We start from the raw sequence: 71,454 nt of genomic DNA, 5'->3' as shown, positions 1-71,454 counted from the left end.
CTGTCTCCCCAACGCTCCCCACCAAGACTGAGCCCAGGCTGCCCAGAGGGGTACCCTGCCTATCAACCCACCCTCTGCTGGTTTCCTTCCCATCCCTGTCTCACTTCTTCACTCCCCTACTGGTAATTCTTGGGATCATCTCCAAAGTATCGGCATTCCAAATCCTTGTGACAGTGTCTGCTCTGGGGGGATCCAACCTAATGGACTCCTCTTATTTTCTAATGATATCATTGTATTTACTTTTTAGATAAGTTAACCTCCTACTGCTTCCCAACTTCGTTATGTCATGGCACAAAGATAAAATTCTAATATTTGCAGAACACATGGGGGTAAATCTGAGGGGAGGCCTATGAGGAGCTTGGTGAAAAAAATTTCCTTATTTTTTCTTTATAATTATATATAATAATATAAATAAAAAACAAAGTGTTGGGGAAAATAACGTTGATTTTGGCTACATATCCAAGTAAAATATTTTTAGATTTTTTTGATGAGGAAATTGAGCATATTTCTGTAAATATAACCTTTATGACATTAAGGTTTCGTGATAAAATAGCTATACAATTTCTGACTAAGTTTTTTTTTTTTTAAATTAGAGACAGGGTCTCACTGTGTTACCCAGGCTGGTCTCAAACTCTTGGCCTCAAGCAGTCCTCCAGCCTCGGCCTCCCAAAGTGCTGGAATTACAGGTGTGAACCACCACACACAGCTTCTGATTATGTTTTTGTTTTGTTTTGTTTTGTTTTTTTTGAGATGGAGTCTCACTCTGTCATCCAGGCTGGAGTGCAGTGGCACGATCTTGGCTCACTGCAACCTCCACCTCCCTGGTTCAAGCAATTCTCCTGCCTCAGCCTCCCCAGTAGCTGGGATTACAGGCATGTGCCACCATGCCCGGCTAATTTTTGTATTTTTAGTAGAGACAGGGTTTTGCCATGTTGGCAAGGCTGGTATCGAACTCCTGACCTCAGGTGGCCCACCCGCCTCTACCTCCCAAAGTGTTGGGATTATAGACGTGAGCCACCTCGTAGGCCTGATTATGATTTTTTAATGATAATCTTTTCAAATTCTTGGTAATCATACCTGTAATTGGGACACCAGTTGAGCAGTTCTGTTCTATACATTACAGTGTAAACATGATGAGGTATCCATAAACTACACCCTGTAAATTCACTTTAAAATCTTCCAACTATAATTTACCCTCTATTATTTTCAACTCCTGCTTTTAGGACTGGTTAACTTCTCCCACTATGTGCTGATTTCTTGAATCGAATTAACTCTTAACTCTTTCAAGGATCTAATTTTTAAGAGTTTAGGAGATGATTACTGTAATCCCAAGCACTGACATTCATATCATTGGTGGTTTGTGTGAAAATTTTATTTCAATTCAGCAATGCTGATCGGTGTAAATCACAGATCTTACAGTGGTCTATCCTGAAATTTCTTATAAACATTAAGAAGAAAGGCACAGGAATGCCTTCTAACTTACTTAACCTGCCTTGCCTTCCACCACCTCTTTAGTCCCAGCCTTGTACCAGCAATATGGAACTTCCTACCCTTTCCCCCATCCCAATACATCAGTATATTGAGTTCCTTGATGTTCGTGCTATTCTTTCTGGAATGTTATTCTTTCTTTTCTCCCTAATTCACTCTTTTCCCCTCCAATCCAATCACACTGCAACTAGAGAAAATATTTCACATGCCTGTAATCCCAGAATTTTAGGAGGCCGAGGCAGGAAGACTGTTTGAGACCAGAAGTTTGAGACCAGGCTGAGCAACAAAGTGAGACCCTGTCTCTATAAAAAATAAATAACTTAGCCGGGCACGGTGGTATGTGCCCGTGATCCCAGCTACTTGAGAGACTGAGGAAAGAGGACTGCTTGAGCCCAGAAGTCCAAGGTTGCAGTAAACCATGATTATGCCACTGCACTCCAGTCCTCCAGCCCAGGTAACAGAGCGATACCCTGTCTCTAAAAAAAATAATAATAAAGAAAAGAAAAGGGAAAAAAATTCAAAAGACAAACAAACCTGATCATGTCACTCCCCTGCTTAAATCCTTTACCAATGCTCATCAAATTAAGAATAAACTCCCTTGTTTGGTCAGTTTTACAGAAGTTCTTGTCCATCTCTCTAATCTCATCTACCACTCTCTCCTTGCCTATTTGCCCAAACACAGGGCCTTTCCTTCCATTTCTTGAACCCATTCAGTCAAGAGTCCTGGGTTGAAACTTAGAAAACTTCTCTGGCTACTTTAAAGACTGATGGGGCTGCCTTCTGCACCATCTCCAAACCATAAGAACCTTACGGTATCCGGGCCCTCAATCTCACAATCACAGACAGGCAATAGTAGTTCCCAGAATAGGAGGGCCTAGGCTCTTGGCACTGTCAGACCAGCTCCTCTTACTAGTCAAGTGGGAGAGACATGGCTATAGGAGCCCACACGGATACCCACATTCCACAGTCTCAGGGTCTTGGCCTCCAGTCAGATGAAACCAAAGCAACTCTAGCTCTCCATTGGCTGGTGCATTCATTCATTCATTCAACTCTGAGCAACTTCTACATGTCAGGAATCACTCTAGGAGCTGGGGCTACCACAGTGAACAAAACAAAGTTCCTGCATTCGCCGGGCGTGGTGGCCCATGCCTGTAATCCCCGCACTTTGGGAGGCTGAGGCGAGTGGATCACCTGAGGTCAGAAGTTCAAGACCAGCCTGGTCAACATGGTGAAACCCCATCTCTACTAAATATACAAAAATTAGCCGGGCATGGTGGCGGGTGCCTGTAATCCCAGCTACTCAGGAGGCTGAGGCAGGAGAATCGCTTGAATTTGGGAGGCAGAGGTTGCGGTGAGTCAAAATCACGCCATTGTACTCCAGCCTGGGCAACAAGAGTGAAACTTCATTCCAAAAAAAAAAAAAGTTCCTGCTTTCAAGGATCTTACAGTCTAAATGGGTGAGGCAGACCATAAGAAAAGAAAGATACAGGTCATGTGAGGATAAATGCTATAAAGAAAAAACAAGTGGGATATAGAAAGTGGTGAGGATGGCCGGGCGCGGTGACTAACACCTGTAATCCCAGCATGTTGGGAGGCCAAGGCAGGTGGATTGCCTGAGCTCAGGAGTTTGAGAGCAGCCTGGCCAACATAGTGAAACCCCGTCTTTACTAAAAAGTACAAAAATTAACAGAGCGTGGTGGTGCACGCCTGTAATCCCAGTTACTTGGGAAGCTGAGGCATGAAAATTGCTTGAACCTGAGAGGCAGAGATTGTAGTGTGCTGAGATCGTGCCACTGCACTACAGCCTGGGTGACAGAGTGAGACTCCATCTCAAAAAAAAGAAAAAAAAAAGTGGTGAGGATGTATTGGTAGTGTGGGAGGCCTCTCTTGAGCACAGACCGGAAAGAAGAAGAAAGTCATGTGGATATCTGGGTGAAATGAGAAACCATTAAAGGATTTTAATCAGTAAAGCGCTTTTTTTTTTTTTTTTTGAGATGGAGTCTCCCTCTGTCGCCCAGGCTAGAGTGCAGTGGCACGATCTCGGCTCACTGCAACCTCCACCTCCCAGGTTCAAGCAATTCTCCTGCCTCAGCCTCCCGAGTAGCTGGGATTACAGGCGCCCGCCACCACGCCCGGCTAATTTTTTATTTTTAGTAGAGACGAGGTTTCACCATCTTGGCCAGGCTGGTCTCGAACTCCTGACCTTGTGATCCACCCGCCTCGGCCTCCCAAAGTGCTGGGATTACAGGCGTGAGCCACCGCGCCCGCCCGAAGCGCCATATTTTTAAAAAGGTTACTCTAATTATTTTATGGCACCAGAATCTTAAAGAGAGGGAATGATTTCCAATTCTGCCTTTCTTTAAATGTATCCATTCATCAAACACTTAGAGTGCCTTCTCTGTGTCACGCAGTGGGGTCCATGTTGAGTCAACAAGCCAGACACAGCTCTTCCCCTTAAGGAGCTTTCAGTCTACTGAGGACAGCGGCAGCACACTCTCACCTTTCACAGCCTCAGTGCTGAGCCGTTCCACTCTCCTGAACCTGCAGTCTCCTTACTGCCAGTCTTTCCAATATTGCATTGCTGCTCTTTCTCCCACTTGTCTTTCTTACTGCACTTCAGACTGGACGTCCAGTGGCATTTTCCTGAGCATGGTTTGGTTCCTCTTGACAACAAATTTGAATGTCTACACATTTACACCATTCAGACAACCCCAAGACACTCCTACTTTGTCATTCTTTTCACAAGCAAAGCTCCAGCTCTCTATGTGAAAATAATACAATTTCAACAACTGTCTTCACCATACGTTTAACCACAGTAAAACTTCTGCTTTCATAGAATAATATTGCTCCTAAATTATGAGGCCTATAACAAAAATTTTAACCACCCTCCAAAGGGCTTTGATTCACAAGAGACTTTACTTTTCACCTGTGTGACTTCTTGGATATTTTAGAGAGAAGAGGATATAGCATACATGATTAAAGAAAAAAAAAGAACACAAAATTTTTTAGAAAATGTATACTTAGCCTTTCTCTCTGTGGTAGCCAATTACTTTAGTAGACCTAATTGATTCTCACCTTTCAGAATTCCTAAACTTGCATAGTCCCCTTCCACATTGACTGGACTTGGCTGAGTGACTGGCTTTTACCAATGGGACATTAACAAGTACAATGCAAGCAGAGCCTTAATAACTGCTTACACATTGTGGCCTATCCTCTTGGGGTGCTCCTGTTCAAAGGATCCAGCTGCCATGCTATAAGAAGCCCAACTTAGCCACATGAAGGAGAGGTCCCAGCGGAGCTCCCAGCCAGTAACAGCCAGTATATGAGTGACCCAACTTGGAAGTGGGTCCTCCAGCCCTAGGGAAGCCACCCTAGCAGTTGCTACACAGAACAGAGATGCACTATCCCTGCTAAGCCCTGCCCCAACTGCGGAATTCTGAGCAAATAAATGATTGCTACTTTAAGTCACCAATTTTGAGGGCAGCTTGCTAAACAGCATTAGGTAACCAGAACACTCGCTTTTAAAAAAAAGGGTGGGGGCACTATTCCTACCATGTTCTGGAAGTCATAAGATTGTCTGAAATCTGGGTCAAGGCTCAACTTCCTAATAGAAGAGTTGCCTTATATACTTGTGTAAATGTTAATGTCTGTGCCCCACTCATCCGTAAGCTCCATGAGAAAAGGGATTGTGTCTGTCACAGTCAACATTGTTTTACTGACCTAGAAAAGACCCTGACATATAGTAGGTACTCAATCACTATTTTAGTAAATCAATGTAATGTTGATTTACTAGCTCTACTATTTCTTCTGTTTGAATAGGATAATGTCTATGACCATTATTATTAGCAAACATTTACATAATGTTTATTTACATGTAGATACTCTTCTGCACACCTTGTACATGTTAACTCATTTACTCTTCACAATAACTCTATGGGCTAGATACTATTATCATCCACTTTTACAGACAAGGAAATTGAGGCACAGAAAAAATAAGTAACTTGTTTGTGGCGGGGCCAGGATTCAGTTTCCAGAATTTGTATTGTTAGCCACTACAATGCCTTTCCCAGTTTCCTGTCCTAGATCTGACAGTGCCATTGCTGTTGAAAAAAGAAAAAGGTAAAGTTACACAGCAGAAGATGAACAGTTATCTTCATCACAACTTCTTCACGATGAAGACAACATCATGACTAGGCAGGTAGGAAGCTGCTCATGGAGGGCCAGGCATGGTGGCTCATGCCTGTAATCGCAGCGCTTTGGGAGGCCAAGGTGGGCAGATCACGAGGTCAGGAGATCGAGACCATCCTGGCTAACACGGTGAAACCCCGTCTCTACTAAAAATACAAAAAAATTAGCCAGGCGTGGTGGCAGGTACCTGTAGTCACAGCTACTCGGGAGGCTGAGACAGAATGGCGTGAACCCGGGAGGCGGAGCTTGCAGTGAGCCGAGATTGTGCCACTGCACTCCAGCCTGGGTGACAGTGCGAGACTCCGTCTAAAAAAAAAAAAAAAAAAAGACCAAGCTCCTGCTCTAAAATGGCTTTTCAATGTCAGTGATAACAGGGAGATGAAAGTCAGAAATGACAGGTGGGGGCAACCACCAGGAAGAAAGACTTTTACATCAGGCCTCACCCCTAGGGCTCTAACTCTGGCAGCTAAAAATAACTGAACTCCAACCTATGCACTCAACCCAACTCCAATATCCCAACAGGAGTGTAAAGAGCCCCTAGTCAGTAGCTGCTAATTCAGTGCAGAGTCCTTTTTAATGCTGATACCACTGTGGCTTGTGTCTAGGTCTTCCCAATGCTCAGCACAGAAACTGATGGCAAAGGCCTACTCTGGCACCATTACCAGCCCTGCCTCTGCTCTGAGGGACAACCTGGATGTAGGAGTCTAAGCCAATAGCACTCATAAGGTTACCTGAGGACTGACCTCTCAGCGTGGTAAGTACAGGACTTTCTTGATGAACCACCACTACCACCACCAGCAAGTGTGTATGAACAAACACCCCTGGCCTCACTCCCATATTTGGAGAAGATGTGGGAAATTTAACACAAAAATATCTAAAGGGCAGTTTATTAGAAATCATGGTAGGTGGTAGAAAATGGCAGTTTAACCCAACAGTAGAATAAATATTCCATAGCTGTACCACTTAACAGCTTAACAAAAGGATGCATAGCTGGGGAGCAGGACATCCTTAAAAAAAGGATGCATAGCTGGGGAGCAGGACATCAGGTCTTGGTAATCAGGGGAGCCGCCCTAAAGGGGGCCCTTAAACTGGGTCTTGTCCATTAGACATTCACTCAACAAACACTTCTTGACACTTGCTATATGCCAATTACTAAACTAGGTGCTGGAGATAAAACATTGCTAAGCCATGATCACCAAGACAGTCCTCCAACCTAGAAGCATTGCTGTAGCTCAGCAAATTGCCCTTTGTTGTGCTGCCATCAGAGGCATCCCTCTGCACTGGTCACCCGGTCAGGGATACTGTCAAGGACACTGCTCCTCACATAACACAATGTGCTCTTTATAAGCATCCCTGGGAGACATTCCAATCTGATCTCCATTCTAGGAATAGTTTTACTTCTCCAGAGTACTGGATTGATGTTTTATCTTCAGATACCATGAATTGTGAGACCAATGAGGCTGTCAGTTTAGAGACAAATTCATGGCCCAGCTGTAGCAAATGTGAAGGTCATTCTTGTATGCATTTTAGCTTTCTCTCTGGTTCCATTTTGTTACTACCGTGTTTTTATTTTTTTCATTCTCCACACTTTTAAGGTATGGCATCTTAGGGTATATTGTCTCTGTTTGTTTGTTGTATCCTTGGAAGTGGCTGTGAACCCTTCTGGAAGAAAGCATTGCCTTCAATGTTTATAATACATTATACACATCTGCATAAATGCTATGATGGAGGTGTGTACACTGGGTGATGTGGGAACACAAGTAATAGCGCCTCATAAATTATCAAAGGCATTAGAGAAGATCTTGCATAAGGTTCATTGCTTGAGTTGTATTTTCTTTTCTTTTCTTTTTTTGAGACGGAGCCTCACTCTATTGCCCAGGCTGGAGTGCAATGGCACGCTCTCAGCTCACTGAACCTCCACCTCCCGGGTTCAAGTGATTCTCCTGCCTCAGCCTCCCGAGTAGCTGGCATTACAGCCACACACCATCATGCCCCGCTAATTTTTGTATTTTTAGTAGAGACAGGGTTTCACTATGTTGGCCAGGCTGGCCTTGAACTCCTGACCTCGTGATCTGCCTGCCTCAGCCTCCCAAAGTGCTGGGATTACAGGTGTGAGCCACCACGCCCGGCCTGTATTTTCTTTTGTTCTGTGTTTTGTCGAGAATGTCACAATACACCCATCTTAAAACAAGGTTGCTGCCACATGCATGCAAGAAAACTTTTCTTTAATCTTACAGAGTAGATCTTGGTGTCATATCATGGGCTTATAGGACACACTGAAATTGTTTATAACTAATCAAAGCTATTTCCATGAGAGTTTCCTTTCATCAATTTTTTTCTGACAACAAGATTATGGGGCAAAGCAATTCATATCCGCATCTGAATTTTTGTGCAGGGAAGGAAATTCAGATGAAATATCAAACTTAAGTTAGAATACATCTGACAACAAGGTGAGGTGAAGAATTAAAATAATTATCTAGAAGATGTATACACACAAAATGTTATCAACTGAATTTTTTTAAATAAACGATGCCAAATGGGATCTAGGAGTTTGTATTATCTAGACCAAGAGTCTGAGATTTTGAAGGGCTATTAAAAGTCATTTTGTTCAGTCTCATATCTGTGCAGCAGTATTCTTCCCAAACTCTTTCCACTTTTCAGGTATATTCCCAACCTTGGAGTTTCCCGTGATGGTGTGATTGCCTGTGTGAGAACAGGGTGAGAGAAAGTATTGTTTGTGACACAACATCTGAAGTGTGCTGAACCAGCAGATAATCTCTCAATGCACTCAATTTTAGCTTTTTTTCTTAAGCGTTTTAGCCATGTAAAAATTCATTTCAACAAACAGCACACAGAAGATCTCAAGAAATAGGCTAGGATCTCATAAATGAAGCAATCCAGTTTACAAAAAAGACAGCAATAAACATGTTTACTGCACATCCTTTCACTCTTCGGTAGTATAAAACATTACAACCATCTTCCTTTAGGTTTAAAAAAATAAAGGAAAGAAAAAGTAAACTGAATGTACCCCATGACTTCTTTCGGCTCCCTACCAGGCCTGGAGCTTTAAAGACAACACTATTTTGTCTCTGTATTGAGGAAAATTGTGGACTTTTAACTTAGAGTGACTAAATAGAATGCATTACACTCCCCCCCTCATTTTTTTAGAATTAAAAAAAGCATAAGAACAAAACTATCTGAAAAGTACTCACTGCTAAGAGGAAAGTCTACTCTGAGCTCAGCAATTAGTCACTCTGATGTTAGAGGAAGGCAGCCCAGGCAGGCAGAAAAATCACTGGACTGTGTAGTGCTGGGCTGGACGTTCTAAGAGGCCAGGAACCATCTCCGCTTTTTCACAACTATACGCCCAGTACCTGGCACAAATTCTGGCAAAATGCATATTCATTCATAATTTACTGAGTACCAACTCTGTACCAGGCAGTGTTCTAGATGCTTGGGATATACTATAAAACAAAACAGACAAAAATCTTTGCCTAAAAATAAAACCGTTCCTCTATTCGTAATACTTTGAACCAAATGTCGGGGGTGGAGGGGCCTCAAACCAAACAATTCTCTAATTCTCTGCAGACACCAACTGGGTATCCTACAATTTAATTCAATGTGGACACTAATTATCCAACATTATTGCACATCCCACAGGTTAAGGGCTCAGTCTCACAATACTACCTCCAACTTAAGATACCAATAGCAAGTCCAGGGTCTCCTGTACTTCTGATAGACTGGCTATGAATCGGGGTGTCTTCATCTATTTGAGCTGTTATAACATGCCATTAACTGGGTAGCTTACAAACACCAGAAACTTATTTCTCATTTGTGTAAGCTGGAAAGTCCAGGATCAAGGCACCAGCTGAATGGGTGTCTGGTGAGGGCCTGTTTCCTGGTTTGTAGACAGAGCTGTGTCCTCACATGACAGAAGGGACTCACAAGCTCTCCTGGGTTTCTTTTGTAAGGGCACTAATCCCATGATGTAGTCACTTCCCAAAGGCCCCATCTCTGAATACCATCAACTTCGGGATTTCCAATTTATGAATTCTGATAGGACACAAACATTCAGACCACAGCACAGAGGTTCTCACAACCGCCTCCTTAGAGTCAATAATTTGCTAGAACAGCTCACAGAACTTAGAAATAATTTTTACATTTCTCAGTTTGGGGAAGGGATAGGGACCTTCAAGGCCCTCTCCAGGAGCTCAATCCTTCCAACACCAACCTGCAAGCTCTCCAAACCCCTTTGGTTAGGGTTTCTTTATTGAGGCTTCATTATGTAAGCATGATTGATTAGGCCATTGCCCACTGGTAATATCCAGCCGCTTTCTCCTCCCTGGAGGTCATGGTGTGAAGCTGAAAGTTCCAACCCTCTAATCACTTGCTTAGTACCCCTAGCAACCAGCGCCACCCCCCCCCCACACCCCTCCCATTCTTTCTCGGGCTCTCCAAAAGTCACTTCATTAATATAATCTCAGATGTGATTGAAAGGAGCTTGTTATGAATAACAAGATACCACTTTCACTCTTATCACTTAGGAAATTTCAACGGTTTTAGGACCTCTGGCCAGGAATCAGAAATGAAAACCAAAATTTTATTTTTTATTTAATTTTTTTTTTTTTTTTTTTTGAGACGAAGTCTCGCTCTGTCACCCAGGCTAGAGCGCAGTGGCACGATCTCAGCTCACTGCAACTTCTGCCTGCTGGGTTCAAGTGATTCTCCTGCCTCAGTCTAGAGTAGCTGGGACTACAGGCACATGCCACTACGCCTTGGATAATTTTTGTATTTTTAATAGAGATGAGGTTTCACCATCTCTACTACGATGGAAGGCCGAGGCGGGTGGATCACCTGAGGTCAGGAGTTCGAGACCAGCCTGGCCAACATGGTGAAACCCCGTCTCTACTAAAAATACAAAAATTAGCCAGACGTGGTGGCAAGTACCTGTAATCCCAGCTACTTGGGAGGCTGAGGCAAGAGAATCACTTGAACCCAGGAGGCGGAGGTTGCAGTGAGCCGAGATTGTGCCATTGCACTCCAGCCTGGGGAACAAGAGCAAGACTTCGTCTCAAAAAAAAAAAAAAAGACTGTACTTCCCCAGGGGCTGTGGCTCATGCCGGTAATCCCAGCACTTTGGCAGGCCGTGGCGGGTGGATCACGAGGTCAGGAGTTCAAGACCAGCCTGGCCAACATAGTGAAACCCTGTCTCTACTAAAAATACAAAAAATTAGCCAGGTGTGGTGGCAGGCACCTGTAATCCCAGCTACTGGGGAGGCTGAGGCAAGAGAATTGCTGGAACCTGGGAGGCGGAGGTTGCAGTGACCCAAGATCACGCCATTGCGCTCCAGCCCAGGCAACAGTGCGGGACTCCGTCTCAAAAAGAAAGATATGTACTCCTCAAAACTGTCAAGGTCCTTAAAAATAAGTAAAGTCTGAGAAACTGCCACAGTCAAGATGAGACTAAAGAGACATGACAACTCAAAGTAATGTGGTGTCCTGGGTGGGATCCTGGAACAGAAAAGGAAAAAATTAAGGAAACCCAAATAAAGAACGAACTTTAGTTAATAATAATGTATCAACGTTGATTCATTGGTTGTGGGAACTGTACCATTTTAATGTAAATTTTAACAACAGGTAAGACTGAGTGCAGAATAATGGGAACTCTACTATCCTGACAACTTTTCCGCAAATCTAAAACTATTCTTAAATAAAAAGTTCAGTTTAAAAAATGAGGGGTGGCGAGTGGGGATAGGAATGAAGGAGAGAGTTCATAAAAAGACTGAAATTGTACATAGTCAGAAGAGAAGAACCACAACAAATTGGTGCTACTCAAAAACTACATAAATAAATAAATAAAAATCTGGCTCCAGTTAATTAAAAACTAAATATTCCAAGAAATTTATATTAATTTATACAAACATAAAACATAGCATTTGTTAGGATTTACTTTCCACTTTGTGCCAATAAAAATTTTTTTCTTTTTAATAGTAGCTCAGTTTTATTTTCTGTGGTAACAAACATTTAAGAACCAGAGAAAACAAGGGGCCCCTGAGCACACAAAGGCAGTACAGGCCGACCATGAGGCCCTCCCAGGAAAGTAGCAACTGTGGGAATTCCCTGCCCTAGGGAGGATGGATGCACTGCCTAGGAGGAGACGCAAGGTTAGACCTCGCCACATTTTCCCAGGCCAGGTTTAGCGGGAAACTGGGGGCCCAAAGTGCTGCAGGGTCCGCACCACCAGAGAAAGATGGTCGAGAAAGTTGATAACGGAAATTCGGAGCAGGCGACAGTCTTCAGCTTTCCAGCGGACGGCCAGGATCCTGCCGCTCACTGTGAGATCCTTCCCAACCACCCTTTGGTGAGGCTCGGCATCTGGAGCCAGGGACCCATGGGCAATTTCTGCCTCTAAGGGGGTCGGGAAAGGCACGCTGAGGGTGAATATGTGCGGCCGCATTCCTGGCCCCCTGGCCACAGACGCCGCGTCTCTGCCAGGACCTGACGCGTGCGGTAGGGGAGCTCTGCTGGCCGGAGCTGCCGGGGTGTCCGCGCCCCCGGGGCAGCTGTGATCACCCTGGCCATCCCCGCAGTTGGCGCCTCCGCCTGCGTCTGCATCCACGTCCCGCATGACCGCCGCGGCTCTGACTCCTTTTCTTTTTAAACTAAAGGAAAAAAGTATAGCTGTAGTTGTACTCATTCAAACCTGGACTCACCTTTTCCTTCACCCAATTTTGCTCCTACCCTGGCTGCTTCCTCCTCTTCCTCCTTCTGGGCTCCCTATCCCAGGAAGGGCATCTCCAACCACCCTGTTGCTCGAGCCAGAAAGCTGGAAGTCATTCCTCCTCCCCACCTCTGCATCAAGTCACCATGACTCTACCTGAAGACTTTACGTTTTTATATTTGTATTTATTTTTCTCCCTCTCCATTTCTTCTATTTAGGCCTCATCATTTCTGATCTGATCGCTCACCATAAAAACCTGCTAAGAATCCAACCTTCACATTAGCACCCAAGTGATTATGGTGAAATTTAAACGTAATCAAATCAGCTCCAAAACAAGGATTACTGTGAGGATTACAATATGGCAACATTTATAGAGCGTTTAGCGCAGTGCCTGGCAAGTCCTCACAAAAGAAAGAACAGATAAGGAAAGAGAAAGAAACAAAAAGTCAGCTGTCACAGGTTGTATCACCCCATCCCTAAAATCCTCCAGCGTCTCTCAAGCGCCTTCAAAATAAAATTCAAACTTTTTAGCATAATGCCCAAGCCCTTATTACCTGGCTCCTGCCAGGCCTCCAGCCATCTCCAGCTACCTCTATGAACACTTACGGCCATGTGGTTATCGAGTTATTGGCCAGGCATGGGGGCTCACGCCTGTAATCCCAGCACTTTGGGAGGCCGAGGTGGGCGGATCACCTGAGGTTGGGAGTTCAAGACCAGCCTGGCCAACATGGAGAAGCCCTGTCTCTACTAAAAAATACAAAATTAGCCAGGCGTGGTGGAGCACGCCTGTAATCCCAGCTACTCGGGAAGCTGAGGCAGGAGAATCGCTTGAACCCGGGAGGCAGAGGCTGCAGTGAGCCGAGATGGCTCCATTGCACCCAGCCTGGGCAAAGAGAAACTCTGTCTCAAAAAAAAAAGAAAGTATGAAATATCCCACTGAAATAAATGCCTAGTTACACATTTAAGAAGAAATGATGAAGACCTAGTTTAAAAAATGAAGAAAATAAATATACAGTTATATGTTCATGAGTAGGAAGATTCAACATTTTAAACATGTTAATTCTCTCCAAACTGATATATAAAATCACTGTAATCACAATAAAACTCACAATGGGATTTGGGGGGAATCTGCCAGAAATATTCCTAAGTTCCTCTGGAAGAATAAACATACTCAAAAAATGCAAGGAATATTCTAAAAAGCAAGAACAATGAAGGGAAGTAGTACCATGTATTTCAGTGGAAATTTAGTATACATCAAAAGTGGTGGCCAGGTGTGGTGGCTCACGCCTATAATACCAGCACTTTGGGAGGCCAAGGCAGGAGAACTGCTTGAGCCCAGGAGTTCAAGAACAGCCTGGGCAACATAGGAAGACGCTATCTCTACACATACAAAAAAAAGGCTGTGGGGTGGATTTCACATTAGTCAGGAAAAATAAGATTAGTGTTAGACAAACTAGCTTGCCATTTGGAGAAAAATAAAGATCAGTTACTTACAAATAATCCTCAGTCCTTACACCAAAATAACTTTTAGATGGAATAAAAAATTTAAGTTTAAAATGGAACAATGATTCCAGATGCAGTGGCAGGTGTCTGTAGTGCCAAGCACTGAAGAGGCTGAGGCAGGAGAATCACTTGAGCCTAGGAGTTCGAGGCCAGCCTGGGCAACACATCAAAGCTGTTAATTAAAAAAAGAAAAGAAAAAAAAGGGAAACAATGAAAGTATTAGACGTAACCTGTAAACCTGGGACAACAGATTTATATTTATAATGCTGGACTGATGAAGGGGAAGCTGGAGAGAAGAAAAAGGCCAAAAAGGAAGAGTCACAATTTATCTACATAAAAATCTTTATATGGCCCAAAAATATACATATAGATACTAAGTAAAAAGCTAACAATATACTAAAGAAAAAAATTGTAACACATGACAGACTAATACCTATCCCTAAAAGGGCTATTATTAAAATAGTGGAATTACACCACAGAAAAATGGTAAAATAATACGAACAGCTGACAGGAGAGTCAGTAAACATTTAAAACATGGTTAAACTTACTAACAAAGAAACTCGAAACAATAAGATATCACTTTTTATCTCCAAGCTTAGCAAAGATTTAACAACAAAAGGACCTCATGTTGGCAAGGCCCACTCACACACTGCTGGAAGCAGTTACAAACCAGTATGGAAACTTATTTATTACAATTTTAAATCTACATTAATGTTGACTCAGCAATTTCAATTCTAGCTGTCCATCCAACAGAAATACTTGCATGAGTACTCAAAGCCGTATTTGCTCATTTCTCTGCAGCAGTTTGTAAAACACTGGAAATTGCTGAAATGTTCATCAGTAGGGGAATAAATTATGGTGCATGCATACTGTGCCATTAAAGATAACAAGGCAGATTAGTATTTATCCTGACATAGTAAGATGACAAAGTGAAAAGGGCAAGCTATAAACAGCTTGCATAATGATCCCATTTCTATACAAACGAAGACCACATACAAAGTTATTGCTAGTTTTTTTATTTTACTTTACGTAAGAATGCTTCTTAAAAGTGTTAACTTTTTTGTTAGTTTCGTTTTTAGACAGGGTATTGCTCTGTCGCCCAGGCTGAGGTTCACTGGTGCAATCACCACTCACTGCAGCCTTGACCTCCCAGGTCCATCCTCCTGCCTCAGCCTCCCAAGTAGCTGGGAGTACAGGCCCACACCACCATACTAACTCTAATTTTTGTAGAAACGAGGTCTTATTATGTTGCTCAGGCTGGTCTCAAACTCCGGGACTCAAGGGATCCGCCTGCCTTGGCCTCCCAAAGTGCTGGGATTACAGGCTTGAGCCACCATGCACCACCTACTCTTCCTTTATTAGCATTTAACACTCAACTGTTTATGTTTCTGGTTCCCTACCTTGTGAGCTCCTTGAAGGCAGGGACCACGACTTATGTGATTTTTTTTTTTTCTGAGACTCGACAGAGTCTTGCTCTGTCAACCAGGCTGGAGTATAGCGGCACCATCTCTGCTCAGTGCAACCTCCGCCTCCCAGGTTCAAGCGATTCTCCTGCCACAGCCTCCCGAGAAGGTGGGACTACAGGCACGTGCCACCATACCTGGCTAATTGTTTCTATTTTTAGTAGAGAGGGGTTTCACCAAGTTGGCCAGGCTGGTCTAGAACTCCGGATCTCAGGTGATCCGCCCACCTTGGCCTTCCAAAGTGCTGGGATCACAGGCGTGAGGCACGGCGCCCGGCCTGACTTACATGATTTTTGTATTACAAAGCCCTAGTACACTGCCTGGTAATATTAGACGTTTACTAACGGTTTAAACAAAAAACTTTATACCAGAGGTGATACTTGAGAAGGCAACACCTACGATTGAAAAAAATCAGGTGTCTGTCAGCCAATGCAAAAGCACACGAAGGTGAAAAGGTGTATATGGGAAACTGCAGATAGTTCTGTGACTGGAATGCACAGTTAAAATTAATGAAAGAGAAAAGGCTGAAGAGGCAGCATGAGGATGCTTCCAAGGATAAGTTTAGAATTCTTAGCGTAGCATATATACCAACAGACAAAGGCATGCCCTAAATAGCTTTGAAGCCTCACCTCCGGCTATTCTAGCTCCCTTAGCTATGGCTATGGCTATATCCAATTAGTTGCAATTTCCTAAAAACATCATATTCTTCCACACCTTACTATAGCCTTCCCCTGTGCTTTGTCCATTGCTCTCCTCCCGTTTTCAAAACTCAGCTCAATTGCCACTTTCCCAAGGAAACTCTCTCTGAACTATCAGGTTAATACAGGAGGCTCTCCCCTACTGACTTCTACCTCATGGTTTCCCTGGCAGTCTGTTGACTTGTTGGGCTTCTCACTAAAGTCTAACTGGGGCTTTTCAACTCTGCATCTCCAGTTTTGTTTTTGTTTTAAATCGAGACGGGGTTTCACCATGTTGCTTGGGCTGGTATCAAACTTCTGAGCTCACGCAATCAGCCCACGCTGGCGTCCCAAAGTGCTGGGATTACACACGTGAGCCACCAAGCGTGGCAAACTCCATCTTTCTTGGTGCTAGATACTGACATACCTGCTGTGTCCCTGGATAAAGAAGCGGACCCCAACTCCCATTAAGTCCCCGTGGTACCATTTTCAAGTCCGAGGTCTCACGTTGCAGATTGTACATCCAGGTTCCCTGACCCGTAGGATTTAAAAGTTAGGTCAAATAATTAAACCAATTGTTTTAGTTAGACACTCTTGCTGCTACTCTGTAGCCAAACTGGGTGAAAACCTGACCAGAGGAGTCCACGGCCCTCTGTGAATCAAAGACGGTCCAAACGTTTCACTGCTTAGCTCACTCCCAGACACACTGCGCTCAATCTGCAGGAATCAGCGAGGTCCAGGGCAAAAAACATGTGTCTAGGGGCCTAGACTTGCACAAAGAGCCCTAACAACTTCACAATTTGATTAATTATGCCGCCTTGGACCACGCGTGAAAAACAGCAAGACCCAAGGCCTATGCTATTGGTCTGGGGACTAGACCCACCTGGCTCAAGCATTTTTTGCTCACCGCGTTCCCAGAAAGAGAAAGAGGCACCCGTAGGAGGGTGGGAGGGGGGGCAAGGCTGTTCCAAGAGCTTTCCCGTTCACACACAGCTCCCGCTGGGTCACTGTACCCGAGTCCTTCCCGCCCTCGCGGGCCAAGGCGGCCACCCCACAGGTTTGGGAACCCTAGGACTTGCACTGCTCCTGGGCCATGCCCCACCAGCCGGAGACTTCCGCACTCTCAGGCTCGCTAAGTGGAGAAAAGGGCTCCAGAAGATTCCACGAGCGCCGGGAAGCCGCGCTAGCACCAACCCCCACAAGGCCTTTCGGCGCAGCTCCTCCCGACCCGTGCGCCCCCGCGCCGTTGCCCAGGTAACGGCGGGGAGGTGGCAGCGGCCGAGAAGGGCGGGACTTCCGGCGGGTGACGCGCCCGGGTTCGGCTACAAAAGACGACGGCTGCGGCGCGCCGGGCGGAACTTTCCAGAACGCTCGGTGAGAAGCGGAGGAGCGGTAACTACCCGGGGTGCGCACAGCTCCGCGCTCCTTCCCGCTCCCTCACACACCGGCCTCAGCCCGCACCGGTGAGTTTGAGCCCTCACGCTTCCCCTAGTACCCTGGCTGGCGCCGTTGGCGCCGGGAAACCGTTGGAGCCGCGGTCGGGAGGCAGTTGGCCGCGTGGGTAGGACCGCTGTCAGTTCTTGGGCCCACGATTTCCCTTTTGGAGGGCTGGTGTGGTGCCGAGGCAACCCATCCCCGGCACGCACAGTGAATGGGCCCGAGACCTTTCCTAGACCTCCCTCCCTCCCCAGCCTGGGATCTCCAAGGAGCTACTGTCTTCGGCTGCCCCTCTGTGCGCGCCCCCGCGGCCACCCTCCCCGTCCGTGCTCGCTCGGGGGGGCGGGGGGGGGTGTTGGCGACCCTGCGCACGCGCACAGGGAGGCAGGGGCGAGGGGCTGCTGGGGGAGCCGGGCGGAGACTGCGGCTTTTGCTTTCGCTTTCCCTGTTTCCCCTCCCTTTGTTTGTTGAGGGCTGGGCTTTCCCCACCGCCACTTGAGTCCAGGGTGGGAGGGAGAAAGGAAGGAAATCGGTCAGCGCCAAGTGCAAGGGGAAACCTGGCAGGTAAGCTCTGCCAGCCTGAGGGGCGAGAGGGATTCGGCTGGAGAAGCTGTAAGCCGTGGGCGGTGGAGGGCTTGCTGTGTGGAGCCAGTAACCTGTTCTATAAACCACTCCCCCCCACCACTGTGTGCCCAGATGTCTTTTTCTGGAGAGTATATGGAGTTTATCAGATTTGGAAAAGACAGTGATAGTGTAATGACCGATGGACTGAACATATCAGTGCTTCTTTTGGTTACAACTGTCACCGCCTCTAGGGCAAACGGGAAGAATCCAGATAATAGTTGTGTTATATTAGTATGGAAGCTTTGGTGTGGGAAAATGGGAACCAGCTGCTAGAAGGCGGCTCTCGAATTATTTCCCGATAATGATTATTAGTTTGTTTTGTCTGTTGGAGTTTATAGCTGAATTATCGCAGGAATTGTTACCTTTTTGGTGAAATTTAGGGAAGGTGGTGTTCTTATCGGATTTTGCAGAGAGATTGCTTGGCCTTAGCTCTCTTTTTTATTAATTAAAAACTACCAGTTGAAAGCCGGTTAAAGTTGCATTTTCTTATTTCAGGCAGTAGAAGATGGTGAAAGAAACAACTTACTACGATGTTTTGGGGGTCAAACCCAATGCTACTCAGGAAGAATTGAAAAAGGCTTATAGGAAACTGGCCTTGAAGTACCATCCTGATAAGAATCCAAATGAAGGAGAGAAGGTGAGTAGTATCTATTCTAAAACATATCTGAATAGTTTTTTGCCAGACGTATAGTATTTCTATTATGGCCTGAAATCGAGTATCTAATATAGTAACTATGATCACTTCTCGGTCTTTTTAGCTAAGATCAAGTGTAATGTAGCTAGGTAACACTTGTTTTTTTAAAAAATGAAATTCACTCCTCTTTTCTCAAACAGTTTAAACAGATTTCTCAAGCTTACGAAGTTCTCTCTGATGCAAAGAAAAGGGAATTATATGACAAAGGAGGAGAACAGGCAATTAAAGAGGGTGGAGCAGGTGGCGGTTTTGGCTCCCCCATGGACATCTTTGATATGTTTTTTGGAGGAGGAGGAAGGATGCAGAGAGAAAGGAGAGGTAAGAAGAATCTAGTCTTTGTGCAGCTAACTAAAGTTAGCTGTTGGTCAGAGCAGATCTTTGAGAAGTCACCCATTTTAAATGCTTGTTTACATGTTGGTATAATGTTGCAAACTGACCACAAACTGCCTCTGATTTATGGTGTCGTGTTTTTTTGTTGTGTTTTTTTTTTTTTTTCTTGAGACGGAGTTTCCCTTTTACCGCCCAGCCTGGAGAGCCACGGCGTGGTCTCAGCTCACAGCAACCTCCACCTCCCGGGTTCAAGCGATTCTCCTGCCTCAGCCTCCCAAGTAGCTGGGATTACAGCCATGCGCCACCAAACCCGGCTAATTTTGTATTTTTAGTAGAGATGGGGTTTCATCATGTTGGTCACGCTGGTCTTGAACTGCAAACCTCAGGTGATCCACCTGCCTTGGCCTCCCAGAGTGCTGGGATTACAGGTGTGAGCCACCATGCCCGGCCAGTGGTGTCGTTTTTTTAAAATGAGATTTAAGGGACCTAAAAAATAGCCAACAGAGTGGTAGCAAATGACTGCTTCCAAAAATCTTAGATATTATCAAACAAATTATGAGAACAGGCTGCGTGCTGTGGCTCATACGTGTAATCCCAGCACTTTGGGAGGCCGAGGTGGGTGGATCACCTGAGGTCAGGGTTCGAGACCAGCCTGGCCAAGATGGTGAAACCCCATCTCTATAAAAATACAGAATTAGCTGGGCGTGGTGGTGGGCGTCTGCAATCCCAGCTCCTCTGGAGGCTGAGGCAGCAGAATCGCTTGAACCCTGGAGGCGGAGGTTGCAGTGAACAGAGGTCACGCCACTGCACTCCAGCCTGGGCAACAAGAGTGAATCTCTGTCACAAAAAAACAAAAATCCAAAAATTAGCCAAGCATGGTGGTGCGTGCCTGTAATCCCAGTTACTCGGGAGGGCTGAAACAGGAGAGTCGCTTGAACCCAGGAGGTGGAGGTTGCAGTGAGCTGAGATCGCCCAATTACACTACACTCCAGCCTGGGCAACACAGCGAGACTCTGTCTCCAAAAAAAAAAAAAAATAGGACAAAGTATATAGCAATATAATTTTCCAAGCCCTTTTTACAGATCTTATTTGGTGTTCCCTGACTCCCCAAAGGAATTTGATGGTAGGTACAGTGGCCTTTTTCAAATGGGAGTAAGTTAAAGTTCAGAAACCTAAAACTTCTTCAAGCTCATATAGCAAGGCAACAGAGCCAGGGCTGAAAACTGGTTTGTTGCCTGCCACCTATCTAATCTTGTTTCAGCTTTATTGTGTCAAAATTATGTATCTAATGTATCAGGAAAGTGGCCTATGGGCTCTAGAAATACTGCTCATAGGAGTAAAATGTTCAAGAGAAATCAGTCTCACTTTATTCCCAGTATATTGTATGCAAATAAGGGCTGATGAGCAGAACCAGTTTTAGAATGAATGGCCAAGCCATTAAGTTTCACTTTGAGCTTCTTAAGGTTCAGAAAGATTTGGGAAATTGTTTATTCAGTTTTTCTTTAAAGATCTTCAAGGAAAGGATTATGTTTTTATTAAGATACTTAAATTCCTTAAAAAGAAAGTCCACAATCCAAATGACTTGCTTAGTTAATCGTTAGAATTTGTCCACAAAAAAGTAGTGGTGGTTTTTCACTTACCTTACAAAGAACTGACCTGCAGGTTAACATTGGCAAGCTCTTTTATGTGGCTTTAGATCATATTGAGAGGTTATTTTTGGGGAAATGCACTTCATCAAGCTCTAGAAGCTTTATTTTTCCTTCCTTATACTCAACACTGTTCAAAATAAGGGCAGCTAGATTTTAGCGTGCCAAAACTAAAGGTGGAACTATAAGCAGAAGGACGTAATTAATGGTATTTAATGCTTGATTAGAAAGTTAAAATGTTCATTAGGCATGTTGTACAGAAACGAGTTTGAGAACTTTTTTCAGTTGGAGGAAAGGCAATAATACTGTTGTGAATAAGTCCTTGTGGAAGGAGCACTAGCTAGGAACTTATTAACTTATTAGCAGGTGACTTCATACTTCTAACCTCAGTGTCCTTATGAGATCTTGACCTTCCATTTCCTATTCTGATTTAAGTGAAGTAAGGCACTCCTTAGTAGCCACTGGCCATGTGTGGCTCCATTAATTTAAGACAAAAACAAAAATACTGTTTCTTAGTCTAAATGGCCACATTTACATGCTCAATAAGCACATGTGATTGGTGGCTGCTACGTTGGATAGAACAGATATAAAACATTTATCGCTGCAGAAAGTTCTGTTGGGCAACGCTATTATAAAAGGCATGAGAAATTTGGCCTTCAAAACAACCGGTGCTGGCCCAGCAGTAAATGGGCTGTTTTCTACTAAATCAGGAAGAAGTAGAAATTGATGCGCTTCTGTGGTGATTCAATAAATACATCAGCTTCCCTGGCCAGTCTTGATTAATGAGAATTTACTGTGCTACAGAATTTTTGGATGAAGTAATTGGCCATGTTGCTCAATACGGTATGAAGTGAAAGCTTCAAAAAATATATTGTGACAGAAATGAATGTTTGGATTATTGTGAAATGTGCCCTTTTAAATAACATTGGTTTTTCTCAAGTGACTTTGAAGGTAATGCTTTTGCTTACCATATTTCCAAGATGGCCACGTCTGTGCCCTTAGGCAAATATTTAATCTCTGACCTGATTTTCCCTCATCTGTGATTACATCACAGTTTGAGGATCATCTGTGATAACGTGAACATTCTGTGTATATAGTAGGTAGTCAACAGATGTACCCTGTGAGGCTCATCTTTTATTATCCTTTGCCACATTCTTTATAGTGCCTTTAGCACAAATGAGATCCAGCATCTTAGAAAGATTTGTAATGAGAAATATTTTGTTTTAGGTAAAAATGTTGTACATCAGCTCTCAGTAACCCTAGAAGACTTATATAATGGTGCAACAAGAAAACTGGCTCTGCAAAAGAATGTGATTTGTGACAAATGTGAAGGTATGGTTTTGTTTTTTTTTTTTTTAACATCTTTAATATGACACCTGAAAATGGAGCTAAGACTTCCTAGATATGTAAAATTGACTCATGTACACTACCTAGATTTTGGGGGAGGGGAGGGCAGATAGGAAGAAAACCAACTGAAAACCTGCCACCTAAAGAAATATCAGCACTTTTTTCTGTGTATATTTTAAATACAGTTGGGATCAAGCTAGTTTGGTATCTTTTTTGTAGTAAGTAAAAGTTATTTATTGGAAATAAAGTATGTTCTAATAAGAATGAAACTCATTAGAACGATCTCATCACTTGTACATTCAGAGGGTAGCATTCCATCAGACTTCGGAAATATTAAAAGTATAGCATTTAGGAATTGTCTTCTGAAAACATTTACTATTGTATACACTACTAATTCATACATTATTTAATTTTCTTTTTAAATTTAGGTAGAGGAGGTAAGAAAGGAGCAGTAGAGTGCTGTCCCAATTGCCGAGGTACTGGAATGCAAATAAGAATTCATCAGATAGGACCTGGAATGGTTCAGCAAATTCAGTCTGTGTGCATGGAGTGCCAGGGCCATGGGGAGCGGATCAGTCCTAAAGATAGATGTAAAAGCTGCAACGGAAGGAAGATAGTTCGAGAGAAGAAAATTCTAGAAGTTCATATTGACAAAGGTGAGTTCTGAGTTACTTATTCTGAAGTCTTGAATGCTGTGGCAGATTTATTATTAACATTTTATAATTGTTTAAAAACCATTCTTAATTAGGTTATATATGATCCTATCAATCAGAAATAACTCTTAGCAGCTTAGTAAATAATGTGCTTCCATCCAGACATAATTTTGCACATTGGTATATTACTAATACAGAATATATTAGGAATCTCCTCATTTAATATAACAGGATCATCTTTTGAAATCAGTGGTCCTGTAAATGATTGAATAGTGTTCCAAACTTAATTCTCTCCTGTTAAACCATAGTTCTTCTATCTTTTAAAAAATTAGAATTAATTGTACACATTCTTAATTAGGAGTTACTAGATCAAGGAATAGGCATACTTTTAAGGATTTGAAAGGGGAGTTAGGTGAAGAATTGGATCTGATTAAAATTCATGGTTTTTTTGTTTGTTTTTTCGGAGACGGAGTTTCGCTCTTGTTTCCCAGGCTGGAGTGTGCAATGGCGCGATCTCAGCTCATTGTAACCTCTTGCCTCCCGGGTTCAAGCAGTTCTTCTGCCTCAGCCTCCCAAGTACCTGGGATTATAGGCACTCAGCACCATGCCCGGTTAATGTTTTGTATTTTTAGTAGAGATGGGGTTTCATCATGTTGGCCAGGCTGATCTCGAACACCTGACCTCAGGTGATGACCTGCCTCGGCCTCCCAAAGTGCTGGGATTACAGGCATAAGCTACCGCACCCAGCCTCATGTTTATTTTTTAAACTAATTGGCATGTTTTTGTTTTTGTTTTTTTCTGAGATAGAGTCTTGCTGTGTTGCCCAGGCTGGAGTGCAGTGATGCGATCTTGGCTCACTCTAACCTCCGCCTCCTGGGTTCAAGCGATTCTCCTGCCTCAGCTTCCCAGGTAGCTGGGACTACAGGTGTGCACCACCACACCTGGCTAATTTTTTTTGTATTTTCAGTAGAGATGGGGTTTCACCATGTTAGGCTGGTCTCAAACTCTTGACCTCAAATGATCTGCCTGCCTTGGCCTCCTAAAATGCTGGGATTACAGGTGTGTGCCACCACACCTGGCCTGGACTTGTTTAAATAAGCGTATTGGCCCACTTAATTGGTTTACTTGCCCATCTATTATATTTAAATGCTCCGTTAATTGATTTGCCCATCTATTATATTTAAATGCTCCGTTAATTGATTTGAAATAATTTAGACTACTTTTGCTTTTTTTAGACTTGACACTTCCCTACCCATTGGGCTCCAGATTTAGAAATAACTATATAACCTTTTTTTTGTATTCTTGGGATTTGATTGATTTGTCAATTTTTAAATTTTACTCTTGTCAACTTGCAAAAACATTTTAAAATGTATTACAGCAATACATTGCAGAAATTTTAAGAAATGTATATAACCCCAGAAGGAAACTTAAATCAACATTATGGTAATCTCTTTTCAGATTTTGCTGTTTATAAATGGTTCTACTATTATACTGTACTATGGTATGATACCAATCTGGAACTGTTAATATTTGAACATATTTCCATATTAATATACAAATCTACATTAACATAAGTGGCTGCAATAGGATTCTATCATGTGACTCATGATACTGGCCTTTCTGACCCCCAGGGTTTTCCACCCAAGAATGTAGTACATTGAAAGGTAAAAATAAGTTTCCGTGGCCAGTTGTTGAACTTAATAAATCTGTTTCCCCCTTAGTGGGCCCATGCCTAAGGTTTATACTCTGAGGTGTTCTTGATACCAATAGCATATAGAGTAAGTCTTAACGTTGTTGATAGGTTCTTGGAAACTGGGACTTCTAGCAGAATGACCTCAAATAATGTCATGCAGGTCCTCAAATAATGTCATGTCACTATAACACAGATGAGGGGAAAAAAATTGGTCTTGTTATGTGTCATTTCATTTAAAGCAATTTCCAAGAACCTATCAACAATGGACTGTAAGTGAGAACTTGAAATTAATGCCCTAACTGTATAGCAAGTGAAGGCATTTGTGCTATGCCTACCCTTGCTCTTTATTCAGGAAAACCTAGCTGAGTTTAATTGCTTCCCTAGCATAACAAGTTATTTTGCCTCAATACACGATTAAAAACAGATTGTTTAATTTTGTCAGTGTATGATACTGATAGCGCTTTAAGTCCTTATTTAAGAGGTACATACTGAAGTATTTGTGGGTTAATGGATATAGTTGGAGTTTGCTTGAAAGTATATGTGGGGGGCATGCGTAGGGGTGTAATACGTGAAATATTAGTCATGAGTTAGTAACTGCTGAAGTCAAATTGGATGGATATGTAGGAATTCATTGTACTGTTGGCTCTGTTTATACAGGATTAATATTTTCCATACGAAAAGGTGAAACACGACTGCTCTGTTAGGTAACCAGAGTGATCTTGGGAAATAATCAGGAGATAACTGCTTTGGTGTAATACTCTACAAACACAGGTTTTCTTACATGAGTTATGTTCTAAGAGACGTTGCCCAAACCCTTACTGAACTAAAATATGTGGGTCAGAGGTGAGGGGCAGGGAAGTCTCAGTTAAAAAAAAAAAAGGCGTGTTTTTTGCCCTGTTAGAAAATACTCCTCTCCTTGTATTTTATGGACCACATGGGCTAAGGGAGTGTCTAGCACTGATTGTTTTGTTTGTTTTAATTTAAATGAGACAAGGTCTCGAACTCCTGTGCTCCAGGGTGCTATCCTCAGGGTATCCTCCTGACTTGGCCTCCCAAAGTGTAATTACCCTTTTTTTAAGGGGACTATACTGAATAGTTCTTAAAAATACGGATTTTCAGGCACAGGGGCTCAGGTCTGTAATCCTAACACTATAGGATGCCGAGACAGGAGGATCCCTTGAGCCCAGTAGTTCAAGACCAGCCTGAGCGATATGAGAACCCCCATCTCTATTAAAAAAAAAAAAAATTCAAAAATTAGCTGGTCTGTGGTCCTGGCTACTCGGGAGGCTGAGGTGGGAGGATCACTTGAGCCCAGGAGATGGAGGCTGTAGTGAGCCATGTTTGTGCCACCGCACTCCAGCCTAGGCAACAGAGCAAGATCCTATCTCAAGAGAAGATTATAGATTTAAAATTTTTTTAGTTTTATATATAAATACTACAATAGAGAGAAGGGTCTTGATTTACATTGCTGTTACACTTTTAATAGAAGTAATTTGATGTGTTATAAGTAATGAAATTAAAATAGTTAATTAACATTTTTTGGTTATAACCAGTGTTTGCCAGTCATGGTTTAATACCAGCATATACCTGTTTAGTTAATACTCTAAATATTGCTAATGAGATGTAGGTGTCTGTGGGAAAGTTGAAACTTGGAAAGGATATGCAGCTTACTTCGCCAGGGTAATCCAGCCAGTGGATAGCAGCTCTGAGATTTGAAGGCTAGTCTCTTTGCCTCTAGAGTTTGTGTTCTCCACTATGATACCTTTCTTCAGGAGGAAATTGGACTGAACTACTTAAGTGGGCTTTCTTAGTCATTTCTGTGATTTTTATGCATAAACAAACATCTGTGTATAGATTTTATGATTCTGACCTTAGTTGGATATTTAATAAGAGTACAAAATTAATGTTTTGTTTTTAGGCATGAAAGATGGCCAGAAGATAACATTCCATGGTGAAGGAGACCAAGAACCAGGACTGGAGCCAGGCGATATTATCATTGTGTTAGATCAGAAGGACCATGCTGTTTTTACTCGGTAAAGACTTTCATCAACCACTCAAATTGATATCTTACATATTTGGGTTGTTGGTTTTGTTTTTTGTTTTTTTTTGTTTTTTTTTTTTAAAGTGTTTTCCATTACTCTTAGAACCTATTTCTCAGGAAGATTGTTAACCATTGATTCAGATCATAAGAGGTTGAATACATAGGATCAGATTTTTAGCTTTTTGTCTGTTAAGTATGGAACGGTGAAAATGTGTTTCAATTAGATGTTTTGTGTGAACCTAAGCAGCAGATGGGGAAAACATCCCCGGACAAAAATTTGCCCTCAATCTTTGTAAAACAATTTAAGTGCCTTAAAGCTCTCACCAGTTTTCAATCTCGTTTATGATAAATTGAATTGCTTTTAATTATAAATACCCAAAAGCATCTCTGTAGGAAACTTAAATTGGAACTCAATACTAAGTATAAATTCAGGTCTACCATTTTGAGCTAAATAACGAGTATGATGAACACTGAAGCACAAGAAAGATTGATGATTAACAGCAAATGTTTGTGATCCATGGCTAACATAACACCCTCTGTGCATGCTATATTCCCAGCAACTTGGGAGGCTGAGGTGGGAGAATCACTTGAGGCCAGGAGTCCTAGCTACTGGGGAGGCTGAGGCAGAAGAGTGGCTTGAACTCAGGAGTTCAAGGTTATGATCACGCCACTGCATTCTAGCCTGGGTGACAGTTAAGAGCCCATCTTTTTTTTTTTTTTTTTTTCTTTAATGGACTGGAGGTGAAATTGGGAACATCTTAAACTAGTTTAGGATTAATTAATATTTCGGCTGGGTTTGGTGGCTTACGCCTGTAATCCCAACACTTTGGGAGGCCGAGGCGGATGATCAGGAGTTCAAGACCAGCCTAGCCAACATGGTGAAATGCCATCTCTGTTAAAAATTTAAAAATCAGCCAGGCGTGGTGGCAGGCCCTGAGGCAGGAGAATCATTTGAACCCGGGAGGCGGAGGTCGCGGTGAGTTGAGATGGTGCCATTGCACTCCAGCCTGGGCCAAAAGAGCGAAACTTGGTCTCAAAAAAAAAAGAAAGACTAATATTTTACAAATGTCTGAAGATAATGGGAAATGTTGTCAAGCTCAGGCTTTTGATGCTGTCATTTGAGAAGGGTATTAAAGATGTTTTATTTATTTATTTATTTTTTTTTTTGAGACGGAGTTTCGCTCAACAGGCCCAGGCTGGAGTGCGATGGTGAGATCTTGGCTCACTGCAACCTCCAACTCCCGGGTTCAAGCGATTCTCTCACCTCAGCCTCCTGAGTAGCTGGGATTACAGGCGCCCACCACCACGCCCAGCTAATTTTTGTATTTTTAGTAGAGACGGGTTTCACCATGTTGGCCAGGCTGGTATCGAACTCCTGACCTTAGGCAATCCACCAGCCTCGGCCTCCCAAAGTGCTGGGATTACAGGCATGAGCCACCGCGCCCGGCCTGAAGATGTTTTATTAATGTGGGTTGGAAAGGGAAAGTCTAAGCATGAGAAGGAGGAAGTGGGCTATTACGTTAAATATGAAAGGCTGTGTTCACTCACAATATGCCAGGAACTATTATTTCAGGTTCATCAATGAGGAAATTGTTACAGTCCCTTTAAATTGAACATATCCTCATTGTTTAATTTCATAGAGTCTAAATTATCTAGGACCCTGCCCAGGCTAGAGTGCAGTGGCACGATCTCAATTCACTGCAACCTCTGCCTCCAGATTCAAGTCTGCCTCAGCCTCCCGAGTAGCTGGAACTACAGGTGTGTGCCACCACGCCCAGCTGATTTTTTGTATTTTTAGTAGAGATGGGGTTTCACCATGTTGGCCAGGCTGGTCTTGAACTTCAGACCTTAGGTGATCCACCCTCCTCAGCCTCCCAAAGTGCTGGAATTACAGATGCGAACCACAGTGCCCGGCCTAACCCTCACTCTTGGGAGTTTTTTTTTTTTCTCTCTGAGAAACCAGATTTAAAATTAGGTAATGAAATAATTCACGGATGGTAAATGGTAAAGGCTGCCTAGAGTGTGTGGAATGACTTTGAATCTTTATCTAGGAAACGGGGCTGGCAGGTTCCACATGTTTGCTCTTCCCAGATCTCTGCTCTGCTTGATTTTTACAATGGGGGAAGAAAAGGGTGTCTTTGTAAAAGACCCTTTGCTTTTATTAAACAAAAAAACAGCCTGCTTTGGTACATCTACTGATTGGTGATTTGAAAAATATAAATTTGTGTCATATTTTATGCAGACGAGGAGAAGACCTTTTCATGTGTATGGACATACAGCTGGTTGAAGCATTGTGTGGCTTCCAGAAGCCAATATCTACTCTTGACAACCGAACCATCGTCATCACCTCTCATCCAGGTATGGGAACTAGGCAAGCTTAAGCTTCTCTTTTCTATTCTAGTATTTTCCTTGTCTCCTGATAACAAAGTGTAGTGTAGGCACTGAGGGAAACCCATTGTTTTTCTTTCTCGGTTACATATCCTTCTCTGGGCTTAGATGAAGTTATAAGGTCTTGGCTCTCTTGTCAGCCCTTGGAAAACCCGTAAGTGAAAGGTAACAGGATTGCTTTGCCACATAAGTTTTACTCCTGCCAATGAGCTAGGACAGTGCTCTGTTCTTTATATTCCCTGCCTCATAAAAATGTGACCATACTTAAGGAAGAACTTGGCTTCAATGTTTTTAGGTCAGATTGTCAAGCATGGAGATATCAAGTGTGTACTAAATGAAGGCATGCCAATTTATCGTAGACCATACGAAAAGGGTCGCCTAATCATCGAATTTAAGGTAAGCTGTAATGTACTTTAAGAATACTTGAGAACAATTGGCTTACTAAAATCTGATAAAAAAGTAAAATTTCAGCCAGGTGTGAGTACCTCATGCCTGTAATCCCCCCATTTTGAGAGGCTGAGGCAGGAGGATGCCTCGAGCCCAGGAGTTTTGAGAACAGCCTGGGCAACATAGTGAAACCCTGTCTCTTAAAAAAAAAAAAAAAAAAAAGAATTAAAATTTCTGAATGCCAGAGAACCTGAAACTTATATTTTTCCTCAGCAAGAAATATATGGATCTGGCCATGTGCCACTGGCGCACGCCTATAATCCCAGTGCTTTGGGAGGCCGAGACAGGTGGATCGCTTGAGCTCAGGAGTTCCAGGCCAGCCTGGGCAACATGGCAAAACCCCATCTCTACAAAAAATACAAAAATTAGCCAGGCATGGTGGCACACACCTGTAGTCCTAGCTACTCAGGAGGCTGAGGTGGGAGGATTGCTTGAGCCTAGGTGGTCAAGGCTGCAGTGAATCAAGATCGTGTCACTGTACTTCAACCTGGGTGACAGAATGAGACCCTGTCTCAAAAAAAGAAAAAAGAAAATTTACCTAATAACTACTTACTCCTATCATGTTGAGCATTCTTTGTTAACAAGTTGAGGATGGGGTTTTTTTGCATCATTAATTGGATATTTAAAGATAGGTTGTGGGAAGGGCTTGTGGGACAAGGTGGGTATTTTACTAATGAAAGGTGGTAACTGGCATCTTAAAGTTGAGAGGCGCTTTATAATAATTGCAGATTTCTTGGCAAAATAGTGTAATGCTTGATTTGTTAATAGGTATAAAGCAATCCAGTCATTTTCCTGAGTCTTAAATTGGCCTGTCACCATAAAAATATTAATTAAAACTTTTTTTTTTCCTTTTTGAGACAGGAGTCTTGCTCTGTCACCCAGGCTGGAGTGCAGTGGTGCGATCCTGGATCACTGTAACCTCCACCTCCTGGGTTCAAGCAATTCTCCTGCCTCAGCCTCCTGAGTAGCTGGGATTACAGGTGCCCGCCACCACGCTGGGCTTTTTAGTAGAGATGGGGTTTCACCATATTGGCCAGGCTGGTCTCAAACTCCTGACCTCAGGTGATGTGCCCATGTCAGCCTCCCAAAGTGTGTTGGGATTTGTAATCCCAATTGTATGAGCCACCGTGCCTGGCCTAAAAACATCTTTGGATAAGAAAGAACTACCCTTTTGAGAGTAAGAATAGCTTTGTTTAAATATGTCGTAAGAAGGGTTAGGCTGTTGCAGGATGGGTTTTGGTATAAAAAGTCAGTTTGCTGGATAGAACAATGGTTGTTAAAGTGCAGTTTTATTTAATACAGTCATTTTTAATAAAGCCTGACTTCTGGTCATAATCCTTGAACTGTAGTTCAGAGTGCTATGCACTGTGCCTTTTTAGAGCCTGTTCTAACCTGAGATTGGCAGATTCACCTAAATATTATGTGTTTACATGTGTTTTTCTGGGGAAAATGGGTCCATGATACTCTAAGGGAGCTAATGATGAAATCAGATTAAACAGTGAAAGTTTCTTTTGAAGGTAAACTTTCCTGAGAATGGCTTTCTCTCTCCTGATAAACTGTCTTTGCTGGAAAAACTCCTACCCGAGAGGAAGGAAGTGGAAGAGACTGATGAGATGGATCAAGTAGAACTGGTGGACTTTGATCCAAATCAGGAAAGACGGCGCCACTACAATGGAGAAGCATATGAGGATGATGAACATCATCCCAGAGGTGGTGTTCAGTGTCAGACATCTTAATGGGCCAGTGAATAACTCACTGCTGGCATTTAATGTGCAGTAGTGAATGAGTGAAGGACTGTAATCATAATATGCTCACTACTTGCTCTTGTTTTTGTTTTAATATTCAACTATAGTAGTGTTTTAAAAAGTTAAATGAAGAATAAATGCAAATATAAAAGCTCTGACTTTGCCCTGTATGTATGATGACTTCAGTTTGCAAGATGAAGTTTAATACCTGTAAAAACTACAAAGAAGTTCCCCTAGCATTTCTAGGCCAAACCTTGTAATTGACTTCAGCTATGTACGTGGACAAGCTTAGACTGAAATGCTAGGTATATGTATTGGCTTCAGTGTATGACCCTTCATTGTTAAGCTATGAAAGTAAACTCTGTATTTAACTGGCAATGAGGAAAAAAAAATTTTGTAGAGAAGTGTTGGTCTGTATAGTTCTTTATATTAAGTGGGATTCATTGTAATGCCTCTGCATTTATTCTGTTGCCTCAACTGTTACTTGAAGATGGCGTAATATATAATTTATCCTGTGGTATCAGTGATAAAAATGATACCTTTATGTAGGAGGGGTTTATCATAATATGCTGCTTCTTGAAGGCTTGCACTTCCAGAATTGTGTTTCCTTCTGCTGTGCCATTCATATATATATATCTCCATATATATCTTGACCAGTCCTGGTCATTTGCCCCCCTCCTTGTCTGTGGACCATAATAAGCCCAAGTAGTGACTTCAGAGCTGGGTAACATAGAAATTAAAGTGAAAAGACCTTTACGTGGAGAATTTGCATGCGTAATATAGGAAGGTGTTCTTTAGGTATGTTACAGGATTACTTTAAACCATTTGACTTTCGCTCCAAAGTAATGTTGGTAGTATAGCAAATTATGATGAATAGCTTTAATTGTTATGTTTAAAAGTCTCATATGTTCACATGCTTAAATCTGGGTATCAGAATTTAAGCAATTCTTGAAATGTATTGTCTCCTTAATATACTAATTACAAAGCATCTCCAATGTGTGTCACTACAGGCTTTTTTTTCCCAGATCATCAAATTTTGGCTTTTAACTAAGATACATAACTTGATTTTAGCTAGTCTGAATGAGTGATACAAAAATACTATTGAACTATAGTTAAATAATATTAAATAGGATGGAGAGTAAAAGTGGAGGACTGGGTAATGAGCCAAGAAGAAGGGGACTTAGAAAACTGCAAACATTGGAGTGAGCATGAGAGAACAAGTTCTCATAAAGAATACAAGTTTAAAAAGGAGAAAAACTGTGTGTTTAAAAAATAAGGTTCCCAAACCATCAGTGTTTGTCAACTTCCTTTTAGTCTGTGCCAGCCACCCACAGCTACCCTAAAGTTAGAGATGTGAAGCAGATGTTCAGGAAAGTGTAATTGATCAGTGTTCAAAAAAGTGCTTTGTGACAGATTTCACTTTTCACTGGGTTTATGTACAAACTCTAAAAATTTGTCAACCTGTATTTTAATGTATTTAAGAGCATTGTTTAGGGCCGGGCACAGTGGCTCACACCTGTGATCTCAGCACTTTTGGGAGGACAAGGCAGGCAGATCACCTGAGGTCAGGAGTTTGAGACCAGCCTGGCCAACTTGGTGAAAACGTGGTGTACTTTACTAAAAGTACAAAAATTAGCCAGGTGTGGTAGCACTCACCTGTAGTCCCAGCTACTCGGGAGGCTGAGGCAGAATTGCTCGAACCCAGTCCGGAGGTTGCAGTGAACCAAGATTGCGCCATTGCACTCCAGCCTGGGTGACAGCAAGACTCCATCTCCAAAAAAAAAAAAGCATTGTTTATAGGACACTTAAAAATTTTTACAAATCTCACACAAGGTTTTCAGCGTTTGTCAGTCATAAGGGAAATGCACATAAAAACCAGATACCACTTCATACCTAATAGGATAGCTCTAATCCAAAAAATGGAAAATAAGAATATGGAGAAATTGGAACCCTCTGTACTTTGTTGGTGGTAATGTAAAATGTTGCAATTGCTGTAGAAAAGTCTGGCAGCTGCTTAAAAAGCTAAACATGGAATTACCACATGACCCAGAGATGGCCCTCCTTTTTGGGTTTCACATCCATGGATTTAGTCAACTTTGGATCAAAAACAATTGGGAAAAATTGTTTCCTGACCATGTACAGACTTACAGCTGTTAAAAGTATAACAGCTGTTTACATAGTATTTACATTGCATTAGGTATTACAAGTAACTTAGAGCTAGATGGCTAAATTATGCAGGATGTGTAGGTTATATGCAAATAACCATGCCGTTTTATATCAGGGACTTGAGTACCCTCAGATTCTGGTATCCATGGAAAGTCCTGGAACCAGTACCCCCATGGATACTGAGGGATGACTATACAAAAGGAATTAAAAACAGGAATGAAGGCCGGGCGCGGTGGCTCATACCTCTAATCTCAGCACTTTGGGCAGCCTAGGTGGGCGGATCACCTAAGGTCAGGAGTTGAAGACCAGCCTGGCCAACATGGTGAAACCCCGTCTCCACTAAAAAGACAAAAATTGGCCGAGCGTGGTGGTGGGCGCCTGTAATCCCAGCTACTTGGGAGGGTGAGGCAGGAGAAACGCTTGAACCCAGGAGGTGGAGGTTGAAGTGAGCCAAGATTGTATCATTGTACTCCAGCCTGGGTGACAAGAGCGAGACTCTGTCTCAAAAAAAAAAACAACCTCATACTTGTATGGTCAGTGTTTACTGTGCATTCTCAACAGCCCAAAGTGGAAACCTGAGTGTCCACCAACAAATGGTTAATGTGTACATATAAATCTCTCAATTCTCAATATACATGTGTACATACACTCTGAAATACACAGCCATTAAAAGGAATTTTATACTTCCCCCAAATATGAAGCACTTTACTGTTTGATACATGGATGAACCTTTAAAACATGCTAAATGAAATAAGCCAGACAAAAAAGGACAAATATTGTATAATTTCACTTATATGAACCAAACTAGGCAAATGCATTGAGGCAGAAACAGTACCAAAGGCTGAGGGGAAGGGAAGGAGAAGTTAATTGACAATGTTACAGGGCTTCTGTTTAGGGTGATGACATTTTGGAAATACAATAGTGGTTACGTAACATCGTAAATAATGCCACTGAATTGCACAATTGTTTAGGAAAATTTGTTACATGTTTTACAATTAAAAATCCTAAGAACACTAAAAGAAAGTCATATTAGGTCGGTTGGTGCAAAAGTAATGGGCCATTACTTTTAATGGCAAAAACCGCAATTACTTTTGCACTAACCTAATAGTTATATCCTGAAGAGGCAGAAACTGATAGGTTTGTCTGTAGTTTTTCAGCTTGTATTATTACTACCACTAACAGCCTCTGTTGAACCCTTCATTACTATGTAAACAGCCATATTTAATTCTCAGAACAATGTAATGAGGGAGAGCCTATGAAAAAACAAAGCCCCTTAAAACATTAACCGAGGTCATCATCCATAAAAATACAAGTTCCAGCACTAACTGCTTTCTCTGTGATGCTTCTCCTGCCCATTCATACTTGTAGGGAATAGGAGTAGAGGCCAATTATGTTGCTTGAGAGTGCTCTTGGAACAGTGGCAAATTTTCTGTACGTGAAATTAGCTTCTCAACTTTTTTGTACATACGGTACTGGTTCTTAACCTTGGCTACCATTGGAATTACCCGGGAAACATTAAAACACTCATCAGGTCCCACCCTCCAGGGATTGTGTACACTCGGCTGGGTGTAGCCTAAGCATCAAAATGATTATGCGGAGGCAAGGTTGAAAGCCACCAACACTGACACATGGATTTACTATTAACCACTTGGAACAGAATACCACTGTTAAAATTGCCGTGGAAGGTTAAATAATGGGCAGCCCTTGCTATTCCAAGTTCGGTTTTTTTTGTTTTTTGTTTTTGTTTTTGAGACCAAGTCTTGCTCTGTCACCCAGGCTGGAGTGCAGTGGCACAGTCTCAGCTCACTGCAACCTCTGCCTCCTGGGTTCCAGCTATTCTCCTGCCTCAGTTTCCTAGGTAGCTGGGACTACAGGCGTGCGCCACCATACCCGGCTAATTTGGTATCTTTAGTAGAGACAGGGTGTCACCATGTTGGCCAGGCTGGTCTTGAACTCCTGACCTCGTGATCCACCCACCTCGGCCTCCCAAAGTGCTGGGATTACAGGCTTGAGCCACCGCGCCCGGCCTATTGTAAGTTTTAAACAACCTCAGACCAGGGAACTTCCTCACTTGGACATACACTTCATAGCAATTTCTTCTCTTAAAATAGTGGAAAACGAAGCTGTAAAAGCACAGTGAATGAGAACACTAGCAAGCTATGGCAATTTGAAAAAATGTGATTTTAAGAGTCTTGCACCTTTATCATTTAAATTTGGTTATCTCAGCATGAACCTTCTGAGACTGACAGCAAGAATTAAAACACCTTTTGTATATGCGGAAACTACCCTGTAGTCTACCTGCTCTCAAATTTGAGCATGCTTGCTGGGCCCCACCACCAATTTCTGATTCTGTAGGTCTGGGATAGGACCTTAGAATGTGTCTATTAGGTGACACTTTAAGAACCACTGTTCTAGCACAAGCCAAAAGAAGTGACAGCAAAGACTGACATCCAGAATCCTGTAATTCAGTTCTCTCTACTCATCCCACTACCTGTGCTCTGCTTAGGTGAATGTGTTTGCAGCATGTGGAGGAACAACCCATGTATTCTTTGTCCCTGCCGAAACCTAAAGATTGAGGAGGAACTGACAGCAATATTGAGAGTGAGGCAAGAGAGAAAAGAAACCTAGCTTTGGAGTCACATCTGGTTTTCAATGCGAGCTTCGTGCAAGTTGGACTGAGTTAGGTGCCTCACGTCTGGAAACCTGTTTCTTCATGTGCATTTGCGCACCCTCATTACATTGTTCTGAGAATTAAATATGGCTGCTTACATAGCAATGAAGGGCTCAACAGAGGCTGTTAGTGGTAGTAATAATACATGCTGAAAAAAAACAACTGGTGAAGATACTGAATTGTACCTGAGATTTATACTATTTGCTGTTAAAAAAAAAAAAAAAAAAAGCCATACTACTCCGAAATACCTCCGCGCAATGTTTTCGTCATTAATTCAACAGCAGAATGGGGGATAGGACAAATGTCCTTATGCTCATGGAATTAATTTTAACGCCAGGTAGTTTAGCTTCTATGTTAAGTGCTAGAGAGCAGCATCCGTTAAATCTGGTGGCTGCGGCAGAGCACTTCCCTAGGAACCGATTGCACACGCCCAATTCAGAAGGAAGTACGCACTGATTCCCGGCAGCCAACTCCCGTTCGCGCAGCCGCTGCCACCGGCCCTTAACACGATGTGACCGCCAATTTTGTAACAGTGGCGTCACCCGACGTCTGCAGGCCCTGACAGTTGGCTCTGGCGGGTTCACAGTCTCCCTACTCCCGGTAAGGGGCTCTACCGGCCCTGGACCCAAGATGGGACTCCTATCTCGCGCCCAGCCAGGGCAGCGGCGCCCCAGATCCGGCCGTCGGCCCTGCGCCTGCGCGGCCCGACCCCGCCGCGGTCTGGCTGTGCTGGCGCTGGAGGGGAGCTGGGCTGTCCCAGCCTTCAGTGCTGGAGGGAGGGCCGCGTGGGGCTTCAGAAAGGCTAGGCGCCGAGGAGTGTAAGGAGCGTGTGCCCATTTAAAGACAAAATCACTGTGTTTTTCAGGTTTGTACGAAATGAAGTTGTAGAAAGATTAACAAGGGTTACCTGGGAAAGGCAGATTTTCAACTTAGCGTTTACATGTTCACCCAGTGCATTATTTTATTTAAAAAGAAGAAAAATTTATACTTAACGGCTCCTAATCCAGCTCTCTTTGCCTGGTCTCCCAAGACACCTATCATTTTGCCCAGCACATCCCTTGCCGCTATGCCACACTGGAGTCCCCGGGAAGGTTCCCTGTGCTTAGACGGCCCCCTCCCCAGTCCCTCCAGGAAGCCTTTCCCAACCCTTTCGCGTTAACTGCCCCGCCTCTCATCATCAGAAAGGTAACTTGAGCTTTTATCAGTTTTAATTACTCCTTTTAATTTGCTCTTCTTCCCTATGTTTAGGCAGAAACGAGTCTTTTTTTTAACCATATTCAGCACCTGGTGCCAGCAACAGAAGTGTTCCATAAAAATTCCTAGAATAAACCAACACGTGCTGACTAGATTCTCCATCTTCATAAATGGTGGTACAAACTGTGCATATCATAACTACCAGCTTCATGAGGTCAAGATTAAATAAAAAATTCTCAAGGATTTTTCTAAAAATTTTTTAGCATAAACTGTTTCCTCTTTCTAACTTAAACTTCTCTTAAGTGAACGTCTTTCCACTGGGATGACTGTCTACATGCTCAGGAATCCTGAATTCATGACTATGTTCAACTCCCACGACCATTTTTAAATCATCAAAATGGTAGCAAATGTCATTACCTGGGCCAAAAAGCTGCAGGTTTTGTGGCAAACGGGAAATGTGTTATAGAATATGACTGGGAAAGAGGGATTTCTTAGTGCTGCCCAGAATTAATTCAGCAAATTACTACGTGCCACATATAGGATCATACTGCATTTCAGGTCACCATCAAAGGTAAATTACAAGGCTGGGCGCAGTGGTTCATGCTTGTAATCCCAGCACTTTGGGAAGCCAGGGCAGGCGGATCACCTGAGATCAGGAGTTCAAGACCAGCCTGGCCAACATGGCGAAACCCCCCTCTACTAAAAATACAAAAATTAGCCAGGCATGGTGGCATGCGCCTGTAGTCCCAGCTACTTGGGAGGCTAAGGCAGGAGAATCGCTTGAACCTGGGAAGTGGAGGTTGCAGTGAGCTGAGATGACACCATTGCACTCCAGCCTGGGCAACAGAGCAAGACTCCATCTCAGAAAAATAAAATCAATTTTTTAAAAAGGTAAATTACAAGACTGCAAAACTTTTTAAAAAAACCTTCCCCACTAGTTTGTACCTAATAAATGCTAACATTTAAAAGGGGGCACAAAAGGCCTGCAGAAATAAGAACTCACGTTCTTGAAAGTACTGCCTAGCATGGTATCTTCCTCATCAGAGGTGCTCTATACATCTTCAGTTGAAACATGAAACAGACATCCATATGCAAAATATTTTCAAGGGTTTTGTTGGCTTTTACATGTTTTTCTTTAGATAACTGGTAATGATGCACATTACAAAGGAGACTTTTCTAAATCTCAAGTCCTTTGCTAATTTTTCCTTGGAACAACAGCACATTTTCAATGCCAAACCTTCTCCTACAACATACAAAGGGGAGATGCCAAAACTCTGAATTCTTGTAACGGATCCTGCAAATAGTTCTATCCAGAAGATGGAGACAATATTCCCTGGAGTTGACTGAACATGTGAGAAGGCACAGCTCAGAAGGAGAGGAAGGCTGAGGGCAGTGAAATGAGAACCTATGCATCACCTGGCCTTTTTACATGTTAGTCTGTCCTCCTATCCCAGGAATTCACTTCTGCTGTACTTGAGATTCAGGGATAATAATGTCACTCCTCCTCCCACATTCTAAGTAAATATGTTAACTAGATGAGCATGTATTTACATTTTAGAACAAAGTCTCCAGAAAGGTATAAAGTTTATTAACATCTTTAAAAAAAAAAAAAAAAAAGATGGGCCGGGCATGGTGGCTCACGCCTATGATCCCAGCACTTTGGGAGGCCAAGGCGGGTGGATCCTTTGAGGTCAGGAGTTTGAGACCAGCCTGGCCAACATGGTGAAACCCCATCTCTACTAAAAATACAAAAAAATTAGCCAGGCATGGTGTTGCACACCTGTAGTCCCAGCTACTGGGGAGGCTGAGGCAGGAGAATCGCTTGAACCTGGGAGGCAGAGGTTGCAGTGAACCAAGATCGTGCCGCTGCACTCCAGCCTGCGCAACAAGCAAAACTCCATCTCAAAAAAAAAAAAAAAAAAAAAGATGGAACAGGACACAGTTACTGAATATGATATAGCTCCTTATTTACAAGTTTTACTATGGGAGGGACATTTTCCTCAGCATTTCAAATAATAAAAGGAGTAGAATTTTTTTCTAGAAATATCAGTATTTCACTCTCCAGGTAGAAGATTAATGAAAACATTAAGTGACTGTACCAATTAGAAGAAGATAAACTAATACCTTAAAAATATATAAAAAAAGGAAGGGTAGTTGCTACTTAAACATGAATTTTCACAAAATTATTCTGTGACTAATTCAGACAATCTATTTGCTTAGAAAAGCTGGCAAAAAAAAAAAAAAAAAAAAAAAAAAAAAAAGCACATTACATGAATATGCCTTCATTTAAGTACGTGCTTTCAAGCTGATTTAAAAAGAAAAGTTGAATTATGGTTTCCAGAGCTTTAGGAGTCCATCTTCACTGTAGGTAGCAATCAGGTTCTGATGAGGGTGATGTGCAATACCAATCACATCCTTCTCATGCACCTGGAACACGTAAAGCACAGGGTTAGGGTGTACAGATCTGCAATAAATCACTCTGATGAGGCTTCCAGAGGTGGGTGGAAGGGAAAAAGAGATCTTGGGAGGCCACATATTCCAAATGGCATAGGAGAAAGATGGAGGAGGGTTTTCCAACTCACATCACATTGTGACATAATAATAAACTTTAGGCTGGGCGCACTGGCTCATGGCTGTAATCCCAGTACTTTGGGAGGCAGAGGCGGGTGGATCACTTGAGGTCAGGAGTTTAAGACCAGCCTGGCCAACATGGTGAAACCCCGTCTCCACTAAAGATACAAAAAATTAGCCAGGAGGGGTGGCATGTGCCTGTAGTCCCAGTTACTTGGGAGGCTGAGGCAGGAGAATCACTTGAAACCAGGAGGCAGAGGTTGTAGTGAGCCGAGATCACACCACTGCACTCCAGCCTGGGTGACAGAGTGAGACTCCCTCTCAAAATAAAATAAAATAAAATAAAAATAAATAAACTTATATAGTGTTAAGCCACTGAGATTTGGGGATCATCATAGCAGCTGACATTAATTTTACTTCTTGAATTTGACATGGAGCTAAATGTTTTAAAACAACATTTTTTATACTGAGGGTCACATTGATAGCTCTGGAAAAGGCACATACTTCAGAGTTCAGAAAGACACAAGGCTTACCATATTTCTTTAGATGAACTTAGTAAGTAATACTCACTGTCAAAGTTCTCTCCAGTTTGCCAGTGACTGTACTGAAACAGTAGAGCACAAAGTCTTCCCCTACACAGTAGATCCATTCACCACGGGGAGAGAGGGCACAGCAAACAAAGTCCCCACCTTCTCTTTTACCAGAACTGAAGCTTCTGACAATCTAGATCACACCACACCCCAAGACAAAAATATCAGGATTAGTAGCAGCTCAACCATGTGCAGCATTTTAAACTGACATTTTTACATTGTTATTTTGCACTTTGGTTTACTATCATTTGTAATTAGATCTCCAGTCCTGTTCATCATGTGCTAACTCCCCTTGCCTGGGAAATATTCAATAGATAAGTAGTCTAAACTAAGTGGCAGACAAAAATTTAGAATTCATACATCCCACGTCACCAATCATGCCCTAAAGAGACATATTACCTTTAAGCAAATTTCATTGCCATACAAAAAACAATTTTCTAAATCAATATACCAGTAGTTCTCAAAGCTTTCTGGATATCTGCTCCCCAGTTTCCTCTAACAGAATGAGAAGCTTTCCCCATGCAGGATGACACTCAGTCTCTAAGACTTTGCTTGCTCTATTGATACAACATTAAAATCATCATAAACCAAGCTGAGAGAAATCAATCTGAAAAGGCGAAAAGTTTACATACTATATGCTTCCATTTCTATACCATTTTCAAAATGACAAAATTATAATAATGGAAAACAGACCAGTGGTTGCCAAGGGTTAGGGCTTGGGATTAACTTGAAATTTAAAACATGATACCATTTACATTAGCAGCCCCAAAGTGAAAATACTTAGGTATAAATCTAACAAAATACATACAATATTTAAATAAGGAAAATTACAAAATTCTGATGAAGGATATCAAAGAACTAACTACACAGAGATATTCTATGTTCATGAACAGGAAGACTCAATATGGTAAAGACGTCAGTTCCTCCCAACTTTATCTATAGATTTCATATAATCCCAATCAAAATCCCAGCAAATTATTGTGTGGATATTGACAACCCAATTCTAAAGCTTACACAAAGAGGCAAAAGACCCAGAATAGCGAACTCAATGTTGAAAGAGAAGGACAAAGTTGGAGGGCTCACAATACCCAACTTCAAGATTTACTACAAATCTACAGTAATGAAGACAGTGTGGTATTGGCAAAAGAACAAACAGATCAATGGAACAGGATACAAAGCCCAGAAATACACTCAACTGATTTTTGACAAAGTAGCAAAAGCAATATAATAGAGAAAAGATGGTGTTTTCAACAAGAGATGCCATAATTGGACACTTATATGCAAGAAAATGAATCTAGATACAATAAAATAAAGACCTTACAGTCTTCACAAAAATTAACTCAAAATGGATCACAGACCTAAATGTAAAACTCAAAACTGTATATAAAACTCTTAGAGGATAACAAAAAAGAAAATCTAGATGATCTTGAGTTTGATGACTTTTTAGATACACCTCCTAAGACATGATCCATGAAATAACTGATAAGCTAGACCTCATTAAAATTAAAATTTTCTACTCTGTAAAAGCCACTGTCAAGAAAATGAGGCCAGATGCAGTGGCTCAGTCCTGTAATCCCAGCACTTTGAGAGGCTAAGCCGGGAGGATCACTTGAGGCCAGGAGTTTGAGACCAGCCTCAGCAACATGGCATGACCCCATTTCCACAAAAAAAAAAAAAAAAAAAAAAAAAAAAAAAAAGTCGGGCATGGTGGCACGTGCCTGTAGTCCCAGCCACTTAGAAGACTGAGGCCGGAAGATTTCTTGAGCCCAGGAGCTCAAGGATGCAGTGAGCTATGATCATGCCACTGCACTCCAGCCTGGGCAATGGAGCAAGACCCTGCCTCAAAAACAAAAAAGGAAGTAAATGAAAAGACAAGCCATGGACTGGGAGAAAATATCTGTAAAAACTAGATTTGATAAAGAACTATTATCCAAAATATACAAAGAACTCTTAAAACTCAACAGTAAGAAAACAACCCAATTGAAAAATAAGTCAAATACCTGAAACAGACACCTCACCAGAAGTATAGAGATGACAAATGAGCATATGAAAAGATTTCCACATTTCATTAGGGAAATGCAATTAAAATGAGATACCACTACACACCTATTATTAGAATGGCCAACATCCAGAACACTGACCACACTCAATGCTGGTGAGGATGTGGAGTTAACAGGAACTCTCATTCACCAAGGGTGAGAATACAAAATGATACATCCATTTTGGAACAGTTTGATAGTTTCTTACAACTAAACATACTTTACCATACAATCCAGTAATCACACTACTTAGCATTTACCCAAAGAAATAGAAAACATATTCACACAAAAATCTGCACATAGATGTTTATAGCAGCTTTACTCATAATTGCCAAAACTTGGAAGCAACCAAGATGTCCTTCGGTAGATGACTGGATAAATAAATGTTATCAAGCACTTAAAAAAAAAAAAAAAAAAAAGGCGGGTGTGGTGGCTCACACCTGTAATCCCAGCACTTTGGGAAGCTGAGGCAAGTGGATCATGAGATCAGGAGTTCAAGACCAGCTTGGCCAAGATAGTGAAACCCTCTCTCTACTAAAAATACAAAAATTAGCAGGGTGCAGTGGCAGGCGCCTGTAATCCCAGCTACTTGGGAGGCTGAGGCAGGAGAATCACTTGAACCCGGGGGCTGGAGGTTGCAGTGAGCTGAGATCGCGCCACTGCACTCCAGCCTGGGGGAGAAGGTGAGACTCCATCTAAAAAAAAATAAATAAATAAAAAATAAGCTATCAAACCATGAAAAAACAAGGAGAAAAATGCATCTTATTAAGAAGTCAAAATGAAAAAGTTACATACTTTATGTTTCCAACTACATGACTTCCTAGAAAAGGCAAAACTATGGAGACAGAAAAAGATCAGTGGTTGCCGGAAGTTAGTGGGGAGGGAGGAAGAATAGAAAGGGCACAGAGAATTTCTGGGAAGTTAAACTACTCTGTACAATTCTCTAATGGTAGACACCTGCCATTATACATTTGTCCAAACCTACAGAACATACAACACCAAGAGTGAATCCTAATGTAAACTATGGCCTTTGTGTGTTAATGATGTACCAAATGCAGGTTCATCAGTTGTAACAAACGTACCACTCTGGCACGAGATACTGATAGTGGGGAAGGCTGTGCCCGTGGGAGGCACAGAGGAAATATGGGAACCCTCCGTATTTTCTGCTCAATTTTGCTGTGAACCTAAAACTACTCTTAAAAGTCTATTTTTTAAAAAAACAACAAATTATGACAATGGAAAACTGATCAGTAGTTGCCAGGGGCTAGGGTTATGGGGAAGACGTGACTATAAAGATGTAGCATGAGAGTTTCTTTGGGAATAAAACCATTCTCTATCCTAGCCAGGCGCAGTGGCTCACGCCTATAATCCCAGCACTTTCGGAGGCCGAGGCAGGTGGATCACCTGAGGTCAGGAGTTCGAGACCAGCCTGACCAACTTGGAGTGACCCCATCTCTACTAGAAATCCCAGCTACTTGGGAGGCTGAGGCAGGAGAATCGCTTGAACCCGGGAGGCGGAGGTTACAGTGAGCCGAGATCACGCCATTGCACTTCAGCCTGGGCAACAAGAGCAAAACTCCATCTCAAAAAAAAAAACAGTTGTGTATCCTGATTGTAATGGTGGTTACATGACTCTATACATGTAATGAAACTTTACAGAATGATTATATCCCTGCTTAAAAATAAATAAATAAATAAAAAGAACGCATGTAAAAGCTGGTTATATCTAAATAAGATCTGTAATAGAGTTAATAACTGTACCAATGTCAATTTCCTAGTTCTGATCATTGTATTATCATTATATAAGATGTTATCATTGGAGGAATTTGAAGAGAGCGAAACATAGGAACTCTTCTGTACTATTTTTGCAACTTCTATGTGAATCTAAAATTATTTTTTCAAAATAAAGAATTTTAAAAAGTCAAGCACAGAACTGTGAAGTGTGCTCAGCAGAGGTACTGGGCAGCTGTAGCTATTGTGCAGTGGCCCAAAAGATACTGCAGACCAGCCATCTCAGCTATGGATTCTGAACTACTACTCCATCAGTTACAGAACTCAAAGAATGGAAAGAGAGTACTACACACCAGCCCCTGGGTCTTCTCTATGGTCAGCAAGATCCCCAAGTGTCCAGGCCAATAATCCAATAGCACTACCATACATACCTAGGGCTTGAGTCCTCAAACTTGATGCTTCTGACGCCCCCAGTGCTACTTCACAGTCCACAAAAGTGAGATTCCTTCAGAACTTTGCAGGTTTTCTGATTAAAAATACACTGAGGACACTGCTGCTGCCTTTCTCCTATTAGTGTTCCACTTTAGATCGTGGTAGCTAGGAGATGTCCTGAGTTGGTAATCCATACTACACTGTATCCCCCTAACTCAGACAAACATTGTTATCTTAAAATCTTCAGTGAGGTTCTGAAGGAGGCTTAAAGACAGATAGGAGCTTCATTTATCCAAAGGATGAAAGTGCTTAATATACAAACACCCAAGGGAAAGGAGATCACTTTTGAAATACCAAAGAGATGTTTTACGGAGCTATAAATAAATCTGAAAAACAAATACAGCTTATACAGTTTACAGAGAAATGAACCCAAATTTGGTTATTGGGAGGGTGGGCCTGGACCAGGAAATGCTGATTTGGGAATGGCCCACAGGTTCTGTGCAAGGATACGTTCTGAACACTCACCTGCCCCTGCATGTTCATGATGACCACCGTGTTTGATCTGTTGCACACCACAAAGTGCTCAGGGTTTTTAGGAAGTAGAATCACACTGTTGACGGTAATATCTGTCCCTGCGGTGCTGCCCAGGGATTTAAAGGTATTTGAACATTCTGTGGTCTTCATATTCCAGATCTACCACACAGAAATTTAAGTTATAAACCTTTTTTAGGTATAAAAATTTCTAAAGTTTTAGGGTTTAAAATATTAACAGTTTACTAAAAAAGAATAGAAATGATTCAGCGGAAAAAAGTTTCTTACTTGATTTTAGGTCCAATCAAATATCCAGCACTGCCATATACAGTTTTCCCTCGGTATCTGTGGGGAATTGGTTCCAGGATCCCCTTTAGATACCAAAATCCAAGGATACTCAAGCCCCATACATAAAATGATGTATTTGCATATAACCTATGCACATCCTCCTGTATGCTTTAAATCACCTCTAGATTACTTATAATACCTAATACAATGCCCACACACCACTTCCTTTGTATAGATTCAACGTAGTACTTGGCATGGGGCAGATTTAAGTTTTGCTTTTTAGAACTTTGTAGAATTTTCTTCTTTTTCCCCAAATATTTTCAATTTGTGATTGGTTGAATCCATGTTCCAGACACAGAGGACCAACTGTGATAGAGTAAGCATTCATCATGTATTTGTTGATTAATTGGCAAAACAAAAGTCACAAACTAAAACTTAAAAACTTTTAAAAATCTATGATCTTTTCTCATACATTTTTCCTTAGCCAATAGAGCTCTCTCTCTTTAAAATTAGTTGTTTGTCAACACTGCTACTGTCATAAACAACCAGAAAGCTACCCTTGTCTGGATATCAAAACCAAACAGGGGGTCGGGCATGGTGGCTCACGCCTGTAATTTCAGCACTTTGGGAAGCGAAGGCGGGTGGATCACTTGAGGCCAGGAGTTCAAGACCAGCCTGGGCAATATAGTGGGATCTTGTCTCTATTTAAAATAATTAAAATAAAATACAAACAAACAAAACAAAAACTGCTTTACTTTTTTTTTTTTTTTTTTTAAACAGATGAGATCTCGCTATTTTGCCCTATTGCCTCCCCTGGTGTTAAACTCCTGAGTTCAAGCGATCCTCTCACTTCAGCCTCCTGAGTATGGGACTACAGGCAGGTGCCACTAAGCCTGGCTCAAACAGAGGCTTTTTAGCTTGAGACTCTATCCTGAGATTTTGATGTGGTAGGTCTAGGGTGAGGCATAGGCATTTTCTAAAAAGCTACAAATGATTCCAATGTACGGTTTATACTGACAATGACTGAATGGAAGTCACAATATTAGCACACACACATGAGGAACTTTGAAGTGGAAGCTACTCTTGGCCACTTGTATTACTTTTCCCAGTCTATCTTTTCACCTTGTCCTTCTGGCTTCTATGAACTGAAAGGGTTAAATCAGGTAGCACAGAAATCTGAGATGTGCTTAGAGAAGGGATGGATCAAACATTAAATAGCATTGTCCTGATACCACTCAATTCAGCAGGTACAAAGTCTCTAAGGCATGGACTCTGCTATGTTTCCTCTGTACCTTCCACGGAGCTTGGCACAAAGCAGATGTTGAATAAATATCCATAAACAGGAGAAAACAGTTGCCCTGGTGTCAACACTGTTATCGCCTGCCCTAATCTCCTCTGAAGCCCAGTTGCTTAGAAGAAAAAATGAACATTTCAGGAATTAAGAACGCTAAGCCTTCCAGTGTTTTCCATTCAAAAGGTCAGTGACACGCTTTGCCCCACTCACTGCAGAACTAAGGGGGAAAGACCACAAAATAAGGAACCTTAGATAAGCCATCTTCCAGTGGCATTTACAAGTTGTGAGGCCCATATGCATAGCATGAGAGCAAATCCCATGACTGAAGTACTAACAGCTCTGTGTGATTTCCCCATACATCCCAAGGGAGCATACATCTCCTGCCTTCAGGTTTCCGGTTTGATTTCCAATCATGAATAGCAATTTCAGACGGTGGTCTGACATACATACATACATATATACATACATTTATTGATTGACTGAGACAGGTTCTTGCTCTGTTGCCCAGGCTGAAGTACAGTGGTGAGAAAATTGCTCAATGCAGCCTCAAACTCCTGGGTTCAAGTGATCCTTTCACCTCAGCCTCCCAAGTAGCTAGGAATACAGGTATACGCCACCACACCTGGCTGTCTGAATTTTAGATACTTAAATATGTATCTAAAATATCTAGATATTTGTGTTAAAATGTTTTATTAAAATGTCTAGATCTTCTGCCACAAAGTACTCACTCATATAAGACAATTCAAAAAGATTAGGTCCAGAATGTAAATACAGTGTCTCAAAGATCTCTAATAATTTTCTATTTGGGTTTCTCATATCTTTTCTAGGAAATGAGACCCTCTCTTCAAATAACTAAATCTTTAAAGGTACTGAAGATCCATTACTTTCAGCAAATTACTTATTAAATAACTATCTAGGAGAAGGCTTAGTTTTACTCAACATCTCTCCTATTCCTCTATAAATGCTACTAGGAAGAGGAAGGCCCTAAATTTGGGGACCAGGAGTGCAGTGAGGCTGTGCAACAAAAAAGAGATCTATTTATTAGGCCACTGAGCCTTTCGTGAATTTGACTGTTAGCAGGTGGACCATACCTATGGCAAAACAGATTTAACCACCATGTGTATCTGTGAATGCGGGATGGCTTAAGTTTAAGACTCTTCACCCTTCCTCTTTTCCTACACATGATAAAGTTTGTTTGGATTGAAAAGGTTTGAGATTGGGGTCCCAAGGCCAATGGGAATTACCCACAGAATACTGTTGTTGTCTCAGACTCACCTCAATTACGGCGAAAATAGCCAGTAAAGAGGTTTACTACAGCACAATCATTCCCATTATCACCACTGAAAACTCCTCAAAGGACAAAGATGGGGTAGACATCCCAAAATAAACTGATAGCAAATACTTAACCTTTACAGTGCCATCAGAGGATGCACTAATAATGTAATGTCCATCTTGTGTAAATGTTGCTTCATTAACAAAGGAGGAATGGCCACGAAATTCCTTCAGGGTTTTCCCAGATTTTAAACCATGAATTCTACCAAATGAAAGTAAATGAAAAGAACAATAAATATTTAATATCTTACGGTTGTGACCAATGATTGAATGCATTTTAGATAAATTACAGAAGCTCATGTTATAATATTAAGTGAAGAGGGCTATGTGATTGTGTATATGGTGTAATTTTCACTATATCAAACAATCAAACAAAAGCTTTGCAAAGAAAGAGGCTGGAAGAAAATACGCCAGTAATACCACAAGCTTCTGTTCAGGGATAGACCTCTAAAAAACAGGTTAACAGGAGATTGAGATCAGTGGGTCTCAGCTGGGTCCTTTAGAGGATAACAGACCCTCTAAAGTGATTATGATGCAGGTAGGTCCATAAGACCATACTCTGAGAAACATGAATCACTGCTATCCCCTTTCAAATGTCTTTTCTGGGTAAAGACTCAAATGACAAAACAACAAGTGTCAGTTGTACTTTGGGGACATAAGGTCTCACATACGTTCCCTCTCCATATCACACCATCATGGTAAAAGCATCATGGTAAAAGCATAAGGAATCACGAGTACCTCCCTCCATGGCCTCATTATATCAAACTCAAGTGAGAGCAGTTTTGGGATTTTTACTTACCTAATTGTCTGGTCAAAAGAAGCACTAAGGATCTGACTGCTATCCTTAGAAAAGCTTAGACAGGTGACACCCTTACTGTGTGCCCTCTCAAATCTCCTTAAACATTGTCCACTCTGAATCTTCCACACCTTTATTTGAAAAAAAAAAAAAAAGAATTAAAAAAAACTTGTAAAGTGTCCTACTATTAACAGCCCACAGAGCCAAGCAAGATGCAGTGCTCACTAATGTGCTGAAACAGCATTAAAAATGCATGCGAATAGCTGAATATGATGTGTCTAGTTCATGTAGTACAATGGTAACTGAATCCTTTGAAACTTAAAACTCTTTCCTTGTAAATTATTAAAACAAAAATATAGACTCTAAGTTCACTTAGCAGAGACAATTTCTGCAATTTCTGTAGCCCAGGATGTATTTCTAGCATTAAATACAAACCACAACAAATTGGCTATTAGACCATCCCCTTAAAAAAAAAGTCAGTTATTTTGATTTTTATACAGCAAGCCAGGGTGGTACAATAGAAAGGGCATAAGAACTAAAGTCTCAGATCTATCACTTACCAAGTATGTGACCTTAAACATGTTATTGGATCACCCAGACAGAGTTACTAAGATTACATAAGAAAAAGTAAAGTGATTAGCATAAAGCTGATGCTCAATAATCAGTAGCTATTATTATGCTGAATATCATATGTAGGACACTACCCCATAGCAGAACATTCAAAATGTCTACATATGAGAGGCTGTGGCACTAATCCATACCTTGATTTTTCCATCTTGGGCCCCAGTTGCTAACATTTCTGTATCTCTGCTGAAACACATGCAGAGGACAGCATCATCCATCATCATAAAGTTATCTTGGGCCTGGTACTTAAGATCCTAAAGAAACAATGGTTAGCAGTTATCAAAATAACACAAAGCCAAGACCCCAGTTCTCTACAAACTCACAAAAACCAGGGCAATGGATTGTACCTACTCTAAACCCCCAAAGTAAACAGAAGTGCCGTGCATACACGTTCCTAGTAAGTAACTAGTTCCTAGTGATATTGCTGGGGATAAATAATTTTATACAATTCAAATTAGTATTATAAAAAATACCCACATACTACTCTAGATCTTTTACTTACTGATTTTTTTCTAGGCAAAATTTCTCTAGTTTCATATTTTACATCTTTAATAAATCTGAATTTACCTATTTTTGTATGATGTGGGAAACTAAACTAATATTTTTTCCAAATCATCAGCTACCTTTCCTGAAACAGTTTACTGACTAATCTATTTATTTGTGATGCTTCTTTTATTATCCATTATTGTTCAAACAGATTACCTTTCTTATTTTTTTCTAATTATAAAGTGAGACTGCTTCCTGGTTTAAAAAATAAAAGCAAACTATAAAGAAATATATAAAGTAGAAAGTAAAAATCACTCATAAATCCACTACGCATAGAGTGGAATTTGGTACTCTACGATAAAAATTACATTTTATTTATTTATTTTTGAGACAGAGTCTTGCTCTGTCGTCCAGGCTGCAGTGCAGTGATGCAATCTCAGCTCACTACAACCTCTGCCTCCCGGGTTCGAGCAATACTCCTGCATCAGGCTCCTAAGTAGCCGGGATTACAGGTCCGCACCAAAACACCCAGCTAATTTTTATATTTTTAGTAGAGACAAGGTTTCACCATGTTAGCCAGGCTGGCCTTGAACTCCTGACCTCAAGTGATCTACCAACTTCAGCCTCCCAAAGTGCTGGGATTACAGGCATGAGCCACTGCACCCAGTCAAAAATTACATTTTAAATCAGTGGATAAAAGTTAGTAAATAGCTATTTGGGGAAAAAACTAAGTTGGATCTGTACCAACTTTATCCCACTAAACAAATTCTAGAAGGGTCAAAAATTAAACATAAAATAAAAGATTAAAGTACTAGAAGAAACTGTAGGAAAAAAGATGAATAAATGTGATGATATAAAAAAATTTCAAGTCTGTAAAACAAAACAAGCAAAATCAAGAGATAAAAGACAAAATTGTAAAATATTTGTAATGTATATTATAAAACTTCATTTCCTTAAAATATAAAGAGCTCCTACAAATCAATAAAGAACAATCCAACAGAAAAATGGGCAAAAAATATTAACAGACTTCATAGTGTAAGAAATATTAGTGGTTTTGGTAAAACAAAAAAAATATTGGTGGCTTTTCACATATAAAAAGATGTTTAATTTCATTCATAAGAGAAATAGAATTAGTACTACAATTAGGTTAGATTGGAAATTATCTTAAATAAAATGGGTGGTTAAATACATCATGGTTCAATCCATGCAATGTAATATAATACAGCAATAATCTCCAACATATGCTACAAAAGCAAGAAGTATAACAGGGTATATAGTATGCTATCATCTGTATTACAAAATTTTGAAAAGGATACATAATAAGTAACACACACAGAGGATATTCCAGGAAAGTTATATAAGCAACTGGTAATCCTGGCTGGCCCAAGGAAGGCAAATGACTAGCTGAGGTACAAGTGTAGGAGCAAAACACTACTTGAGTAACTTTTTCTGTTTTTTTGAACATATAACCCCTTGAAAAAAAAATTTTTTTTTTGCACCTCCCTGTAATCCCAGCTACTCTGGAGGCTGAGGCAGAAGAATCCCTTGAACCCGGGAGGCCAAGGTTACAGTGAGCCGAGATCGTGCCCCTGCACTCCAGCCTGGGCCACAAGGGCGAAACTCTGTTTTGTTTTGTTTTCCCCCAAGACGAAGTTTTGCTCCTTGCCCAGGCTGGAGTGCAGTGGCGTGATCTCGGCTCACTGTAACCTCCACCTCCCACATTCAAGCAATTTTCCTGCCTCAGTCTCCCGAGTAGCTGGGATTACAGGCACCCACCACCAGGCCCAGCTAATTTTTTTTTAGTTTATTTTTAGTAGAGATGGGGTTTCACCATGTTGGCCAGGCTTGTCTCAAACTCCTGACCTCAGGTGATCCACCCACCTCAGCCTCCTAGAGTGCTGGGATTACAGGCCTGAGCCATCACGCCCAGCCTGAAAAAAAATTTTTTACTTGTAAAAAATAGATAATAAAACAATTATAGATAATAAAGGTCCTCCCTTAGTTAATAAAATTGGAATTTAATTAAAAATACCATTTTTTGCTTTTTGTTTTTGAGACAGCATTGTTGCCCAGGCTAGAATGCAGTGGCACAATCATGGCTCACTGCAACCTCAAACTCCTGGCTTGAGGGATCCCTCCCATTTCAGCCTCCCAAGCAGCTAAAACTATAGGTGCACACAAGCATGCATGGTTAGTTTTAAAAAAAATTTTTTTTGGTAGAGACACGGTCTCACTATGCTGCCCAGGCTGGGTTGAACTCCGGGGTTCAACTAAGTGATCCTCCTGCCTCAGCCTCCTCAGTAGCTAGGATCACAGGTGTGCACCACTGTCCCTAGCTTTAAATGAGTTTTTTAATTACAAAAGTAATACATGTTCATTACATACAGATTGTTTTTCAACTAATCTGATTTAGAGGCCATAGGTAAGTAATTCAAAGTAGGTAATTTTTCCACTAGGAAGGTTAACACATTTAAAATACTTTACCTTTCTGATTTTTCCAGTAGTAAAGTTCCATACTTCAATGAATCCATCAACAGACCCAGTGACCAAATACTGACCATCTGGAGAAAATCGAGCACACTCCACATGTGATTTCTGACCAAACTGTTTCAAATGAAACAATGAAACAGATGAATTTTTATTTAGTGGACTTAAAACAATTCCTATTTTAACCTTTTGAGAAACCCTGCCCTAGCATAAAGTCATAGCTGGCCCATATTATAGAGTATTGGAGGGGTATTTCTGTACCTGGACGCAGGGAGCTGGGTGGATGTATTTTTCTCTGACTTAGTTTTATGTCTAGGCACTAAGTTGAAGCTAGTTTTTTGAATGTGAGATTGATATTTCCAAAGGAAAGGACAAAAGCTATTTTAACATGGGACTTAGAACAAGTAATCTTGTTAGCTCAGACTGTAATGTTTTGCTAGAATCAGCCACTGTTAGCACGACTTTCACACTCAGTATGGCCTAATATGTTCCTGTTGTGTATCTCAGGGGGAAAAAACTCATTTTTTCAAAGTAAATGTATGTTTCCCTATATTATTTTGTAAATAAACTTTCTATCAGTGTTTCACAACCTTCATTTAATCAAGTGATAATGCGTAGCTGACCAAACTTAGAAGAACTAATTAAAGCTAATATACTGTCTGATAAATGCATTCTGAGCATTTGCTAGTGAGGACGCTCCCAATAACAGATGAAAACTACAGAAAATTAGGTAGAAAGAACAAAGAAAAGCTCTAATGTGGATTTCACCTTAAATGCCAAAAAAGGAAAGTGTTTATAACAGAAAATCTTAGCCCAGCAGCATAATAATGATGGATTTCTATTTGTCTCAAGGTTTCAGGCAGAGTAAATAAAGGTGCTGCTCAAAAATATCTTTATCTGCAAGTTAGAATACATAATCCAGAAAAGGCAAACCCAAAATGTTAACCCAAAGTCAAAGATTTGAGGAATATGAAGTATTTTAAAATCCAGGAATTTGGAGCACAAATCCAGAGAAACTGTAATATAGAGATGCTAAAGTAGCAAATACACTTGTAATTCTGGGAATTACCTAGAAAACTTTTTCCTAGAAAACTCTCAGATTTAAAAAAATAAAAAATAAATAAATAATTTTAAAAAAACCACACCATAAGAGGATAAAATCATTTTCCTCAAACATCACATAAGCCCACTTTGTAATCCCTCACTGGCACTCTGCCTGACACATAGCAGGCAAAACAAAAATGGTGAACAGGAGAAGTACATACAAAGTTCACAGTCCCAGGTGTAACCAAAAAAGAACTAACCATTCTTCCAAATGCAGGCTTCTTGGGAAGAAGTGCAAGGGCAGATGGTGGGCTAGATGTCAAGCTAGATGTCCATCCATTAGATGACACACCTGAGGTGTACCACTCCCAGGCCACAGCAGTATCCCAGTGGACACCTGCAGCAACCTTGAATATTGTCAGAGCTGGAGAATGAGATGTCCCCCTCAATTATCCAAGCCCCTGGCACAGGGCCTGGCTGAGCCCATGACAAGTCCTCAACAAATGATTACTGACTGGCTGAATGTCTTAGGATCCTACCTTAATATGCCTGCTCAGTTGTGTAGGAAACTTTTCTTCTTCCACATCTTTGACAGCTGCCTTGCCTCGAAACAAATCTATGGTCATACCAGGAGGAAGCAATCCCTGATGCTGCTGCCACTTCAGTGCCTATGAGGAAAAAAAAAGTATAGCAATCTGTTCAGGTGCTTTTAAGATCTGGTCATGAGTGCTCAGAAACCAAGCCCGAAAGGATGAGGTTCAGAGAAAGCTGTGAGCCATCTAGACCCCAACTATTTTTGGCCATCCAAACATAAAGTAATCTGTGCTCCTCTGTGTGTCCAAGAACACAGGCTGATCTAAGGGTGGAAGGGGACTCTGAGAGCCAACAAGTCTATCATCCACCTATTTTCTTATAGGAGTGGCTCTTTTGTTATAAACAAAACTTGGAAAACAAAAATCTCCCATAGTTCTAACACTCAAACACACCCACTATTAACATTTTATATACTACCTTCCAATCTTCCCCCCCACATATGTGTTTCATTAACCTAGTTGTAATTATACTATATGTAAAATTTTATTTTCTCCTGTTTTCACCTATCAATAGATCATATTAGTCACAGCTATCATTTTAATGGTTGTAAAATATATCCCATCTAGTAGATGTCTCACAGTTAACATAATCAATATATTAGTGGACATTTACACTGCTTCCAATTTTTCAATCACCTAAATAATGCTGCAATGAACATCTTTGGACATAAAGCTTTTTCTATTTTGGGGATATTCCCCTCCTAGGGTATATTCCTGGAAAAGAAATTACCAAATCCAAAGAAGAACATGAATGGTTAAGGCTCTTGATATATTTGATATATACTGCCAAACTCCTTTCCAAAAGGCCTGCTTTCCAAAAAAAGTTGCAGTTGCAATAGTGTTCACAACTGCATTATGAGGGGTGAAATAATGAACTTTGGAGACAGATGGTCCTAGGCTAACTCATTCACCAGCTATGTCATTTTGACTCCCAGTTTTGCCAAATGAAAAAGTCAGGAAAAAAAGCCTAATTCGGGGGCCAAGCATGGTGGCTCACGCCTGTAATCCCAGCACTTTGGGAGGCCAAGGCGGGCAGATCACCTGAGGTCAGGAGTTCCAGGCCAGCCTGGCCAACATGGTGAAACCCCATCTCTACTAAAAATACAAAAATTAGCCAGGCGTGGTAGTGCACGCCTGTAATCCCAACTACTTGGGAGACTGAGGCAGGAAAATGCTTGAACCCGGGACGCAGAGGTTGCAGTGAGCCAAGATCGCGCCACTGCACTCTCAGCCTGGGTGACAGAGTGAGACTGTCTCCAAAAAAAAAAAAAAAAAAAAGCCTAATTCATAGAGGATAAAACAAAATAATATAAGTGAAGCCTGTATAATAAGCACATGTTCACATAATAAGCACACAATCAATGTTTATTCCCCTTTCCTTCTGTTATTCCAAGAAAACTCAATAATTTTTGGTATCATTTAAAACGGGGGTCCCCAACCCCTGAACTGCAGACCAGTACCGGTCCATGGCCTGTTAGGAACCCAGCTGTACAGCAGGAGGTGAGTAGCCAGGGAGCGAGAGCATTATAGTCTGAGCTCCACCTCCTGTCAGATCTGCGCAGCATTAGATTCTCATAGGAGCATGAACCCTATTTTGAAATGCGCATGCGAGGGATCTAGGATGCATACTCATTATGAGAATCTAATGCCTGATGATCTTAGGTGGAAGAGTTTCATCCCAAACTCACCCCCCGACACCCCCACCACCATCTGTGGAAAAATTGTCTTCCACGAAACCAGTCTTTGGTGCCAAAAATGTTGGGGACCACTGATTTAAAAATTTTAGCTAATTTAATAAGTAGAAATAGAATACCCTACTTTAGTCAGTTCTCTGATTAATGAGTTGAACTTTTCTATGTATTTATTAGACATATTTCCTCTTCTGTTAACTGTTTATTCATGTTATGTGCTCACTTATCTATCATAGTCTTACCATTCTCACCAATTTGTGAGCTTTAATGTGATAAAGGTATTTGTTGTTTATGTTTGCTGCAAAGAATTCTTTTACCAACTTTTTTTTTTTTAAAGAGAGGGGTTCTCACTCTGTCAGGCTGGAAAAGTGGCATGATCACAACTCACTGCAGCCTTGACCTCCTGGGCTCAAGCAGTCCTTCTGTCTCAGCCTTCCAAGCAGCTGTGACTATGTCTATTTTGGATTATAGCTTTATAGGTTTCTTTTCATCTTAAGTTCCATTCTCAAGTGATGAAATCTGTTTATCTTTTCCTTGGTGTTTAATCTCTAAGCTTGGGAAGACTATTAGGTTTGATAGATTATATTATCTCCCAGTGTTTTTCTATTATCTTAAAATATCTAACTTTCTATCTGAAATTATGCTACATAAAATATGGGAGCAGGCTCTGATCTGACCTCTCCCCAGCAATTCTAAAGTCAGTGTCCCAACATCATATACTAAATGTATTTTTCTCTTATTCCTAGGTTTTGTGGTGTTCCCCATTGTCATCCATGGAATTATTATAAATAACAGAATTGGGTTTTTGCACTGTTGTTGCACTGGTTGCAACAGATATTCTTGTGTCCACTACCAAAATGATGCAAATTATAGGTCTTTATTAAATGCAGTATTTCTAAGCCTAGTATGCTCTCAACATTCTTCCTTTCCAAAGTTTCTTTGCTAAATATATTTTTTCTTTTTTTTTTTTTTAATTGAGACAGAGTCTCATTCTGTCACCCAGGCTGGAGTGCAGTGGCGCGATCTTGGCTCACTGCAAACTCTGCCTCCCGGGTTCAAGTGATTCTTCTGCCTCAGCCTCCCAAGTAGCTGGGATTACAGGCGCACACCATGATGGCCAGCTAATTTGTCTATTTTTAGTAGAGACGAGGTTTCGCCACGTTGGCCAGGCTGGTCTCCAACTCCTGATCTCAGTTGATCCGCCCACCTGGGGTTCCCAAAGTGCTGGGATTACAGGTGTGAACCACCACACCTGGCCACATTTTTACTTTTCTTATTCTACATGCTTTCCCTAGGTAATTACATTTATAGCTTCAACTACTACTATAATTTCCAAATCTATAATTTTAGCCAAAACCTCTAGGTTAAGGTCCAGATTCACAGATCCAAGGGCCTATACTGCAAGTTTCCACTTGTATGTCCCACAGGAACTTCAACACATCTAAAAACGGATCATTTCCCCTATCCCTAGTTTCTAACCCCAGCCCCCAACAAATCTGTCCTTCTTATATTTTCTACCAAGTCACTCAAACCAGAAACTAAAGGGAAACGAAACCTAGAACCAAAACCTCACTTGCTTTTCACATCTAACCAATTAAATGTAGAACACATGAGTTTATTTCTACTCTCTCTAGAAAATCCACTAAAGTGATGGTAATTAAGGAATAAAAAAGATACATGCCCCAAAAGACAAAGAGAATGGGAGAACAGCAAGAAAAAAATGTTAGTTAAGTTTTAGAAGGTGAAAAGTGAATGGACTAGTGGAACCAAGTGGAAACCAAAAACAGAGAAAACTGAAACCTAATTGTACAAGGTGAAGAAGGCGAAGTCACAAGAAGCAAGCCAAACTGCCTTGCAAAACTCCAAAAAAGCTTAGGAACCGGAGGAATCACATACCCTTCAAGGACAAGGCATGCTTCAGGGCTGAAAACAGGGGCAATATTAAAGTCTGTATAAGGAGCATTTAGCAACCACGACTTCTCCCAACCCTGTGCAACTACCTCGCCTTAGCCTCAAGAGAAATCAGGTGATGTATATTCTGGAAAGGTTGAGGTCCTAGGCTCTGAAAATCTCAGTAGAGCTGAGGACAGGGTGGAGGTGAGAAGCCACAATGAAAACTGGGGGCTTCAGTGTACACTGGTATGCTGAACAGTGAGATTTCTCTATCCTCTACTCCTACCTGCATCCGCTCAGCTCTGGCTCTCAAGATATGGTTTAGGCAAGAACTACTCTCCAAGCAGGAACTACTCTCTGGAAAAGCTGACCAGCCCAAGAAAACATTTCTGCAGAGAATGACAAATGAGGATCTCCATCCTATCATCCCAGGCTGAATTCTATCAGTTCTCAAACTCCTCTTTCCAACCACCCAACCTGACACACCATAGCAGAAAGCTCTAAATATCTGAGGAAAACTCCCATATATGGTCAGCAAAACAAACAGGGAAGGGGAAAACTCAAGAGAAAAAGGAAAAATAGGAATACAGGGACAATGCAGGGAGGATAATAAAACTTTAAACATTTAAAGAGAAAGAAAGATACATGGTATTACAGACACAAGTAAAATCTCAAACATTTATTTCTATGCTTCCTTTCTCAGGAAGTTACCGGACTCAGTACTCCCATAAAATGAGGGTCTAGGCTGGGCTCAGCGGCTCACACCTGTAATCCCAGTACTTAGGAAGGCAGAGGCAGGATAGTCTGGGCAACACAGCAAGGCTCTGTTCTCCATTTAATTAAAAAAAAAAAAAAAAGGCCGGGTGCAGTGGCTCACGCCTGTAATCCCAGCACTTTGGGAGGCCAAGGTGGGCAGATCACGAGGTCAAGAGATCGAGACCATCCTGGCCAACATGGTGAAACCCCGTCTCTACTAAAAATACAAAAATTAGCTGGGCATGGTGGTGGGCGCCTGTGGTCCCAGCTACTCGGGAGGCTGAGGCAGGAGAATTGCTCGAACCTGGAAGGCAGAGGTTGCAGTGAGCCAAGATCGTGCCACTGCACTCCAGCATGGCGACAGAGTGAGACTCCATCTCAAAAAGAAAAAAAAAAAAAAAAGGTCTAACTATGAAAGAAAGAAAAATGAGGAATCTATAAATAAGACCTACAAAAAAAATAAGAGGCCCAAAATTCCCAGTATGAAGATGAGACAAGTCCTGGTACAGTAACTGTGCAGCAATACAAGAGAACTAGTCCTGATGAGAACAAAAAGAGAAGGGCCTCAGGAAAGATATCAGCAAGCGGAAAAAAAAGGACTTTTGACAGTTCTACTAGAAATACTCAGGCTGGACTAGCAGAAGTGCATAGAAAACTAGGCAAAAGAAAAAATAAGCAATAATTATTGCAAATCATAAAAATTTATGTAAGAAATTACATGTAATTATTTTTTTAGCTGTGAACAATAGCTATATAAAAATAACTGTAAACATTGAATACAGATTGAACCAAAAGTTGTGATACAACTCTACTGAAAATCTGGAAGAAGAGTTAAGTGTGTATTGAGGAGAGTGGGTATGAGACAAATCATTTTTCGCTGAAGAAAGTTAGTTGCTAATGACCAAAAAAAAAAAAAAAAAATCAGGTAATAACAGTATAAACATGGTATTCAGCTATGGAGCTAATAGTCAGGAAAGTTAAGAATCAGAGGTGGAGAAGGGAAGCACATGGGACTGTTTTTCACTGTAAGCCCTGAAGTACTACTTAAACGATGCATAGCTATTAGTTTGATTAAAAAATTAAAAAGCAGCTTACTTTTTTTTTTTTTTTGAGATGAAGTCTCGCTCTTGTCTCCCAGGGTGGAGTGCAATGGCTCGATCTTGGCTCACTGCAACCTCCGCCTCCCGGGTTCGTGTGATTCTCCTGCCTCAGCCTCTTCCCGAGGAGCTGGGATTATAGGTTCCTGCCACCACGCCCAGCTAATTTTTGTATTTTTAGTAGAGACGGGGTTTCACCATGTTGGCCAGGCTGATCTCGAGCCCCTGACCTCAGGTGATCCACCCACCTCGGCCTCCCAAAGTGCTGGGATTACAGGCATAAGCCACCACACCAGGCCAAAAAGCAGCTTACTTTTGAATCTCAGAATCATTGCAGGCCTGCAACAAATAGCTTTTTGGTCCTTTTCTAAATGCAGATTTAGTGCAAAAAGGTTATTAACATCCCTATTAATCACTTGTGCCCTTTGTTATTTATAAAATGTCTATTACTCTAAGTAGCTTTATAATAATGACAATGCTGGCAACACTATTAGTAATTTTTAAAAAAATCATCACCAGTAGCTACCATTTACTATTTACAAGGTGCCAGGAAATGTATAAAGTGTTTATGAACATTATTTCTCTTAATCCTTACTCTCAATACTGTGATGAGTAAATGGGACCAGAAAAGTTAAGGAATTTGCCAAGACTATATAGCTGGTAAATGAGAAAGCCTGGATTCTAACTAGGGTGGGCATTTGTTCCAATCTTTCCAGGACAGTTACTATTTGCACTTGGTGTTCTGGCATAGGGATCAACTGTACTCTCAACGATATCCCAGACAGGATGATAAATTCTATGGTAACCCCAATTCTAACTGTCTCCAGAGCTTGTTCTTAACCACTCATCTATATTGCCTCTCCCAGGAAAGAGGGAGAGTGGAACAGCGCAGCTACTGGTATAAGCAACTCTGTAGGTAGTCCCCAATTCTTAGGGTGTACAATTTCTTCAGCTAAGACATAGTTTATACATAGGAAATTAGGAAATTGTACCAACAGTTCACTTTTTAAATTTATTTTTATTTTTGGAGACAGGGTCTCACTCCGTTGCCCAAGCTGGAGTATAATGGCATGATCATAACTGTCATCTCAACCTTCTGGGCTCCAGTGATCGTCCCACCTCAGCCTCCCAAGTAACTGAGACCACAGGCACACACCACCATACCCCGCTAATTTTTTTACTTTTTGTAGAGACAGGGTCTCACAATGTTGCTTAGGCTGGTCTCCAACTTCTAGGCTCAAGTGATTCTCCTACCTCAGCCTCCCAAAGTGCAAGGATGATAGGTGTGAGCCACCACACCTGGCCTCTACAGGAATTGAATTACCTGTCCCAGCAATGCCATGAGACGAGATGGAGGCACCACACTGACTTCACCAGCTAAGGCCTGGGCAATTGCTGCTCTTCTCTTTTCTTTGCTACTTCCATCTGGGTATGCCTGAAAAAGGAGAGGGTGTAGCATCATTTCCAAGAAGCAACAACAAGATATGAGTGTGCTTATTTAAAACAAACAAGCAGAAGCATACACAGAGGAAAATGTGAAAAGAAATTACCCAGTTAAAGAAGGGATTAGTTAAACTAATTTAGTTTTTGAAAATGACTTCCCAATTCTGCCCGCTTGCATTTCAAAAGTATGAGTTGGGAGAAAACTGAGGTCAGCCAATCCACACTATTATTATTTTTTCATTGAGTTCCTGGCCAAAGGGACACACTGCTATTTTTCTGAAAAGAGTCCAAGTAAACCACATTAAACCCAGAGTTGTTTTTCCAGCTTTTGAAAAATTTGCAGAACCAAGAATTATTTTATATTCTTTAGTAATTTCTTAAATGGCTCCCAGCACAGAAGTGCTTCACCACCTCTAAGTTAAATCCTGTCCTGGTAATCTAAAATCCTTTCCTTTATCCTCATAGATTTTATAGGTTAACATTCTATTATCCAGTGCCTATTAAGTTCTTCTTCCTCCTGAGAAAATACTTGCAAACTACCCATCTGACAAGGGATTAATAACCAGAATATGGCCGGGCAGGGTGGCTCACGCCTGTAATCCCAACACTTTCTGGGGCTGAGGCGGGCAGATCACCTGAGGTCAGGAGTTCGTGACCAGCCTGGCCAACATGGTGAAACCCCGTTGCTACTAAAAATAGAAAAACTAGCCAGGCCGTAGTGGTGGGTGCCTGTAATCTCAGCTACTCGGGAGGCATGAGAATTCCTGGAACCTGGTAGGCGGAGGTTGCAGTGAGCTAAGATTGTGCCATTGCACTCCAGCCAGGGAGACAACAGCAAGACTCTGTCTCAGAAAAATAAATAAACAAATAAATAAATAACCAGAATACAGGGCCAAGTGTGGTGGCTCATGCCTGTCATCCCAGCACTTTGGGAGGCCGAGGCGGGTGGACTGCTTGAGGCCAGGAGTTTGAGACCAACCTGGCCAACATGGCGAAACCCCATCTCTACTGAAAACTCAAAAATTAGCTGAGTGTGGTGGCACACACCAGTAATCCCAGCTACTTGGTGGCTGAGGCACGAGAATTACTTGAACCCAGGTAGCGGAGGCTGCAGTGAGCTGAGATCACGCCACTGCACTCCAGCCCGGGTAACAAAGCTGTCTCAAAAACAACAACAACAAAAAAACCCAGAATATATAAGGAGCTCAAACAACTCTACGGGAAAAAAATCTGATAATCCAATGTTAAAAATGGGTGAAAGATCTGAATAGACATTTCTCAAAAAAAGACACACACAAGGCAAACAGGTTTATTTAAAGGTGCTCAACACAATTGATCATTAGAGAAATGCAAATCAAACTACAATGAGATATCATCTCACTCCAGCTAAAATGGCTTTTATACAAAAAGACAGGAAATAACAAATGCTGGTGAGTAAGTGGAGAAAAAGGAACCCTCGTACACTATTAGTGGGAATGTAAATTAGTACAACCACTATGGAAAATAGTTTGGAGATTCCTCAAAAAATTAAACATAGAGGTACCATATGATCCAGCAATCCCACTGCTAGGTACACACCCAAAAGGAAATCAGTGTATCAAAGAGATATCTGCACTCTCATGTTTATTACAGCAGTGTTCACAATAGCCAAGATTTGGAAGCAATGATAAGTGACCATTAACAGATAAATAAAGAAAATGTGGTACATGTACACAATGGTGTACTAGCTGGACATATAAAAGAATGAAATCCTGTCATTTGCAACAACATGCATGTAACTAGAACTCATTATGGTAAGCGAAATAAGACAGGCACAGAAAGACAGACTTCGCATGTTCTCATTTATTTGCAGGAACTAAAAACTAAAACATGGAGATAGAGAGTAGAAGGATGGTTGTCAGAGGCTGGGAAGCGTGGAGGTGGTGGGGGTAAGAAGGAAAGTGGGGATGGTTAATAGATACAAAAAATATAAAGAATAAATAAGAAATAGTATTTGATAGCACAACAGGGTGACTATAGTCAATAATAATTATACATTTTAAAATAACTGAAAGAATTGAATTGTTTGTAACAAAGGATAAATGCTTGAGGTGATGGATACTCCATTTACCCTCATTATGCACTGCATGCCTATATCAAAATATCTCATGTACCCCATAAATATATACACCTACTATGTACCCATAAATATATACACCTACTATGTACCCATAAACATATACACCTACTATGTACCCATAAACATATACACCTACTATGTACCCCATAAATATATACACCTACTACGTACCCCATAAACATATACACCTACTACGTACCCCATAAACATATACACCTACTACGTACCCATAAACATATACACCTACTACGTACCCCATAAACATATACAACTACTACGCACCCATAAACATATACACCTACTACGCACCCATAAACATATACACCTACTACGCACCCATAAACATATACACCTACTACGCACCCATAAACATATACACCTACTACGCACCCATAAACATATACACCTACTACGCACCCATAAACATATACACCTACTACGCACCCATAAACATATACACCTACTACGCACCCATAAACATATACACCTACTACGCACCCATAAACATATACACCTACTACGCACCCATAAACATATACACCTACTACGCACCCATAAACATATACACCTACTACGCACCCATAAACATATACACCTACTACGCACCCATAAACATATACACCTACTACGCACCCATAAACATATACACCTACTACGCACCCATAAACATATACACCTACTACGCACCCCATAAACATATACACCTACTACGCACCCATAAACATATACACCTACTACGCACCCATAAACATATACACCTACTACGCACCCATAAACATATACACCTTACTACGCACCCATAAACATATACACCTACTACGCACCCATAAACATATACACCTACTACGCACCCATAAACATATACACCTACTACGCACCCATAAACATATACACCTACTACGCACCCATAAACATATACACCTACTACGCACCCATAAACATATACACCTACTACGCACCCATAAACATATACACCTACTACGCACCCATAAACATATACACCTACTACGCACCCATAAACATATACACCTACTACGCACCCATAAACATATACACCTACTACGCACCCATAAACATATACACCTACTACGCACCCATAAACATATACACCTACTACGCACCCATAAACATATACACCTACTACGCACCCATAAACATATACACCTACTACGCACCCATAAACATATACACCTACTACGCACCCATAAACATATACACCTACTACGCACCCATAAACATATACACCTACTACGTACCCATAAACATATACACCTACTATGTACCCATAAATATATACACCTACTATGTACCCATAAATATATACACCTACTATGTACCCATAAAAAATTTTTTTAAATCCTTTTCCTCCTATCTTGACAAACCTCTAGTGAAAGGCTGGCGGGGTGGGCAGGAAAAATGAAACCATACAGATAATAAGGTTTAGGAAGAATGAAACTATACAGATAATAAGTTTTTGGAAGAATAAAAGACTATCATCATGCTCTACTGGTAAGCATCATCAGCTAAGAAACAAAAGCACAAGTTTCTAGGGACTAAAAAGGCTAGAAAGAAACTGCAATTGTTAGGGGCAAGACACACAAATGATCAGTGAACATACCAGCAGTCAGGCAGCACTTCAGGGAGGGCTAATGTGGAAATGACATCAGAATAAAATTTTCTGCTTTTTTTACTAACCAACACACAATCCTCTAAACTGAGGTATATAGAAGACTCAAATAATCAGAAAACTGAACCAAATTATTCTCTTTAACATATGCAAATTTCAGCCAACATATATAAACAGAGAAGCATAATTCTCAAAAATTAAATCAAAATCACAGAGTATACAATAAAATGGTTAAAAAAAAAAAAAAAAAAAAAGATCATGTTATTCCATTTCCAAAGTTAACAAGAAGTTCCTTTTCATTACCACAGTCATACCTCACGAGGATCAAAGTAAGACCTGGCCAAAAGGTTCTCCAGATGAATATATCTCTCTGGCTGTGTTTGTTTTAACATGATCATGGGATCAGTCTGTCTCAAAAGTGACCTGGCAGCACCCAATTCACGGAGCTCTATCAATTCCAGAACAACCTGGACAATTAAAAAAAAAACAACAACAAAAAAAACAGATGTTTCAACACATTCTCTTATTAATATTTTTCAGTAAAATATCTAACACAGATATGGCCTGTCAAAGTGATTTCCAATACCAGGAAGTGCCCCTTTCCATTTTCACTAGCAATTTCAGGTGGACTTGGTGGGCTTGGTGGCTCATGCCTATAATCCCAGCACTGTGGGAGGCCAAGATGGGCGGATCACTTGAAGTCAGCAGTTCAAAACCAGCCTGGCCAACGTAGTGAAACCGACTCTCTACTAAAAATACAAAAAAAATTAGCTGGGTGTGGTGGTATATGCCTGTAATCCCAGCTACTTGGGACGCTGAGGCAGGAGAATTGCTTGAACCTGAGAGGCGGAGGTTGCAGTGAGCCAAGCTCATGCTACTGTACTCTGGCCTGGGCGACAGAGCGAGATCTGTCTCAAAAAATAAATAAATAATAATTTCAATCCTTCAAACTCTATCCTTCATTTTTATCTACCAATCTCCCCTCCTCTCAGGCTTCTTGCTCAGAATGTAGATGCCAAAGAAAGCTAAAAATGGGAATATCCCCATGGGCTCCAGAGAAACCTCTCTCCAGTTACCAAAATTTTCTTTGGGAATTATTGAACTCACACGGATTGTAAAGAAACAAACTGCCCAGACACGGCAGCTCACACCTGTAATCCCAGCATTTGGGAGGCCGAGGCAGGTGGATCACTTGAGGTCAGGAGTTGGAGACCAGCCTGGCCAATGCGGTGAAACCCCGTCTCTACTAAATACAAAAATTAGCCGGGCGTGGTGATGCACGCCTGTAATCCCAGCTACTCAGGAGGCTGAGGCAGAAGAATCGCTTGAACCTGGGAGATGGAGGTTGCAGTGAGCAGAGATCGCACCACTGCACTCCAGCCTGGGTAACAGAGTGAGACTCTGTCTCAAAAAAAACAAAAAACAAAAACAAAAACAAAAAAACCCGTAAACAAAAACAAAAAACCAATTTCACTACTTTTACTTCAAATTACAATCTTATTTCCAGAAAGTCTACTCTGCTGTTTTATAATCACAAATTTGTCTGATCTTTGTCCTAGGTTCTTGGCTTGGAGCTTCTTGGAATTTGACCAGTGATAGAGGTATCTTTGTTACTCCTGGGCCCCTTGAATCAAACCTGGGTTTGTGCAAAGGAAACGGCTCAGGATAGGTAGGAGCTAGTTACCAAAAAGACTAACTGTGATTAGAAAGTTGAGGCTCTCTCGTGCCTGTAATCCCAGCCCTTTGGAAGGTCAAGGCTGGCGAATTGCTTGAGCCCAGGAGTTTGAGACCACCCTGGGTATTATGGTGAGATCCTGTCTCTACAAAAAAATGCAAAAATTAGGCAGGTGTGGTGACGCGTGCCTGTGTTCCTAGCTACTCAGGAGGCTGAGGCAGGAGGAAGGATTGATCCTGGAAATGGAGGATGCAGCAAGCTGTGATCTTGCCACTGCACTCCAGAGTGGGTAACAGAACAAGACCCAGTCTCAAAAAAAGGAAAGAATTTTAATTTGGGAAATCCTGGATTTTCCAAGAAGGGAGAAAAAATACAATGTCAAGCCTTGCCATTGTTTTATGGGCTGATGCAGCCCTACAGTGCTTGAAGGAACGCTCACTGACGCTTTTTAGTTGGGGAGCTGACCCACAACAAACCAGCCCATGGGGATCAGCATCACCACCACTCTTACCTGTTCATAGAGGTCAATGAGGGTTTTGTCTGGCAATTTCAGAGACTGTATAGCCTGCAACACAGTATCCCAATGACCACTGTTAATGTCAGCCACAAAACTCTCAATGCTGTCCACAGTATTCAGAGACACAGTAGTCTCCTCCTGCAAGGTGGCTAACGCCCGATGTAAACTGTTCTCCTTCAAGTACTGCATGATAAGGCGGATCACACTGAAAGAAAACAAATCACTCAGCTCAGGGATTCTCACTCACCAGAGGTCAAAAATAAACCCTACCAAGCTCCTACTCAATCATCTTCCTTTCACTACTATTTCTTTATCATGTGAGTAAAATTTTCCAAAATCACAGAATCTAAATTATAAGGGCCCCCCCCAACCATAGAGACAGAACTGGGGTTCAAGGAAGGGAAATCATTTGCCTAATATCTCAGTCAGCTAGAAAGGGAGTTGGTATCAAGGTGACTATCTTATTTCCTAATCCAGAGCCTAGTTTCCTATTCATTCTTGTAATTATATTGTAGCACACTTCACTGAAATACTTTAAATGACTAGACTAGTTATTTACACAAAATAATCTAAATGAGGCTGGGCATGCTGGCTCATGACTGTAATCTCAGTAATTTGGGAAGCTGAGACAAGAGGATTGCTGGAAACCAGGAGGTTTGAGACCAGATCAGGCAGCTGTGAGACCCCATCTCTACAAATTTTTTTTTTAATTAGCCAAACATGGTGGCATGTGCCTGTAGTCCCAGCTACTTGGGATGTTGATGTGGGAGGATCCCTTGAGCCCAGGAGTTCAAGACCAGCGTGGGCAACATAAAGAGACCCCTTCTCTACAAGAAAAAAAAAAAAAAATTAGCTAGGCATGATAGTGTCTGCTTGTGGTCCCAGCTACCTGGGAAGCTGGGGTGGGAGGATTGCTTGTAACCATAAGGTTGAGGCTGCAGTGAGCCGTGATCATGCCACTGCACTCTAGCCTGGGAAAGAGAGCAAGACCTTGTCTCAAAAAAATAAATAAAATAAAACCTATGAGGTAAGTTTACTTTTATCCCCAATTTACAGATGAGGATTTGATCAGATAATAGAGATAATAAGTGGAAAAATCAAGACTCAAACTGGCAGTGTGGCTCTAGAGTACATATTACTGAGGAGAAAGCAAACATCCTCTTTTTTTTATTTTTATTTGAGAAAGGGTCACTCGCATCGCTCAGGCTGGACAGAATAGTGGCGTGATCGTGGCTCACTGCAGCCTTGGCCTCCTGGGATCAGGTGATCCTCTCATCTCAGCCTCCCAAGTAGCTGAGACCACAGGCATGCACCACCACACTGGCTAATTGTTGTATTTTTTGTAGAGACGTGGTTTTGCCATGTTGACTATGCTGGTCTCAAACTTCTGGGCTCAAGTGATCCATCCACCTCAGCTTCCCAAAGTGTTGAGATGACAGGTGTGAGCCATCGCACCTGGCCCCTCTTCTTAAAAACAACTATAGGCCGGGCACGGTGGCTCACACCTGTCATTTCACCACTTTGGAAGGCCGAGGCAGGCAGCTCAAAAGGTCAGGAGATCGAGACCATCCTGGCTAACACGGTGAAACCCCGTCTCTACTAAATATACAAAAAAATTAGCTGGACATGGTGGTGGGCGCCTGTTGTCCCAGCTACTCGGGAGGCTGAGGCAGGAGAATGGCGTGAATGTGGGACGCGGTGCTTGCAGTGAGCAGAGATCGCGCCACTGCACTCCAGCCTGGATGACAGAGTGAGACTCCGTCTCAAAAAAAAAAAAAAAAAAGAACTGATTGCTGCTACTTGCAGTAGTCTTTTCCTCTCATGGCCCCTTTATGAGGTATGCAGGTATCCAGACTTAGATCCCTGCTATTCTGGTATGATACTATCTTCCTTAGCACATGTCGGTTGACTTCCATTTTACACTCCCAAAATAAGTCATTTCTCTCCTCAAACAGCTCACATTTGACATAGCCAAAATCAAATTCCCTACCTTCAAACACAAATGAATACATAAAGAGCTAGAAGCTTTGAAGATAGTCTGGGATTTGAATCAAAGTTATGTGACCTTGGACAAGTCGGTTAACATCATTTCAGTATTTGCTGAACGCATAAACCTCCCTTTCTCCTATGAAAAGTCTCCAAAAAAGGTCCTCTCCCTCCCTTACACTCAGACACAATTTTTATGTCTGTTAATTTAATTATTATTAAGTGTTGGCAAGGACAGGTGGAGGATGGAGTTCTGGAAAAGCACACTAAGGTCTTCTTTAGTCACTACTTCTCATCCCCTATTCCTTGAAAATTTTTCTTTCTAGCCCAGTCTCCAGTCTGTCTCTCCCTTGCGGTTACAGAGAGCTCACAGACAACCCAAAATTCAGTGCCAGATCGGGCCTGATAGTTGTTCATTCATTCCAAAAGCTAGTTGTTCATTCATTCCAAAAGCAATTAACTCTTCCTCTAAGGTATGCTAGACACTGAGACCACAAGGAAAAGGAGCTCCTAGGCACCGACAAAGGCTAGTTTGGGGTAAGGTTATCAAACAGTGACAATACTGAGTGATAAATGCTAGGCAGAGAAAAGCAGAGGGGCCGTATAAGCACAGAGACAACGAATCACATTGCATAAGCTGGGCAGGGAGAGAAGCAAGGCTTAAAGAGACCTATCCCCTTGTGCAGATAATTAGACTGGAGTCCAGAGTGGATCCTTAATTTGGTCAATCACAGCGCGCCAGCAGTCGGCCAAGGACAGAACTTAGGTTTGCAAGGTGTGTTTTCCCCACCCGTGCCACCTTCGTCGAGGCTTTGGGCTTCACGTCTGAGAGCTGCTACTTTCCTGTGGGCCCACCTCCGAGGTAGCCAGATCCAAGATGCTTCTTTGGGGACAAGGAAATGGCCCTCCACTCCGTGGCCTCTCGGATGCCTTCTCCCGAGTGCCCTCCGCCCCACACCCTTAACCTCCAGGCCCCCGGCACGGCGGGAACATCCCCACCGCAGGACTCACTCCGAAGATTCGATTTCGATCGACATAGCTGTATCTCTCCGGGAGCAGGCCCCAGTTCTCCCTCAAGGCCAGTCGCGCAACACACCAACGACACCTCCGGCGGACGCCTAACGTCACTTCCGCTTGGGTCGGCGTCTGGCTCCCGCTCTGGAGATAGAGTGAACTTTGAAAAGAAAGGGCGAGGTGTGCGTAGGGGCGGAGCCCTCAGGGGCTGTCAGAGGGCGGAGTTTATGCCCCTGCCCCAGAGAAATACACACCAGGAGGAAGACTGTTTAAAAGCAGGCCGGGGCCGGGTGCGGTAGCTCACGCTTGTAATCCCAACACTTTGGAAGGCCGAGGCGGGCGATCACCTGAGGTCGGGAGTTCGAGACCAGCCTGACCAACATGGAGAAACCCCGTCTCTACTAAAAATACAAAATTAGCCGGGCGTAGTGGCGCATGCCTGTAATCCCTACTCGGGAGCCTGAGGCAGGAGAATCGCTTGAACCCAGGAGGCGGAGGTTGCGGTGAGCCGAGATCGCGCCATTGCACCCCAGCATGGAAAACAAGAGGGCAACTCAGTCTCAAAAAGAAAAAAAAAAAGCACCGGGCGCCATACAGCTCACAAATGCACTGAAAAAGAAAAGCGCTGGGGCGGAACGCGGTGGCTCGCGCCTGTACTCCCAGCGCGCGAGTTCGAGACCAGCCTGGGCAACATGGTGAACCCCCCCCCCCCGACCCCGTCTCTACTAAAAATACAAAAAATTAGCCGGGCGTGGTGGCGGGGGCGCCTGTAATCTCAGCTACTCAGGAGGCTGTGGCAGGAGAATCGTTTCAACTCGGGAGGTGGAGGTTGCGGTGAGCCAAGATCACACCATTGCACTCCAGCCTGGGCAAGGAGAGCAAAATTCCGTCTCAAAAGAAGAAAAGAAAAGTAGTGGTGATCAGATACTAGTAAGAAAAGCAAAGAAAAAAAAGAAAGAAAAAGCACTGGTTTGGAAAGATTACTTTTTTTTTTGAGACGGAATCTCGCGCTGTCGCCTGGGCTGGAGAGCACAATGGCGCGATCTCGGCTCACTGCAATCTCTGCCTCCCTGGCTCAGAAGATTCTCTTGCCTCAGCCTCCAGAGTAGCTGGGATTACAGGTTTCTTGCCACCACGCCCGGATAATTTTTTGTATTTTTAGTAGAGATGGGATTTCACTATGTTGGTCAGGCTGTTCTCGAACTCCTGACCTCGTGATCTGCCCGCCTTGGTCTCCCAAAGTGCTGGGATTACAGGCGTGAGTCACTGCGCCCAGCCAATGCTACTTTCGTTTGATGTAATTAGTTGATTAGATTTAAGATGAGGCTGAATATGCAATACCTGATGGGATATTAATACATTCAAAACCAACATAACACTAGCCAAAATTTATAGGAAGAGTTTAATTGAGGATTTTGGTTGGTTGGTTGGTTTTGCGTTTTTTTGAATCAAGGACTCGCTTTGTTGCCCATGCTGGAGTGCAGTGTCTCAATCATGGCACACTGCAGCCTCCACCCCTCCGGCGCTAGCAATCCTCCCACCTCAGCCACCCAAAGTGCTGGGATTACTGGCATAAGCCACCACGCCCTGTCACGGGACTTTAGGTCAAACACATTATTACATTTGTAGTGACAAATGAAATGTAGAGATATCAGTGAACTTCATACATAAAACCTATTTTT

General features: G+C 41.9%; 3 protein-coding genes across 9 annotated transcripts; 1 reads left to right on the top strand and 2 right to left on the bottom strand.

Moving 5' to 3' along the window:
- Positions 1-11,272: 11,272 nt before the first annotated feature.
- LOC129044705 (EKC/KEOPS complex subunit LAGE3-like) lies at positions 11,273-17,805 on the bottom strand. 5 transcript variants are annotated; one of them, XM_054502871.2, is made up of 3 exons: positions 16,948-17,083; positions 13,892-14,072; positions 11,273-12,338 (listed from the first exon to the last, which is right to left on the bottom strand). In XM_054502871.2, the coding sequence occupies exon 3, from the start codon at positions 12,302-12,304 to the stop codon at positions 11,873-11,875; it is 432 nt and encodes a 143-aa protein (XP_054358846.1). In that variant the 5' UTR covers positions 12,305-12,338; positions 13,892-14,072; positions 16,948-17,083; the 3' UTR covers positions 11,273-11,872. The 5 variants fall into 5 exon arrangements, with proteins under 5 accessions (XP_054358846.1, XP_054358844.1, XP_063506305.1 ...); XM_054502869.2 differs by having other exon boundaries at positions 16,924-17,060; XM_063650235.1 differs by lacking the exon at positions 13,892-14,072 and having other exon boundaries at positions 16,468-17,805.
- DNAJA1 (DnaJ heat shock protein family (Hsp40) member A1) lies at positions 17,367-32,080 on the top strand. Its single transcript, XM_054502866.2, has 9 exons — positions 17,367-17,503; positions 18,597-18,738; positions 18,936-19,113; positions 21,999-22,103; positions 22,547-22,774; positions 26,383-26,497; positions 28,748-28,863; positions 29,189-29,289; positions 30,858-32,080. The coding sequence occupies exons 2-9, from the start codon at positions 18,607-18,609 to the stop codon at positions 31,074-31,076; spliced, it is 1,194 nt and encodes a 397-aa protein (XP_054358841.1). The 5' UTR covers positions 17,367-17,503; positions 18,597-18,606; the 3' UTR covers positions 31,077-32,080.
- A 1,933-nt stretch (positions 32,081-34,013) lies between these two features.
- SMU1 (SMU1 DNA replication regulator and spliceosomal factor) lies at positions 34,014-69,932 on the bottom strand. Of its 3 annotated transcripts, none has more exons than XM_054502864.2 (12): positions 69,770-69,932; positions 66,767-66,977; positions 64,895-65,047; positions 60,716-60,826; positions 53,901-54,029; positions 52,315-52,434; positions 49,482-49,598; positions 48,724-48,851; positions 48,000-48,126; positions 45,005-45,172; positions 40,258-40,410; positions 34,014-39,543 (listed from the first exon to the last, which is right to left on the bottom strand). In XM_054502864.2, the coding sequence occupies exons 1-12, from the start codon at positions 69,793-69,795 to the stop codon at positions 39,445-39,447; spliced, it is 1,542 nt and encodes a 513-aa protein (XP_054358839.1). In that variant the 5' UTR covers positions 69,796-69,932; the 3' UTR covers positions 34,014-39,444. The 3 variants fall into 3 exon arrangements, with proteins under 3 accessions (XP_054358839.1, XP_054358840.1, XP_063506304.1); XM_054502865.2 differs by lacking the exon at positions 69,770-69,932 and adding an exon at positions 69,549-69,712; XM_063650234.1 differs by lacking the exon at positions 69,770-69,932 and adding an exon at positions 69,558-69,712.
- Between the last annotated feature and the right edge of the window lie 1,522 nt (positions 69,933-71,454).

This window comes from Pongo pygmaeus, chromosome 13, assembly GCF_028885625.2.
Source record: "Pongo pygmaeus isolate AG05252 chromosome 13, NHGRI_mPonPyg2-v2.0_pri, whole genome shotgun sequence".
In the NCBI taxonomy this organism is placed as follows: Eukaryota; Metazoa; Chordata; class Mammalia; order Primates; family Hominidae; genus Pongo; species Pongo pygmaeus.
This window is presented reverse-complemented; position numbering and strand designations above follow the sequence as displayed.

Coding starts and splice junctions, on each gene's coding strand:
- LOC129044705 (XM_063650235.1), bottom strand. CDS start 16,508: ATGGGAGTTGGGGTCCGCTTCTTTATCCAGGGACACAGCAG. Junction 12,339..16,467: donor TTTATCCAGGGACACAGCAG/GTATGTCAGTAT, acceptor TTTTTCCTTTAG/TTTAAAAAGAAAAGGAGTCA.
- DNAJA1 (XM_054502866.2), top strand. CDS start 18,607: ATGGTGAAAGAAACAACTTACTACGATGTTTTGGGGGTCAAACCCAAT. Junction 19,114..21,998: donor GATGCAGAGAGAAAGGAGAG/GTAAGAAGAATC, acceptor ATTTTGTTTTAG/GTAAAAATGTTGTACATCAG. Junction 29,290..30,857: donor GCCTAATCATCGAATTTAAG/GTAAGCTGTAAT, acceptor TTTCTTTTGAAG/GTAAACTTTCCTGAGAATGG.
- SMU1 (XM_054502864.2), bottom strand. CDS start 69,795: ATGTCGATCGAAATCGAATCTTCGGA. Junction 66,978..69,769: donor ATCGAAATCGAATCTTCGGA/GTGAGTCCTGCG, acceptor GTTTTCTTTCAG/TGTGATCCGCCTTATCATGC. Junction 52,435..53,900: donor AACTGAGCAGGCATATTAAG/GTAGGATCCTAA, acceptor CATTTGAAACAG/TTTGGTCAGAAATCACATGT.